We start from the raw sequence: 72,089 nt of genomic DNA, 5'->3' as shown, positions 1-72,089 counted from the left end.
TTATAATGGGAAGTGTGTGAATATGTTTTCAGACTAAAGGAAAAGAAAAATAGAGAAAGGATTTTAGGATGAGGAAGAGAAGGATAAGCAAAGCACGGAAAAGTTTGTTACAAAAAAATCATAGGTAGTGATATTAAAAAGGAGAAGACAGAAATTTGAGAGAAAAATTTAAAAAATGAATAAAGTTGCAAATCAAAACCACACTGAGATATCACCTCACACTGGCCAGAGTGGCTAAAATGAACAAATCAGGAAACTCTAGATGCTGGCGAGGATATGGAGAAACGGGCACCCTCTTGCACTGTTGGTGAGAATGTAAACTGGTGCAACCCCTCTGGAAAACAGTGTGGAGGCTCCTCAAAAAATTAATAATAGCACTCCTCTATGACCCAGCAATAGCACTGCTAGGAATTTACCTGAGGGATACAGGAGAGCTGATGCGTAGGGGCACATGGACCCCAATTTTCATAGCAGCACTTTCAACAATAGCCAAATCATGGAAGGAGCCTAAGTGTCCATCAACTGATGAATGGATCAAGAAGATGTGGTTTATCTATACAATGGAATACTACATGGCAATGAGAAAGAATGAAATCTGGCCATTTGTAGCAATGTGGTTGGAATGTGAGGGTATTCTGCTAAGTGAAATAAGTCAGACAGAGAAAGACGGATACCATATGTTTTCACTCATACGTGGAACAGGAGAAACTTAACAGAGGACCATAGGGGAGGGGAATGGGATAAAAATAACTAAGGAGAGGGAGGGAGACAAACCATAAGAGACTCTTAAATACTGAGAACAAATCGAAGGTTGATGTGTGGTGCAGGAGAAGGGGGAAATGGGGTGATGGGCATGGAGGAGGGCACTTGTTGGGATGAGCACTGGGTGTTATATGGAAATCAACTTGATAATAAACTATAATTTAGCAACAAAGAGTAGAAAAATTGAGATTACTTGTTATCAGATGAACTATCCCTTTTCAGCAGAGGAAGTGCTAGGTAAGCTCACACCCTGAGCAGAAATCCAGGGGATAATTGGTACCTGGACTAACCCCAGTAAACCAACCACATTCCAATGTTCAGCCTTGATTATGAAGTTATCAAATGAGTCATTCTGGGTAGGTTACATAATCTTCTAAAGTTTCAATCATTTGCTCCCATGTAACATGAAAGTGAAGATGGCATGAATTTTGCTTAAATTACAGGATTATTTTGAAGTACAAATAATTGTTTTTAAAAATTGTATCTAAGGGCATCTGGGTGGCTCAGTCAGTTAAGTGTCTGACTTTGGCTCAGGTCATGATCTCACAGTTCATGAGTTTGCGCCCAGCATAGGGCTCTCTGCTGTCAGTGCAGAGCCCATTTCAGATCTTCTGTCCCCCCACTCTCTGCCCCTCTCCTGCTCACACACTCTGTCTCTTTCAAAAATAAAAAAATAAACATTAAAAAATTAAGCTAGAAATCAATAACAGAAAACTATTTAATAATACCAACTGCTGGAATGGATTCAGAATAACTAGAACTCTTGTTCATTCCTGGTAGAGGCATGGTAGAGCCTTTTGGAAAACAGTTTGGCAGTTTCTTATGAAGTTAAATATATACTTAACATAAGAACCAGCAATCTTACACTCAAAAGAAATAAAAACTTATGTTTACACACACACACACACACACACACATACACACACACAAAAGAAAATGCTGCATAAATGTTTATAGTGGTTTTTTTCATAACCAGCAAAAACTAGAAATGCTCATATGTCATTTAACTGAGGAATGGATAGAGAAACTATAGAATACTATTCAGCAATAAAAAAGAATGAATAAGTGTAAAATGTGTTACAAGTTAAACCAAGGTATATTAAAACTTTTAAGAGTTTATCTGAGCAAAAATCAATTAGAATGGGGCAGTGCCAAACAGGACATGGTTAGGAGTGCTCCATCAACAGGAGCTATGAGCAATATTTTCACAGAGAAGATGCAGGGACAAAGCAAAAAGTTATTTGATTGGCTATAGGGTTGTTTTATTTGGGAAAGTCTAGATGGCTGGTTGTGATTGGCCATCCTTAGATTTTGATCTCTTATCCTTGAAGCATTTACAGGCTTAGGTTTTGATCTGCTCATATAGGCTGCCAAGGCAGTAAAGCCACTTCAATCTAATGGCCTTTAATTAATTTAACACATGTAACAACATGGATGAATCTCAAATATATTATGCTAAATGAACAAAACAAGATTCAAAAGGCTACATAATCTATGATTCCACTAGCATGATATCTAACAGACAAAAGGATAGGGCTAGAAATCAGATTACAGTAGTATTTGCAAAGGAACAGGGTTAATTTGTAAAGGGGCTGCATGAAGGACCTTGGGGGATAGAACTGTTCCTTATCTTGATTGTTGTGGTGGTTTCCTGGACTATATATTTGTCTAAATGCATAGAACTGTACCAAAAGAGTGAATTTTACTACATATTAAATTTAAAACATCAATTTAATGTTTTTTTTAAACTTGGATAAAATACAAGGTAATGAACTTCTTAGGTTACTTGAGGAGAGATTTTTTTTTTCCATGTTTTCTGGCTATGGTCAATTATCAAAACATGAACCCAAACCAAACTATTTAATCCTTGTTTATTCTGTTAACTCTAGGTGATTTGGAGCAGAAAAGGAATATGCCAGTCAACAAAATCCAGAGATAATCCTAAAGCATGATTTTAGCTTCTCTTCATGGTCTCTGAGCTACACTCAAAACCTCTTTCCAGAAGTGTCAAAAAGGCTTGATTGAGTCTCAGCATTATTTCCAGACCTCCCTAGGTGGAGCCATTAATAATCAGTGAAATGGCCCAAAAAGAGCACTGAAAGGAGCATGAATTTCAAAAATTTGCTAACTGCACCATCAATCCCCGAATGATTGAGAACTGAATATAAAGACTATGGTACCACTGCCCATTTCACACACCTACAACACTCTGAAGCAGAGATCAACCCTCTAACAATGATCTCACGACACTGCATAACCCTGAGGAGACAGGGTGAAGCTGGCTCTGTCTGGAGCTGTGTTGATTGTCATCCATCAATCTGCACAGTCAGGAATGTCTGTATTCAGAGCCTCTGACAACCAGTTCCAGTTTAGACTTGTTCCCAAGGGACATGGGTGATTATTTTTATCTTCTAACGTTATAGTTTAACTAATTCACTAATGATTAAGACAATTTTAAAGACTTAGCAGGCCCCACTAGCTAAATGGCTACTGCACTTTAGTTAACATGCAAAGGGTGTCTGCTGCCTGCAGTTAGCTAATAATGCATTATAATTAATAGTACTTGGCAAAAGTGTCCTGTCAGCAGGAGCCCTGAGGTTGTTTTCCTAATACGCCAAGATGATCTCCATCAGGCCTTCTCTTGTTTCATCAGATAAGTGATTGTGCTGTCCCTATTCTGATTGTTTTAATTCTAAAAGCAACTTGGGTTCTGATTCCAAAATCTCACAGAATATCCTTCACGAGCATTTTCTTGAACTGACATGTGGGTTGCTGTGGTTATAAAAGTGAATAACCACCTTCTTATTTACTCATCTCCAATTCTGCCTTGCAAAAGCACATCTATCTCAGCAGGAGGGCCTCAGCAAGCAAAACCCAGGGGAAGTCAGGACAATGATTCATACTGCAGTATAGATTTCTTCATTTGTTTGCACTAACTCATGCTCTTCTCAATAATTGTTCTGTTTTGTTTTGCTTTTAATTTTCATTTCCTCGTGTATAGGATCTACTTTATCCCACTATTCTTAATTGGTGCTAAAAAGCCTATTTTGTAGTTAGGGAAACCAATCTTGAATGTCCTAGACAATTAATTATTACAACATCTAACCTTACTTTGCTGGAATAAGAAACAGATGATGATGAAATCAGAGTAGTTCAGCGAAAGCGAAGAAAACAACAAATAATAGCATGATTAATACCATTTTCATCTCCTACCTCATTATTATTGTCAAATATGAACATAAAAATATTTTTGGAAATTAAGTGCCCATCTCCAGATGCTCCTTCCCATCTCTGCCATCTTCCATTGCCCATCCACCTCCCAGGGCAGGAGAGGGATGAATGAGGTATCCCTCACCCTATACATTCCAAAAGCAGAAAGTATCTAAATCATGTAACTATGTTAGAGTTGTCAGAAGAGAAAAAAATATGAGATGAGTTTTATATATACTATGAAGCATGAATCATTGTTCTACTCGTTCTGCAATTATGTAAATTTGTATTTTTATTTTTTTATCAAGTTAAAAGTTACATGGGACACCTGGGTGGCTCAGTCAGTTAAGCAACCGACTTCAGCTCAGGTCATGATCTCACAATTTGTGGGTTCAAGCCCCACACAGGGCTCTGTGCTAGCAGCTCAGAGCCTCTAAACTGCTTCAGATTCTGTGTCTCCCTCTCTCTCTGCCCCTCCCCAACTTGTGCTCTGTCTCTCTCTCAAAAATAAGTAAACATTAGAAATTTTTTTAAGAAATTACATACAAAGAAAACCTCTAATAACTGGCATTGGATCAGCTGTCAGAGTCTAGTTGTGAGTCTAGTTGTATTAGAGTTTTCTATGAATGTCAATCAGGTTTTGTTCAGGTCCTCTATTTTCTTACTGATAATTTTTTCCTTACTTGTTTTCTGATTACTGAGAAAAATATTGAAATCTCCCACTGTAACTGGATTTCCCTAGTTGTATAACCTGTGCCACCACCATATGTACTCATCTCCCCAATATTTTTAATCATTCTGTACTCTACTGTTATTATAATCACCATTTTAAAAAAAAAAAAAAAAGAAGGGTAAGTAAATGTATGAGGCCACTTGGATTTCAAATTGAGGTAGTTTGACTTCAGAGTCCTTGCTCTTTACTCCCATGATATGCTGAACTCTGTTTCATCTGTGAATTTCAAGGGTGGGTAAGATAAGGCAATGACTTTATTTGTCCTTTACAAGATAATTGTGGCAGAAGCCAATTTCTGGGGTTGTTCAAGCAGCATCCCAGACTCTACTCTCTCCGATCTCCACCACCACTAAACACAATCTTATCCTCCCTTCAAGGAGCATTGGAGGGGACACTCTAAGGGTATGTTGTCAGGAGATCCAGCTTTCAGTAGTCTGAAGAAGGTAAAAGACCTTGCTTTGGCATAAAGGGTTCTATGGGGGTTATGGCTTTCTTTCCACCTTCTCTCAGTTCCCCGCTACCTTAACTTTATTCCCTTCCAGGATGTTGGTGTGGATAGTTCTGAGTCCTGCTTTTAGAGGGTCCCCCTGCTCTGAAGAGGCCTGGAGGTGGGGAAATAAAGCCAACACTACTCTGGGGGTCAGTAATTCACCTTGTCATCATTGTAGTAAGACCTCAAAGGTCAAGTATGGAGTATGGGCTTTGAGAAAGAAGCAGTTAAGGACTATTCAGATTTGGCCTTAGGCTAGAAATGCAAAAGGAGTCTTCCTGGTTCACTCACAGTTCACCTAGTTTAGCAACCTAGTTTAGCAAGACCAGGATGTCTTGGGGTCAACAGGACTTTTTATACAGGAAAAAGCAATGTGTATTCTTCTAGAATATGGCCTCTGTATATGGATCTCTTAGGTGGATGGTTGGCTACCTCTGTTTTCATCAGAGAAAAATTCAAACCATAAGATTGTCCATGGGAATGGAATAACTATTTTTTTAAATAATTTTTTAATGTTTATTTATTTATGAGACAGAGACACAGCCTGAGCAAGGGAGGGGCAGAGAGAGAGGGGGAGACACAGAATCCAAAGCAGGCTCCAGGCTCTGAGCTGTCAGCACAGAGCCCAAAGTGGGGCTCGAATTCATGAACCATGAGCTCATGACCTGAGCCGAAGTTGGACGTGTAAACTGGCAAAGCTGAGCCACATAGGTGCCCCAGAGATACTAGTTTTGAGACTCAGATTTGAGCTTCTCAGGTTTGATTAGAGAATATCGACCTACACTGAGAAGTGAGAAGTAATTTCAAGAGGAAACTAAGGAAGTCAGTTCTGAATTCAAATGAGTCCCCCCAAAACTGTCCCTTCAAAGTTGGTAAACTTATCGAAAAGTAAAAGACCCACACATTTTTTAAAGGAAAAAAAAACCACACACACAATATATTATATGAGACCTCTTTTAATTTTCAAATGTAAATCTCTTCATAGTTCTTTGATAGAAATAATCCAAGGTAAATAACACCCTCAAAAAATAAACTTTTCAGTTGTATAATACAGATTATACCTTGAAGGCCATGAAAATACTATACATGAAGAGATGTATAGCCACCCAGTCAGCCCCTCCCTGTCACCAAATGGCCACTGCAGCAGTAGCAGTGGGCTCCTGCTGGGCTCCATTCACAAACCTCATGCACTGCTGACCTCTACAGATTATTCCTTCACCAAAGTGCCTCAGGCAATAGTCACTCTTTTCCGTCATCTATGGACTTCATGAATTGTAAATCAGTTCAAAACTGGTAAGTACTCATCAATTCCCACTTACACTCTGTTCCAAAGCATAGTTGTTTCCATTTGTCTAAAATGTGTCATAAACCTTTCATACTAGGAAACCCATGGTGAAAATTTCTCTCAGTAGTAAGCATATTTATTTCACTTAAGCCTTGGAAACAAGCTTAACAAAATATAACATGGTCCCTTTTGCCTTGTTTTTAATGTCTCTTTATTGCAGAAAAAATAATTTGAGGGTCTTTGGCAGAAGGCTGGTTTTGATTGTCAATGACACAATCTAAATTTCACCACAAATACTGATTGATTCAAAAATAGCAAGGGAGTGGCCCCGATTTTCTGTTACAGAGCCGAGTTTAATCTGAGTATTGTGGGAGTATTAATTCATTTGTGGAACTGAATGCAAGATAATACACTCATGTTCTGATGCAAGTCTGTAATTTAGAGTTGAGTTTGCCAATAACGGTATCACTTAGTACATATTCAAAGTTTAATGTGTCTGTGTTCACGTGCTTTCCAAACGCATTTCAGAGTCCACTTGTAGTACAGATAAGCTCTGAAATCTGCTATTTTGAATTTTATCCAAGGAAATCTCTGCAACCAAAAAGAGGTGTGGTTATTTTAATTGCCCCTCCTGAAGCAGTCCATTTCTTTTAGTTCTATGTTGAAAGCTAGTTCAATAAATTGAACCAAAATCTACCTCCCCGAGATTTCTTCCATTTTTCAGATGAAACACGTTCTAGGTAAAAGTTACAATGGCCCTGGATGCCTCGGTGGCTCAGTCAGTTAAGCAACCGATTTCAGGTCATGATTTTAAGGTTCACAAATTCTAACCACGTTGGGCTCTGTGCTGACAGCTCAGAGCCTGGAACCTGCTTTGGATTTTGTGTCTCCCTCTCTCTCTGCCCCTCCCCGACTCCTGCTTTGTCTCTCTCTCTCTTTCTCAAAAATAAACATTAAAAAAAATATTTTAAAAGCTACAATGGCCCAACTTCAGCCTATCATGAAGAATGACTTTCTTACAACACAAATGCTTCAGTAGACAGTTCCCCATCAACATGATGACTGCATGAATTGAGTACACGTGAATGGCATGTACACTATGTGCTATTCTTTTAAGTGCTTTGCCTATACCTTCTATCACAACAACACCTTTAAGTGAGTACTGTTATTATCCCATTTTACGGATGAAATAAGCATAGGGATTTTAAGCAATGTGTCCCAAATCACACATGCAGATAGTAAATGAGTCAGAACTCATATCCGGAAAGTCTAAATCCACTGACCATACCGAAAAGCCCTGTGTTATGAGATCACCACTTGATACAGAAAATTTCAGTAGCAGAGAAGGTTTGAACTAAATGATATTTGAAGCCTTTTCCAACCATGAGAATATGTCACAGAGAATTCTCATGCAATGTGAACATTTTCACTTAACCACTCTTTTCCCCAGAGTACCTTTCTATTATGCTCCCTTGGATGTTGCGCTTCCTCTATGATGGCACCTAGCCAATTACCTTATTATAATTACTTATTGTGTTTCTCCCACACAAAACTAAATTTCTTCAGGATGAGGACTATTTCTACCTTCTTAATCATTATATCCCGATATTTAGCATAGTGCCTGGCACAGAGTAGGCAGTCAGTAAGTATTTGGTTGAATAAGTGAATAAAAGATATAATGAATCAATGGCAACATCCCATTGTTCTACAATTTAAATTTCACCAAATCTTACTGCAGAACTAGATTCTAGAATGAAGACTGGAAGAAAACAGATACACCTACACTAAAAGTATCTTTAAAAAGCATATCCCATACCCTTTATGCTTATTGTATGTTGCTTACTAAAATATATATATTTAAGTATATATTTAACAATAGGAGATTAGTTAAATAAATTACAATCTGTTCACCCAGTAGAATATTTGACTTTTATTAAAAAGGATGTTGAGGACCGTCTGGGTGGCTCAGTCAGTAAAGAGTCCAACTTCATCTCAGATCATGATCTGAGGGTTCATGAGTTCGAGCCCCACATGGAGCTCTCTGCTGTCAGCGCAGAGCCTGCTTTCAATCTTCTGTCCCCCTTTCTCTCTGCCCCTTCTTCACTGGTTCTCATTCTCTATCTCAAATTAAGTAAACTTTTTAAAAAATGATGTTGAAAAGTAACAGTTAATGACATGGAAACACATTCTCAATGCATTAAATTTTTTTAAAAAATTAACCAGTAAACCCACTTTTTGTTCATGTGAGAACAGAAAAAAATAAATGGCATATATACATAAACATTACTGGAAGGATGTGTTATAACATTAAATAGCAATAATGTTTTTCTCTGTTACAGAATTAGAGATAAATTTTTATTTTTTACGGGTCAAGATTTTTTCCTATTTCATTTATCTCTGTTTTCTAAATTTTCCACAATGAACTTGCATGATATGTAGAAAGAGGAAAAATAAAGGGTTCGGGGGGTTGTTTTGTTTTTTGTTAAATACAAATGAATTATTTGCATAAATAATTAGAAAGGAATGTGTACAACTTATACCCATGTACTCAGTTATCTTTTTCCCACTACTTTAACTGAAATACCATATATAGCCATGGTGTAAGTGGGGGGTGGCTCTTGGGAAATCTTTTTTCAAAATGGAATCAAAGGCACAGTAGACCATTCCAACCCAAACTTGACGTATTCAAAGGATACTATGCTGGTGTGCATCTTCTCATGGTTTTGTCTTTCTCCATGCATTGTAATAATTATACTAACTCCCATGAAGTGATTTAAATAAAACAAATGAATGATAATAAATCCTTCATAATAACAACTACCACTAAAAAAAAAATTAGTGCTAGTTGTAGAAATAAAGAAATAGTTGTAAGGCAGTGATTGTTCTTTGCCTAGAACTGCATATTATATGGGGGAAATTATAAACAAAAAACAGGCAAAAATATGTTTTCTGGAAGTTTTCTTTAGTTCTTATTTATTCCCTCCAATGATATCAGCTTTGGCGACTTCTGAAAAATGTTATGCCAAGATTCCAACTTCTTTTTTTTTCTTTTTTTTAATGTTTATTTACTTTTGAGAGAGAGACAGACAGACAGACAGACAGACAACATGAGCAGTGAAGGAGCAGAGAGTGAGGGAGACACAGAATCCAATACAGGCTCCAGACTCCAAGCTGTCAGCACAGAGCCTGACATGGGGGCTCGAACCCACAAACTGTGAAATCATGATGTGGGCCAAAGTCAGACGCTTAACCAACTGAGCCACTCAGGTGCCCACCAACTTCTTAATTTATTCTTTTGCTGTAACAAGAAAGAAAGGGTAGAGAGAGATAGGGGAGTAGGGTAAGAGAGAAGGAAAAAGGTGGTGAGCAATGGTGGCTGCTGGCCCTTGTAAAAGAATTCAATTGTCACCTGATACAAGTAATGGTTAGGAAGTATTTTTCTTTTTTAAAGGAAGGGAGCATGTTTGAAGGAAGGTGTGCCTGCAAGTCATTGAAATCTGGACCCTTTTCCATCTATTTGTGAAAAGGGTTGAAGTTTGATGACCAAGATTGGGAGAAGGAACAGAAAGTGGTGGATGTGACACTCCAAATGACAGCACGAGGTAGTCAGCAGATAAACAGCTCCACATCTCCACACCTCTACATCTTGGAGTCATATAAACAATAACCTGGGAACCAGCTGCATCCACCCTGAGGATCCATCTCTGTATAAATGAGGCCCCTTTCTGACAAAGATTAGGTCTAAAATCACTCACATGAGATGCTCTGTTTGCTGGTGGCTTGACGACTTGAATAGATTTGGGGCATCTGCCTACCAACTACAGATACTGAAGTTCTCCCAAGTCCCCCACAGGGGAGAGTACTCCTTGGCAATATACATACTGAGTATTTAGGGAGGTTTTATGTAAAATGGCATCTTATTTCTAGTTTCTTGATGACCTACGAAAACACTCTTATCTGCATTCCTTCTCACTGAGCAATTTTCTTTCCTTTCTTTGAAATTGGTATCATCACTTATTGTCTCCTACTAACTTACCTATTCATACGGGACAGCTCCCAATAACAAAGATATATCTGGTCCAAAATGCCAGGAGTGCTAATGTTGATAAACCACAGCTTACTTGTATATAGGACTTCATTTATACTTTCTGAGTGCCATTTTACTCACTTGTAAAATGAAAATAAAAATATCATCAAAGTATTTTCTGATCCTTAAAAATATAAATTCTTTACTCAAAATCACCTACCTCATAAACAATAATACTGAACAATACTGAATATTGGACCTAGATTTCTAAGTGTAGTTATCTTTCTGCTACATTACAATCTTGGTATCTGCTTGATTTCTATGTTCTCCTATTTGCACTCCTGACTCTGTCTGTTCAGAGCATGGTAATCATACTCCTTAACCCTCACTTTTTTCTGCCCGGGTTTCTTACCTGTTCTAACTTCTAAATGTGTCATCATTTGACCTTCAGTGTTCCTTAGTTCTATGTGAAGCCCAAGGAATAGTGTTAGAGCTTGAAATTCCTTCATGCATTACTGAATTTTATGTATACAATAGAATAAATTTTATTGTATAATTATTTTGCAATTCTTGAAAATGAACTTTTCTTATTGCTTTCTTAACATTGCTGCTCATCGTTAAAACTTTTTAAAAAGACAGCAACAAATAAATTTGAAAACATTCAATCTCCATACCTAGAAATATCTCTGCCATCACTGTGTCTTTTTTCAATGCATATTATTTCTTCCATTAAAAGGCACTGTGATGTCAACACTATTCTTTAATTTTTTCCCACTTAATAACACATTGGGAACCTCTTTCCATGTCACTAAATATTATTCTTTAGCATTATCTGTAATGGGTCCATAGTAATCCATTGTATAAGTGTATTAGAATTTGTTTAACCAACCTATGTTGTTGAATAATTCTGCTTCCAATATTTATCTTTTATAAATATGCACTTCCAAATATTCTTAAAGCAAATCTTTGAGCATTCTTATCACATACCTAAAAATGGGAAATATGAATCAAATGACACACAAAAGTTTGAATTTTGACATATATTGTCAAATTCAAGGGAATTTTACTTTGAATTAATGAATTTTTTCGTTGGTAGGTGTTCCTATCCCACAGACATTCTTCATCCTGATTGGTTTTTCACTATAGTGGCCCCTCAGTGTGTATCTGTGAAATGAAAGCCAGAGTAAGCCTGGAAATTGGTGGTGATTAGTCAGCACTATTGCCACTACTATAAACCAACTTTGAGTAATCCTGAAATTCAATGCCACTAAACTTTAGTGAATGCCACATAGTACTAAAAACAATGCGGAGACAATAAGATGAACCACCAACCTTGAAAGTATTTATAATTTAGTGTTCACACGTAATTATTACATAATACAAAATATGGAAGTTCAATAAGAAAATTACAAAGTGCTATGGGAAGAAAAATATTTCCGAACAGGATGTTTGGGAGGTTTACATAAAGGAAATGGCATTTAATCTGGACTTTGATGAGGATAAGATCAGACTTCGACTGGCAGGGGGCAAAAGGCATCTTGGGTATGGAGACATACAAAGCAAAAGGACCAAGGGCAAGAAAGTGTGTGACATTCGTAACAAGGGAGGGGGGACAGCAATTGAGGTGTCCCATGAGTTTGGTTAATGCAGGGCAATAATGGGAGATATACTGGGGAAGCAAACTGATAATCAAATTTTAACACATTGCTAAGGAATAGAAACTATATGTAGGGAAATGGGGAGCTCATGAAGGAAAGAGATATGCGCACGATATCAGCAATGTGGATCACAGAGGTGTCTGGTATAGGGAAGTACTACAGTAGTCATGGAAGAAGTAAACAAGGGCCTGAAAAGGGAAAACGGCAGGTACAGAGGCACGCTGTGAGGAAAGAAAATGTATAGTGAAATTCAAGTTACGTAGAATAATTTTATGCAAGCAAGAGTGAAAAGTGGCAATATTAACAAGCTGGATTTATAGTCTGTGTTCCCCACCGCACATACTCAATTTCTTCCTGAATAAATATCCAATTAATTGTCAACAGACTGTTCAACTGTTTATTTAGCTTTTGTTTGAAAAGCACCAGCACCACCTGGTGACAGTAATTCAGACTGCCCCTCCCCAATGGTCCTGGTTCCTTCTTTTCTACTGTGAATTGCTTTTTGAAAAAATTTCACACATACATAAATCTTGAAAGAATACTAAAATAATCACCTCTATACTATCATCTATATTTACCAATAGTTACTATTTTGCTACATTGGCTTTATCTGTTTCTATTTGTGTTCATAACTGAACCATTCAAAAGTAAAATGTAGACACAAAAACCTTAAGCTCCAAAATTTTCTGCATGAATCTCCTAAGAAAAGGATTTCCTCTACATGAATATAATATCATCCCCCTACCTGAAAAGTTAATAATAATTTTACATCATCATATGATATGCTATATATGTTCAAATTTTCCCAATTGTCATAAAACATTTCTATGTTGTTAATCCAAGATCTAATCAAGACTTAAAGTCTGCAATTGGTTGTTGTTTCCAAGGTCTCTTCTAATCTAGAACAATGTCCCACATTCTGGATTTGTCTGATTATTACCCTCATGATTAGGTGCATAGTAAACATTTTGAATACTTCGTAGATGACTTTGTGTAGTTTCTACTGCGTCTCTCCAGGAAAACTTACTGTCAGCTTGGCCTACTTTTGGTGTTGCCAAATTTGATCACTTGGTTAAAGTGGTGACTGCAAACTTTACCCCACATAATTAATGTCATAAGTGGAGTGTTACCTTGAGACCATATAAATATCTTTACCCCAACAAATTTTTACACAAAGATTTTGACACACATTGACACTCCTTACTCGAATCAGTTAATATACTGGAAATTGCAAAATGATTTTCCATTTCTATCATTCTTTTGACATTAATTACTGAAGAGAAACAGAAATAAATTAACCTAACTATAAATCAGACTTATACAAGCAGATTTTGACCAAGTACTCTGTACACCCTTGGTGAGCTATATCTCAAAGACAAAAAGAACTGAAAAAGAAATTTTAAACTTGGGGTGTCTGAGTGGTTCAGTCTGTTAAGCAGCCAATTTCTGCTCAGGTCATGATCTTGTGGTTCCTGAGTTCAAGCCCAGCAATGGACTCTCTGTCATCAACACAGAGCCCACTTCAGATCCTCTGTCTCCCTCTCTCTCTGTCCCTCCCCCGTGTGTGTGCATGTGCCCTCTCTCTCAAAAATAAATAAACATTTAAAAATAAGAAATTTTAAACTTTACTTTGTACAAACTTTGTATATTATTAGTAATCATATACATATTATAATTCTGAAACTCCTTATGTAATTACAAAATAAAGCAAATGAACCTATATATTCATAAAATTAGTAGCCAAGATTTCAAGAAATACACAAATCAACTATCAGATAAGGAAAAATGCTATAACATTACACTTGAATTACAATTATCAATACTAATTCATGATTTAAGGGGGAAAAAAAGTAACTTCTGGGGTGCCTGGCTGGCTCAGTTGGTACAGCATGTGACTCTATCTCAGAGTTATAAGTTCGAGGTCCATGTTGGGTGTAGGAATTACTTAAAAATAAAATCTTTTTTAAAAATTTGTTAATGTTTATTTATTTTTGAGAGAGAAAGAGAGAGAGAGCAAGTGTGGGAGAGCAGAGTGAGAGAGAGACACAGAATCCATAGCAGGCTCCAGGCTCTGAGCTGTCCACACAGAACGTAATGCGGGGCTCAAACTCAAGGACCATGACATGAGATCATGATATGAGCTGAAGTCGGACGATTAACTGACTAGGCACCCAGGAGCCCCTTAAAAATAGTATCTTACAAAAAGAAAGAAAGAAATTACTCCTTAGTTCTGCCCACTAATCATTTAAACAAAGATACTGCAGCAGCAATAGCAGAACTAGCACCTGGATTTTGGTTTCTCATGTGCTTACCAGACATTTGCATATCTTCAAGAAACGTCTGCTCATATCTTCTACCTATTTTCATTGGATTATTTGTGTTTTTTATGATGCAGTGAAAGGACTTATTTCTGTATTCTGGATTCGAGTTCATTATCAAATATAGTGTTTTGTGAATATTTTATCTCATTCTATGGCTATATTATTTATTCTCTTAACAGTGTTTTTCTGATGAGCAGTTTTTAATTATGAAGTCCAATTTACACATTTTTTTTCCTTTATGTTTATTGCTTTTCTGTGTTCTTCTCAAAAACCCTTTGCCTACTCACAAATTACAGATACTTTTCTAAGTTTTAGTTTTAAGAATTTTTGTCAATTTAAATAAAAGTTCTTTGAATTTCAAAAACAAATCCTCATAGTTTTACTTTTTATGCATAAGTCTATGATCTATCAAAAATAAATTTTTGTTTATGATATGAATTAAGCATGAAGGCTAATTTTTCTATATGGATATCTAGTTATTCCAAAATTATTTGTTAAAAATATTTTCCTTTACCTATCAGATGACTTTGGCATCTTTGTTGAAAATCAAATAGCTTATAAGTGTAAGCCTAATTCTCTCTGTTCTGTTCTCTGATTTGCATGTCAATTCTTATGGCAATACCATACAGTTGGATTACTGTAGCTTTATAGTAGTATTTGGTCTTTCAATTTTGTTCTTTTTTGAGATGCTTTGGATATTCTAGATCCTTTTCATTTCCAAGTGAATTTTAGAAAAAGTTTGTCAATTTCTACCAAAAGTATAGTGAAACTGTGACTAGGATTGTGTTGAATCCATAATCAGTTTGAGAAGAAATGACATTTTAACAATATTGAACCTTCCAATCTTTGAACATGGTATATATTTCCATATAATGTAATCCTTTTTCTCAGCAATGCTTCATAGTTTTCAATGAAAATAACTTGCATGTCTTTTATTAAATTTATCACTAAGTATTTTAACTTTTTTGATGCTATTGTGAGTGAAATTAACTTTTTATTTTATTTTCCAGTAGTTTAAGGTAATATACAAGAATACAATTGGCTTTTGTATATTAACTTTGTGTCCTGAAATTTTGCTAATACCGATTTTGTAAATTCGTTGAAATTTTCTATATAAACAATCATGTCACCTGCCCAAAAAACAATAACAACAAGAATAAAATAAGTTTTCTCTTCTGATCTTTATGCCATTTACTGCTTTTTACTGCCTTACTGAAATGGCTAAGACCTTAGAGACAATGAATATAAAGTAATGAGAATGGGTATTCTTATCTAGTTCTTAATTTGGGGGAAAACATTCAATATTTCACCATTAAATAGTACTGTTAGTTTTTTCATGTATGCCATTTTCATATATTCCATTTATCAGATTGAAAACGTTCCCTTGTATTTCTAGTTTCTGAGAGTTTTTACTAGCAAATGAATGAAAGTTATCAAATGTTTTTGCTGTACCTATTGAAATAATAATATATTTTCTCCTTTTTCTGTTAATATGGTGACTTACTTTCATTGATCTTCAGATATAAACCAACCTTTTATTTTTAAAACTAACTTTTCACCATGTATTGTCTTTTCTATGTATTGTTTGATTTGCCTCGCTAATTGTTTGTTATGAATATTTGTGCTAAGATTATTGGGGATATTGAACTCTAATTTTCTTTTTTTTTTTAACATTTTATTTATTTCTGAGAGAGATAGAGACAGTGTGAGCAGGGGAGGGTCAGAGAGAGAGGGACGTACAGAATCTGAAACAGTCTCCAGGCTCTGAGCTAGCTGTCACCACAGAGCCCAATGCGGGGCTCGAACCCAAGAACCGTGAGATCATGATGTGAGCCGAAGCCGGATGCTTAACCGACTGAGCCACCCAGGTGCCCCTGTAATTTTCTTTTTTTGCAAGATCTTTGTTAGGTATTGGGTTGTGCTGGCCTCATAAAATAAATTGGAAAGTAGTCACTCCTTTATTCTTGAAGGTATTTGTTAGGATAAGTTTTATATCTGTCTTAAATGCTTGATAGTATTAAATAGTAAAATCATCTGGGCTTTCAGTTTTTGTTGTGGAAGGTTTTTTAATAATTCTATTTCTTTAATAGATATAGTGTTAATCATATGTCAATTTGTGTAAGTTTCATTTTTGAAAGAATTTGTCTGTTTTATCCAACCTGTCCAATGCATTGCTTTAAAGTTGTTTAAAACATTCTCTGGGATACCTGGGGGACTCAGTGGGTTAAATGTCTGCCTCTTCATTTTGGCTCAGGTCATGATCTCACCATTAGTGAGATAAAGCCCCTTGTCTTTATTAGGATTAGGATCCTCTGTCTGCCTCTCTCTCTGTCCCTCCCTTGCTCATGCTCATTTCCTCTCTCAATAAATAAATAAACAAACAAACTTAAAAAAAATTTAACTCTCTAATTATCCTTCTAATTTCTTTAGAGTCTGTAGTGATCACTCCTATTTGTTATTTTGTTCTCTTTTTCTTAAATCTGTCTAGTTAAGAGTCAGTCAACTTTGTTGATCTTTCCAAAGAACTTGAGGCTTTATGAAATTTCTATTTTGTCTTTATGTTTTCTATTTTATTAATTTCTACTTCAATCTTTAATTCCTCTTGTCTTCTACTTAGTTTGTGTTTATTTTGCTCTTCTTTCTCTAGCTTCTTAAAACAGAACCTTAGGTTACTGATTTTAGACCTTTGTTCCTTTTTTTTTAGACCTTTCTTTTCTTTTTTTCTTTTTTAAATGTTTTTTATGTATTTCTGAGAGAGAGAGCGTGAGCAGTGGAGGGACAGAGAGAGAGGGAGATACAGAATCTGAAGCAGGTTCCAGGCTCTGAGCTAGCTGTAAGCACAGAGCCCAACGCGGGCTCAAACCCATGAATTGTGAGATCATGACCTGAGCCCAAGTTGGACGCCTAACCGACTGAATCACCCAGGCACCCCAAGACCTTTCTCCTTTTCTAAAATAAGCCTTTAAGGCTGTAAATTTCCCTCTAAGTACTGCTCTATCTGCATCCTGCAATTTTTGATATTTTTCATTTTCATTAACATTTACTTTGAAATGTTTTCTAATTTCCCTTGGGATTTTCCCCCTGACCCACAGGTTATTTCAAAATGTGTTATTTTAGGGGTGCCTGGGTGGCTCAGTCGGTTAAGCATCTGACTTCAGCTCAGGTCATGATCTCACAGCTTATGAGTTTGAGCCCGGTATCAGCCTCTGTACTGATAGCTCAGAGCCTGGAGTCTGCTTTAGGTTCTATGTCTCCCTCTCTCTGCCCCTCCCCGACTTACACTCTCTGTGTGTGTCTCTCTCTCTCAAAAATAAACAATAAAAATTTTTTTATATGTGTTATTTAATTTCAAAGTAATTGGATTACTCTGTATATCTTGTTATTGGTCTTTAATATACTTGCTTTCTTGTCAGAAAGTACATTCTGTGAAATTTCAATACTTGGAGATTTATTGACTTGTTTTAGGGACCAGCATACATTCCATCCTGGTAAACTTAGCAATGTCCATTGGAAAAGAATGTGTATTCTCCAGTTGTCGTGTATTGTTCCACTATTGTCAGTTAGGTAAATGTAGTTAAATTCAGATCTTCTATGTCTTTCCTGACTTTAAAAATCCTATCAATTACTGAAAGGTGTTAAAATCTCCAACTCTAACTGAGGAGTTATCTATTTTTCCATTTAAACCATCAATTGTTATTTCATGACTTGAAGTTCTGTTACACACATATACAATTGTGATTATTATGTTTTCTTGATGAATTACTTCTTTTATAACATATCTTTTTTTATTGCAGTGCTATCTCAGAGTAATAATCTTCCTTGAGTCTACTTTATCAATACTAATATAGAACTCCAGTCTTTTGTTTATTTATTGCATCATGTGTCTTTTTCTACTTTTACTTACAAAAACATTGTGTGTGTGCCTGTGTCTGTGTATGATATTAATCTATTAACATATATGACATGCAATATACATATTTATCTCCTCTCTTGGAGATGATATATAATCAGGTCTTACTTTTTTATCCAATTTGAAAATCTCTACATTAGTTGGGAGTATTTCCAGGTGTCTTATAATAATTATTAAATGTTACTATTGACATAGTTTAAGTCTTCCCCTCTATTATTTTACTTTCTGCCTGGGCTCTCTGTTCTTAGTTCCTCTGTTTCTCCTTTTGCCTGTTTTTGAATGAACTACTTTAAAATTTTCATTTTAATTTATCTGCTACCTTTTAGTTACACAACTTTCTGTTAATTTGTTAATAGTCACTATAGAGATTTCAACATATGTCCTTAACATTTCTCAGTCTACTTAGATTAAAACTGACCACTTCATATAAAATTTAGTAACTATAGAAGCTGTGGATTGCCTTCTTAATAAAAATTTTAAATTTTCACATAGTCCAAATTGTCTATTTTTTCTTGGTGTCATATCTAAAAACTCATTGCCAGATCCAATGTCATGATTTTTGTACTGTTTTCTTCTAAAAGTTTTGTAGTTTTATTTCTTATATTTGTTTTCTTGATCCATTTTGAGTTCATTTTTTTATATGGTGGTAGGTAAGGGTCCAACTCATTCTTTTGCATGTGGATACCCAGTTTTCCCAGCATTGTTAGTTCTAACAACACATTAGTGGACCATTAAGGATTTTCTACATAGGGGATCCTACCATCTGTAAAGATAAATAATTTTACTTCTTCCTGTCCAACATAGATGTCTTTTATTTATTTTTCTTATTTAATTGCTCTGGCTAGAACTCCTAGTACTTGAATAGAAGTGGTTAAAGTGGACATCTTTACCTGTTCCTAATCTAAGAGGAAAAGTTTTCAGTTTTAAATTCAATAACATACAAAAACTCTGCTCCTTTACAACTCCATCCTCACCTCTTTCAGTGGTTGATGTCACTAAATAATATCTTTATACACTGTATGCTCCCAACTACAATCTACTAATTCTTTAAATGCGTTAGTCTCTTAAATTACATAAAAAATATATGGAGTTACAAACTAAAGTCATAATAATGCTAGCTTTTAAACTACTATTTTTAAAATGTATTAGTCTCTTCAATCATAGAAAACAAACTGTTACAAACCACTGTTATAAAAATACTATTTTTTATAGTTTCCCAGGTGTTTGTTTACCTTTACTGAAATCTCTATTTATTCACATGGCTTCAAGTTACCATCTAATGCCTTTTTATTTCAATTTGCAGTATTCCCTTTAGCATTTATTGCAAGGCAGGCCTAATGGTAGCAAATTCCCTCAGCTTTTGTTTGTCTGATAAGATCTTAATTTCTCTCTCACTTTTGAAGGACAGTTTTGAAAGATATAAATTCATAGCTGATAGGGTTTTTTTGTTGTTGTTTTCTTTTAGTACATTGAATATATCATGCCTGTGGCATGGCTTCCAAAGTATCTAATGATAAATCTACTGATAATTTCAATAAGGAGCCCTTGGATCTGACATGTCACTTCTCTCTGACTGCATTCAACATTTCTCTCTGGCTACTTGAAAGATTCTCTGCCTTTATCTTTTGAAAGTTTGATTATAATGTGTCAATCACTCAGAATCTCTTTGAGTTCATCTTACTTGGAGTTAGTTGAGCCTCTTAGATGTTTATATTCACATCTTTTACCAAATTTGGGAAGTTTTCAGCCATTATTTCTTCAGAGAATCTCTCTGTTCCTTTCTTTTTCTCTTTTCTTCCTGGAACCCCCAGAACATATATGTTGGTCCACTTGATGGTGCTCACAGGTCCCTTAGGGTCTATTCACTTTTCAATATTTTTTCTTTCCATTCTCACACTTGATAATTTCCATCATCCTATCTTCAAGTTCATTGATTCTTTCTTCTGCCTACTCAAATATGACCCTCATTCTCTCTTGTGGATTTTTCATTTCAGTATTGTACTTTTCCACTCTACAGTTTCTTTTTGGTTTCTTTTTAGATTTTCTATCTCTTTATTGATATTTTATTTTCATACATCATTTTCTTGACTTTCTCCACATATTCCTTTAGTTCTTAAAGGATCTTTAAAACAGTTGCTTTAAAGATTTTGTCTAACAGATCTGCCATCTGGGGCAGCTTCTGATACTTTATTTTCCTTTGAAGGAGCTATATTTTCCTATTTCTTTATATGCCTTGTGATTTTTTTGTATTGCTGTTGATAGCGGGAATTTGGTTCCAAAACTGTGATAAGGCTGGATGTTAAATTCTACCACAACACCCAGAATTTGCTGGGGGGGGGGGGGGGTTGCTTTTGCTTTTTCTATAGTCAATGTCTATACTAAAGATCACAGGTTTTATCTGAGTCTACGCCTATTCCTGGGCATGCATGGTGACTTTCTCATTTCCCCCATATATGCAATTGCTTTTGAATACTCATTTTTAATGTCTGGTTCCCAAAAGAGAAACAAGAGAAAACTGAAGACAGAAGGGTGCTGACCCTTTAAATCCCCTGAAAGTCACTTCAACTAGAGGAGGAAGGGTTTGCAATAATAAGGAGATAAAATAACAAAAGTCACCTGACTCTTTGCCCCCACCTCTAAGTTCAGAAGCCCCAACCTGTATCAGAGGACAGATCCATAATGCTGGAGGTGACAGTGTCCTTTTTCTCCACTGTGGCTTCCACAAACTGCATGCAAACTGCTTCTGGAATATGTGTGCAGCTGTTTGCCATGGATCTGGGGATGGCAGCTAAGCTGAAATTGACAAAAATTAAATGAAATTTGCTGCCTCAGCCTTTCTCTGGAAGTTGCAACCCTTCCATAGACTCCAGGGTTCTGAAATAGTTACATCAGACGGATTCCTCCAAAGCAATTGTAGTCTAGGTAGAGAAAGAGATTCCTGGTGCTTTCTGCCCTTCCAACTTCCCAGAATCCTATATAGAGTTCTTAAAATGCAACAGTAAGAAAACAAAGAACTGAATGAAATTTAGGCAATAGATCTGAGCAGATACTTCACATCCAAATAAGTAAATGAAAAGATACTTAACATCATTGATTATTTTTTGATAGTTTCTTGTCAAGTTGGTTTCCATATAACACCCAGTGCTCATCCCAACAAGTGCCCTTCTCCATGCCCATCACCGCCCTTCCCTCTCCCTCATACCTATCAGCCCTCAGTTTGTTCTCAGCATTTAAGAGTCTCCCATGGTTTGCCTCCCTCCCTCTCCCCAAATATTTTTCCCCTCCTCCTCCCCCATGTTCCTCTGTTACGTTTCTGTTCCAGTTTTAAGTGAAAACATATGGTATCCGTCTTTCTCTGCCTGACTTATTTCACTAAGCATAACACCAAGTTCCATCCACGTTGCTACAAACGGCCAGATGTCATTTTTTCTCATTGCCATGTAGTATTCCATTGTATAGACAAACCACATCTTCTTAATCCATTCATCAGTTGATGGTCATTTAGGCTCTTTCCATGATTTGGCTCTTGTTGAAAGTGCTGCTATGAACATTGGGGTACATCTGCCCCTATGCATCAGCACTCCTGTATCCCTTGGGTAAATTCCTAGCAGTGCTATTGCTGGGTCATAGGAGAGTTCTACTGTTAATTTTTTGAGGAACCTCCACACTGTTTTCCAGAGGGACTACACCAGTTTACATTCCCACCAACAGTGTAGAAGGGTGCCCGTTTCTCCACATCCTCGTCAGCATCTAGAGTCCTCTGATTTGCTCATTTTAGCCACTCTGACTGGCGTGAGGTGGTTTCTCAGTGTGGTTTTGATTTGTATTTCCCTGATGAGGAGGGATGCTGAGCATCGTTTCATGTGTCTGTTGGCCATCTGGATGTCCTCTTTGGAGAAGTGTCTGTTCATATCTTCTGCCCATTTCTTCACTGGGTTGTTTGTTTTTCAGGTGTGGAGTTTGGTGAGTTCCTTATAGATTTTGGATATTAACCCTTTATCTGATATGTCATTTGCACTATCTTTTCCCATTCCATCGGTTGTCTAGTAGTTTTATGGATTGTCTCATTTGCCTTGCAGAAGCTTTTTTATCTTGATGAGGTCCCAATAGTTCATTTTTGCTCTTGATTCTTTTGCTTTGGGGGATGTGTCGAGTAAGAAATTGCTGTGGTTGAGGTCAAGGAGGTTGTTTCCTGCTTTCTCCTCTAGGGTTTTGATGATTTCCTGTCTCACATTCAGGTCCTTTATCCATTTTGAGTTTATTTTGGTGTATGGTGTGAGAAAATGATCTAGTTTCATTCTTCTGCATGTTGCTGTCCAGTTCCCCCAACACCATCTGTTAAAGAGGCTGTCTTTTTTCCATTGGACACTCTTTCCTGCTTTGTCAAAGATTAGTTGGCCGTACATTTGTGGGTCCAATTCTGAGTTCTCTATTTTGTTCCATTGGTCTATGTGTCTGTTTTTTTACCAATACCATACTGTCTTAATGATTACAGCTTTATAGTAGAGGCTAAAGTAGAAAAAGCACAAGTACAAAATCTAACAGCGCACCTAAAGGAACTAGAAGGAGAGCAACAAGAGCACCCCAAACTCAGTAGGAGAAGATAAATAATAAAAATCAGGGCAGAAATAAACAATATAGAAACCAAAGAAACAGCTGACAGATCAATGAAACTAAGAGTTGGTTTTTTGAAAAAATAAACAAAATTGACAAACCTCTAGCCAGGCTTCTCAAAAAGAAAAGAGAGAGCACTCAAATAGATAAAATCATGAATGAAAATGGACTTATGACAACCAACCCCTCAGAAATACAAGCAATTATCAAGGTATACTATGAAAAATTATATGCCAACAAATTGGACAACTTAGAAGAAATGGACAAATTCCTAAAAACACACTCACTACCAAAATTCACATGTGAAGAGATACAAAATCTGAACAGACCCAAAACTAGTGAAAAAATTGAATCATTATCAAAAATCTCCCAACAAATAAGAGCCCTGGGCCAGATTGCTTTCCTAGGGAATTCTACCAGACATTTAAAACAGAATAATACCCATTTCTCTTAAGCTATTCCAAAAAAATAGAAATCGAAGGAAAACTTCCAGACTCATTTTACAAAGCCAGCATCACTTTGATTCCCAACCCAGAAAGAGACCCAGGGAAAAAAAGAGGACTACAGGCCAATATCCTTGATCAATACGGATGCAAAAATCCTCAACAAGATACTTGCAAACCGAATTCAACAGCACATAAGTAGAATTATCCACCATGATCAAGTGGCATTCATTCCTGTGTTACAGGGCTGGTTCAATATTCACAAATCAATCAATGTGTTACATCAGATTAAGAAAAGAAAATATAAAAACCATATGATCCTGTCAATAGATGCAGAAAAAGCATTTGACAAAATATAACATTCCTTGTTAATAAAGACCCTCGAGAAAGTCAGGATAGAAGGAACTTACTTAAACATCATAAAAGCCATCTATGAGAAGCCCTCAGCTAACATCATCCTCTATGGAGAAAAACTGAGACCTTTCCCCCTGAGATCAGGAACACGACAGGGATGTCCACTCTCACCACTGTTGTTTAACATAGTGCTGGAAGTCCTAGCATCAGCCATCAGACAACGAAAGGAAATCAAAGGCATCAGAATTGGCAAAGAAGAAGTGAAACTTTCACTTTTCGTAGATGACATGATACTCTATACAGAAAACCCGACAGACTCCACCAGAAGCCTACTAGAACTGATCCGTGAATTCAGCAAAGTTGCAGGGTACAAAATCAATGTACAGATTGCATTCTTATACACCAATAATGAAGCAACAGAAAGAGAAATCAAGAAACTGATCCCATTCACAATTGCACAAAAAAACATAAAATACCTCGGAATAAACCTAACCAAGGATATAAGAGATCTGTATGATGAAAACTATAGAAAACTTATGAAGGAAATTGAAGAAGACACAAAGAAATGGAAAAACATTCCATGCTCATGGATCAGAAGAATAAATATTGTTAAAATGTCATTTCTATCCAAAGCAATCTACACATTCAATGCAATCCCAATCAAAATTGCACCAGCATACTTCTCAAAACTAGAACAAACTATCCTAAAATTTGTATGGAACCACAAAAGACCCCAAATAGCCAAAGTAATATTGAAGAATAAAACGGGAGGCATCACCATCCCAGACTTTAACATCATTGATTATTATGGAAACACAAACTAAATTTGTAATGAGCTACTACTAAACCCATAATAGAATGGCTAAAATCAAAATTTCTTACAATTCTAAATGTTCTTGAGAATGGAACTGGAAGTCTCATTCACTGTTAACGTACATACAAAATTGTACAGCCACTTTGTAAAACATTTTGATGGTTCTTTTCAAACAAATGACCCCCCGACAATCCCATTCCTAGATATTTACCCAAGAGAATTGAAAAGTTATGTTCATACAAAATCTTGTATACAAATGGTCATAGCAGTTTTATATTAACCAACAAAGCCTAGAAGACATCCTTCAAAAGGTGATAAACTATGGTATATCCTGAAAATGAAGTTCCATTCAGTAATAAAAGGGAATGAAGTATTGATTCATGCAGCTACATTGCTAAGTGAAAGAAGCCTTGAAATCCTGTACCAATTTGTTTAGATAATTTGTGCAAACAATATGACTTATAGTGAATATTTTCTTTCCTTCTGGAAATAGGGAACTTGAAAAACTGCATTCACTGTGTGTTTATGTGACCAATTCCCAATAGAAACTTCAGGTTCCTAGGCTTAAGCAAGCTTCCCTAGTAGACAAAGTTTGAATACGCAGTAACAATTAAATGCTGAGGAATCAAGTGCATCCTGTAAAACTCCACTGGGAGAAGACTCTTGGAAACTAGCATTTGAATTCCTCCAGAATTCATCCAATGTGTTTTTTCCCTTTGCTGATTTTGATTTCTATTTTTTGATGTAATAAACCATGAATATAATGACTTCAGAAGCCTGTGAGTCCTTCTAGCAAAACACTGAACCTGAAGGTGGTCATGGGAACCACCAATGCAATGTGTATGCAGGGTTAGTATATACTTATATCCTAGTTTTGTCTACAGAGAGCTGAAAAGCAGCAAGTATGCCCAGTAGCAACAGGATCTTGATTTGTAAATAAATACCATTTGATTCTAGGGTCAAACAGGGAAAAATGCAAAATAAGCCTGTGTATCATATAATCCTAGAAAGTAAGGAAGTGCTTTATAAAAGGACAGGGCACCTGGTGTCTCAGTCGGTTAAGTAAGCATCCGACTTGGGCTCAGGTCATGATCTCATGGCTCATGAGTTCGAGCCCCATGTCAGGCTCTGTGCTGACAGCTCAGAGTGCAGAGTCTGCTTCGAATTCTGTGTCTCCCTTTCTCTCTACTCCTCCTTCACTCATCGTCTGTCTCTCTGTCTCTCTCAAAAATAAATAAACATTAAAAAGTGTTTTTTTAAGAATACTTTACAGCAGACAAACCTGACAGGCATTACCTTAACCAATTATTCAAGATTAACATAACCAATAATAAGTATCATGTATCATGTGCCCCTAAAATGATACGATAAGAGCACTTTACTTCTATAGTTTCTTCCCCCTAACTCATAGCCCTGGTCTAATAATGAGAAAATGTATTAAAATTTACATGTGGAAGTAAGTGAGTGATGACCTGGAGAGGCTAATGTGACTGAAAGAATGTACTACTTACAATTCCCAAGAGAAGGGGCTATGCCATGCCATGCCATGCAGGACCACATGAGAAAGCACCAGTTTTGGTCAAGAGGCAGAAGTAGGAGCAAGGGGGGATGTATAGCCTAAAACTTTATTGTATTTTCAATGGAATAGGCAAGACAGGACAGGAGAAACAGCTTAGGAACGACTACTTCAAATAATATCAACTGACTCTGAGCTACGGGTGTGGTCTGGTACCTGGTCCTGGGTGATTTAAAGCAGGGGAAATATTGGCTTGGTATGTGATAGTTAAAGTTGGTTATCAAGAGTATGGACCAGAATTGGTTGGAGTGTTTGTAATATGATTTTCACATACCTGTGAATTCTGGATCACAAAGGAGATGCAAAGAACTCTGGCTGTTAGTTTGGGCCTATGCTCAATCAATGCCAAAAAAGTGACTACAGGATCTAAGAAAATGCAGAACAAAAAACATCACATAAACTCATATTGAAGAACATTCTACAAAATGCCTTGAGCCAGATTCTTCAAAACTATCAAAGTCAGGAAAAAAAAAGAAAACACTGAGAAACTATCACATATTGGAGGAGACTAATAAAATAGAATGGTGTGGCATCCAAAATTGTGGAAAAAGAAAATCAATTGGAAAAGTCAAAGAAAATTTCTGCTTTAGTAATAATATTGCACTAACATAAATTTCTTACTTTAGATAAATGTACAATGATTATATAATATAAAACATTAGGTTAAGGGTATATGGAAACTCTTTATCATCATAATTTCTATACATTTAAAATTCATTCAAAATTAAAAGTTTAAATATAAATAGGTAAAATGAAAACCTTTGCCTTGACTCCACATCTGACTCTAACATCATATTTCTATCTTCCCTTTCTTGGCAAAATCTCTTGACAAAATTATCTAATCTTGAATTTTTGTATAATGTCTTTGTTGATAGTTTTTTGGCTCAGGTCATGATCTCACGGTTCATGGATTTGGGCCTCGCGTCAGGCTCTGTACTGACAGTTAGTTCAGAGCCTGGAACCTGTTTCAGATTCTGTGTCTCCCTCTCTCTCTGATCCTTCCCTCTTCACGCTGTCTCTATCTCTCTCTCAAAAATAAATGAAACATTTTAAAAATTTTAAAAGAAGAGTTTTAAAAATAATTATTCAATTTATTAAAATTACGAATTCAAAATCCAGTTATTCCTTGAGAGTATTTTTCCCCTTCAGAGTTTTTTATTTCAGCAAATTTACATGTTGAAATACACATATCTTCACTTTATAACATGATGACTTTTGATAAATGCATGTACCCAGGTAATCTACATTTGCCCAGATATAGAATCTTTATATCATCCAGATAAGTGCTCTCATGCCCCTTCCCAGGCTATATACCACCTCTCTCCCAGAGTAAATAATTTTTCTGATTTTTTTTCCACCATAGAGTGGTTGTGCCTATTCTGGAGAACATCATATTAAGTACATTACAGTATGAACTATTTTGTGTGTGACTTCTTCCACTTAACATCATGTTCTGGCTTCTTTCAGTCATCCATACTCCTTTGGTTATCAATAGTTTGTTCCATTTTATTACCTAGTGGTGTTCCATTTTATCAATACAACACAGTTTTTTTATCTAAAAAACAATGATGGACATTTGGATTGTTGCAGTTTTTAGCTATTATGAGTGAAGATACTGTACATTTTCATGTACAAGCCTTTTTGTAGACATGAGATTTTGTATCTGTCTAAACTTGTATATATCTAAACTTGGAATTGCTCTATAATTGTCAAATATTTCCCAAAGTGGCTGTGCCATTTTATAATCCCACCAACAATGGATGGGAGTCACACATCCTGACCAACATTTGTTCTTCTAAGTGTTTTAAATTTTAGTTAATCTAGTGGGTCAATAATGGTTTTTAATTGTAGTTTTACTTTTGCATTTCCCTAATAACTAGTGATATTAACTACTCATGCACTTAACTGAGCATTCGTGTATTTTGTATCTATTCAAGTCATTTGCCCATTTTTTTGTTATTTTTATTTATCATTAAGTAAGATTCCTTTCATTAATAGGAATATGTCATCTGGCATACACCTTTTATTTTTAATTTGGTTCTTTGAAAATATCAACCAGTTTTTAATAGTTTTTAAATTTATTTTTGAGAGAGAGTGTGAGAGCAGGGGAGGGGCAGAAAGAGAGGAGGACAGAGGATCTGAAGTGGGCTCTGTGCTGACTGCAGAGAGACCCATGTGGACTCCAACTCATGAACCCATGAGATCATGAACTGAGCCAAAGTTGGCTGCTTAACCCACTGAACTACCCAGACACTCCTTCCATATACTTTTAATAGACTTTCTTTTTTATGTAAGTTTTTGATTTACAGAAAATTGAGAAAATGGTACAGAGTTTCCATATACTTCTTCACCCAGTTTCCCCTATTATTAACATCTTACTTTAGTATTGCATATTTGTTACAATTTAATAGACTAATATTTTTATATCACAGTTAACTAAAGTCAATAGAAGACTCAGATTTCCTTAGGTTTTGTTTTGTTTTTGTTTTTGTTTTGCTTAATGTATATTGCTGTTCCAGAATCCTGTCCAGGATGCTACATTGCATTTACTTCTCATGTCTCCTTGGGCTCTTCTTGGCTGTGAATTTCTTAGACGTCCTTTATTTTGGTGAATTTTACAATTTTAAGGAGTAGTGGTCAAGTATTTTGTAGGATATCCATCTAATGGAATTTGTCTAATTTTTTCTCATGATTAGACTGGGGATATGGGTTTGGAGATGAAGACCCCAGAGGTAAATCACTATTTTCTTCACATAATATCAAAGATACATATTATGAATATGGTTTATCACTGTTGATATTGACCTTGATCTCCTGGCTGAGATAGTATTGTCAGATTTCTCCCCTATAAAGTTACTCTTTTTTCCCCCTTCCATACTGTACTCTTTGGAAGATAATTACTTATGCACAGTGGGAAGTTATGCTCCTTTACAGAAGATCATCTACATAAATCATTTAGAATTTTTCTGTAAAGGATATTTGTCTCTTTTCCTTCATTCCTTTCCCTATTAAATTATTTACTTACATTCCTATATACTTGTGATATTTATTTCCTTGCTAACAGAACAAGGAAGTAGTTTTATACATTATAATAGAGTTAGACTCTCTTGTCTCATCTGCATTCCTTCCTGAATCCCCCAACCTCCTAAATGATTTCTTTTAATTGCATACACTGCTTCATTCTAGTGCTGTGAAGCTGTACGGGTTTTAATAAATGCATAATGTCATGTATTCACCAGTATAGTATCATATAGAATAGTTTCACAGCCCTAAAAATACAGCCTGTCTTGAACTACTGAACTCTCCCTCCTTCTCTCAAATCCCCGGCAACAACTGATCTTTTGCCGGTTGTGTAGCTTTGCCGTTCCAAAAGGTCATGTAATAGGAATCATTTTCAGACTGGATTATTTCACCTAGCAATATGCATCTAAGGTTTTTCCATGTCTGTTAAATGATTGGTAATTTATTTATTTTTGTCATTGAGAAATATTCCACTGTATGAAAATACCACAGTCGGCTTATCCATTCACCTGTTGAAAGGTATCTTTGCTATCTTTTAAAAAATTATTTTCTTCTAGTCTATAACTTGCCCATTTATTTTCATAAGAAATTTTACATTTGATGACGTTTAACATATAATTTTATCTTTTATGGCTATTGCTTTCCATGTCTTCTAAAAATTATTTGCTTATTCACAAGGTATATAGATATTTTCCCTACATTTTCTTCTATAAATGTTATTTTATGTTTAAGTTCACAATCTATTTTCAATTAATTTTTATGTAGCAAATGAGGTAGAGATTGAAGTTCATTTTTTTACTAATGTAAAATTCATATCAAAAACTATCATTTAAAATTAGTTTTAAGTTTATTTATTTTGAGAGATACAGAGATAGTGTGAGTGGGGGAGGGCAGAGAGAGAGGGGGGAAAGAGAGAATCCCAAGCAGGATTCATATTGCCAACATAGAGCCTGATGCAGGACTTGAACCCACAAAACTGCAAGATCATGACTTGAGCCAAAACTAAGAGGTGGACACTTAACCGAATAAGCCACCCAGGGGTGGTCTCTAAATCTATCATTTTAGAGTGTACCAATTTGTGGTATTTAGTACATTTCACAAGGTATGCAACAAATGCCTCTATTAACAACATTTTTCATCACCCCAGAAGACAACCCTATACCTATTAAGCAGTTCTTCCCCATTCCATCCTTTTTTCCAGCCTGGCAAACATTCTTCTGCTTTCTATCTCTGTGGTGTTACTTAATCTAGATATTTTATATAAATGTCATTACAGAACATATGACCTTTTGTGTCTGGTTTCTTTCCCATAGAATAACATTTTTGAGATTCATCCACATTGAAGCAATATCAGTACTTTATTCCTTTTCATGGTTGAGTAATACTTCAATATGTTGTGTAATACTTCAATGGTTGAGTAATACTTCAATTGCATTTACACAATTGCAATGTTCAATTGTGAGCAGTGTATTCAATGGTTGAGTAATACTTCAATTGTGTACCACATTTATTTATTTATTCATTTAATAAGACTTTTGGGTTGTTTCCACCTTTTGCCTATTCTAAATAGTGCTGCTATGAAACTTGTGTACATGTATTTGTTTGAGTATCTGCTTTCAGTTCTCTGAATTATATACTTAGGAGTGGAATTGCTGGTTTGTATAAAAATTCTGAATTTAATTTTTTGAGAAACCACTAAACTACTTCACACAGTGGCTGCACCAATTAACATTCCTACCAGCATGTACAATGTTCCAGTTTCTCCACATTCTCAGCAATACTTGTTTCTTTTTTAAATTATAGCCATTCTAATGGGTGTGAAGTAGTATTTCATTTCATTTTGATTTTCATTTCCCTACTGACTAATGATGTTGACCATACTGTTACGTGCTTTTTGGACATTTCTATATTGTAAATAAATGTCTATTCAATTCTCTTGCCTGTTTTAAAACATGGCTATCTTTTGCTTATGAATTTTATTTTTTATTATTTAGCTTAATAGACCTTGCATTTCTCCAAACCTTTCTTATTGTGATCAATTATTTTTGTTACTATAGGTCCAGAATTTTCAAGTAAATTTTAGGATAATCTTGTCACTTTCTTTACAAAAACCTACTGGAATTTTAATTACGATAGCATGTAATCTATAGATCAATTTAGGAAGCAATGACATCATAATGATATTGTGTATGTTGATCCATGAACATAGTATATTTCTCCAATTATTTAGTTCTCCTTTAGCTTATCTCCAGAATATTTTGAATATTTTGTAGTTCTCAATATATAGGTCTTATACACATTTTATTTATAAGTATTTAATTTTGTAGTACTATTATAAATGGTTCCCTCTTTGAAAATAATTGTTTGCTGCTAGCATAGAAATACAATTGATTTTCTTATTAACCCTATATTAATTAATTCTAGTAAACACACTTGCTAATTCTAGTCTGCTTTTTTTTTTTTAATGTTTTTTTATTTATTTCTGGGAGAGAGACAGAGAGACAGCATGAGCAGGGGAGGGTCAGAGACAGAGGGAGTCACAGACTCTGAAACAGGCTCCAGGCTCTGAGCTGGCAGCACAGAGCCCGACGTGGGGCTCGAACCCACAAACCGCGAGATCATGACCTAAGCGAAAGTCGGATGCTTAACCGACTAAGCCACCCAGGCACCCCAATTCTAGTCTGCTTTTAATAGATGTCTTGGGATTTTCAACAAGGATGATCATGACATGAATAAAGTAATTTCTTTTTTTAAATATTTTTATTTATTTCTGAGAGAGAGAGAGAGAGAGCGAGCAAAAGCATGAGGAGGAGAGAGTCAGAGAGACAGGGAGATACAGAATCTGAAACAGGCTCCAGGCTCTGAGAGAGCTGTCAGCACAGAGCCCGATGTGGGGCTCAAACCCACCAACCATGAGATCATGACCTGAGCTGAAGTCAGACACTTAACCGACTGAGCCACCCAGGCGCCCCTAAATTCAATTTTAATTTCTTTTTCATACCATAGTGCCCTGAGTAGGATTTCCAATAGAATATTGTATAAAAGTGGTTACACTTAGGGGTGGCTAGGTGGCTAGGTTGGTTGGGTGACCGACTTTGGCTCAGGTCATGATTTCACAATTTGTGAGTTTGAGCCCTGCGTCAGGCTCTGTGCTGACAGCTCAGAGCCTGGAGCCTGCCTCAGATTCTGTGTCTCCCTCTCTTTGGCCCTCCCCCTCTCACATTCTGTGTCTCTCTCTCTCAAAAACAAACATTAAATTTTTTTTTTAAAATAGTTACAGTGAACATCTTTGTCTTGTTCTGTTCATAGAGGACATAGTATGCAGAATTCTAGAAATGTCCCCCCAAATTCCCATTCTCTTATTATTCAATCAAATACTAATCTAGGTACTGCTGTGTAGGGACTCTGAAGATGGAATTAAGGTTACTTATCAGCTAACCTTAAATTAGGAAGGTTATCCTATTGGGCTCAATGTAATTATGTGACACCTTAAAAGTAGAAGAAAAAGGCAGAAAAGTCAGTTAGTGAGAAGCTGAAGAAGAGGAAGTAGCAAAGGAAAGATGATTGAAAAAGGGAGGTTAGAGAGACAAAGCGTAAGAAGAATTTGGCTTGCCACTGCTGATTTTGAGGATGGAAGAAGGGGGCCATGAGCCAAGGAACACAAGTGGCTTCTAAAAGTTGAGAACAATCTCCAAGTGACAGCAACGAAACAGGGACCCCAGTACTACAACTGTGTGAACTGAATTCTTCCAACAACTTGAATGGTCTGAGAGGTGGATTCATTCTTAGAGCCTCCGGAAAAACAAAACAAAACAAAAAACACAGCCCTCCGGACACCTTCAATTTGGCCTACTAAAATCCAGGGCAGAAAATGAACTGTGCCACACTGTGCATGGACTGCTGATGTAAAGAACTGAAAGATCTTTAAGTGTGAGTTATTTTAGGGCACTTAATTTATGGCAATTTTGTTATGGCCACAATAGAAAAGAAATAAAGAAGGAATGTATTCAGTATTTCACTGCTGAGTATGTTCGTTGTTAGGTTTTTTCATAGATGCCCTTTATTACGTTAAAGGAGTTCCTTATTCGGTTTTTTCCTATGTTTTGAATTAATACTTAGAAAAGTCATAACAAATGGAGCTTTTTATATATAAGCATATAAAGGAAAAGGTCTGTAAAAGAAACTTCACTAAGGTATGTCAAATTATTTATACGTCAATGCCTACTTTTCATCTTTTTTAAATAACAGCTTTATTGAGGTATAACTCACATATCATAAAACTTCCCTTGTAAAGTGTGCAATTCAGTGATTCTTTCAGTATATTCAGAGTTATGAAACTATCACACTAGTTTCATTTTACATTTTCATCACCCCAAAAGAAACCCTGTACCCACTGGCAGTAACTTATTCTCCTCTCCATCCAGGTCCTGGCAACCACTAATCTACTCTGTGTTTCTATGAATTTGCTTATTCTAGACCCTTCATACAGATGGAATCATTCAATATGCAGCCTTTGTGACTGACTTTTTTCAAGTAGCATAATTTTCCAAGGCTCATCCACACTGTGCTATTTATAAGTACTTCATTTCTTTTTATTGTGAAATATTTTTTATTGTACAGACTATAATGGAATATTATATGAGTAGTTGTGGGGTTGCTCAGTCAAATGCTTACTCTGTGTTTAACATTTTGAGAAATGAGAAACTCATTTAACATTTAAGAAAGATTTACTTTGCCTTTCTTTCACTAGCATAAGGTGGAAGTCTATGCCATTGATTTAAAACGTTTCTCCTTTCCTAAAATAAATATTTAAAGCTATCACTTTTTCTTTACAGCTATTTTTAACTATAGCCCACAAATTTAAAAAAAAAATTTAATGTTTTTTATTTATTTCTGAGACAGAGAGACAGCATGAGCAGGGGAGGGTCAGAGAGAAAGGGAGATACAGAATCTGAAACAGGCTCCAGGCTCTGAGCTAGCTGTCAGCACAGAGCTCGACGTGGGGCTCAAACCCATGAACCGTGAGATCATGACCTGAGTCAAAGTCAGACGCTTAACCAACTAAGCCACCCAGATACCCCATAGCTCACAAATTTTAATATATTGTATTTTTGTTATTCAATTTAATATATTTTTTTCAGTTTCCTTGTCTTTTCTACTTTGACCTACAGGTTACTTACAGATGTCTTAATTTCTAAATATTTTCAGTTTTTAAATATGTCTTACTGTTTTTTTTTTTAATTTAATTCCATTGAGGTCAGCCAGTGATTTCTGAAAATTGATCAAGTATATTTTGGCTGATGATCAATGTATACTTGAATTCAATGTGTATTCTACAGATATTAGGTTCAGTGCTCTAAAAATGTCCATTAGATCAAGATGGATTATGATCTTAAGCCATACTACATTCTTAATGATGTTATGTCTATTGTTTCATATATTGCTGAGAGAGGTATTCAAAAATACCTATGATTGTAGACTAGGCTAAGTATTTAGTTCTGTCAGTTTGTATACACACTTAAATTAGACTTTCCTAATGATTTGATCCTTTATTATGCAATGTCTCTTTTCTATTGGCAATAACTCTTTGTCTTGAGGTCTACCTTATCTGATATCAATAAAGCCAGTCCAACATTTTAACGGTGTTTGATTGGTATCGTTCTTTTTAAATGTTTTATCTATTTCCGAGAGAGAGAGAGAGAGAGAGAGAGCAGGGGAGGGTCAGAGACAAAGGGAGACACAGAATCCGAAGCAGGCTCCAGGCTCTGTCAGCACAGAGCCCGACACAGGGCTCAAACCCACCAACAGTGAGATTATGACTTGAGCTGAAGTTGGATGCTTAACCAACTGAGCTACCCAGGTGCCCCTGATCAGTATCATTTTTTAATCCCTTTATTTTCAACCTATATGCATCTTCACTTTTAACGTGTATCTGGTAATGCTATATGTTAACTAACTTGTATTTAAATAAAATTCAATTTTTTTAATTAAAAAAATTTTTAAAAGTAAAGTGTATCTGGTAGATGGCCTATAGTCGGGTATTATGAGACTGAGATTCTCCAGTCTGACAATCCCTACCTTTTAATTGGAATATTTAACCCATTTATATTTAATGTAATTATTGATATGGTTAAATGGGATTGGGTCTCTTTGTTATTTCTTCCTATTTGCCACATCTGATTCTTTTGAGATTGATGACATATATTTAATATAACATGCCCAAAATATCATTTCAATATGTACTCAACAGAGGACATTATTAGATATTTTACCGTTTTTTTCAACTTGTTGAGATACAATTGACAAATATATTTGTAAGAAAATTAAAGTGTACACCATGATGATATGATATACATATACAGTGTGAAATGATTCCTCCCATTTAGTTAATTAACACATCCATCATTTCATATACTTCTGTTTTGGGGTTATTTTTTGTTGCTGTTGTTGTTTGGTGAGTACATTTAAGTTCTACTCACAATAAAGTGTTATTAACTATAGTCACCATGTGATACACTAGACCCTTAAACATTATGCGTCTTATAAGTGAAAGTTTATACCCTTTTACCAACTTCTATTTCCCTGTCAAATGGGCTTGTCATATATAACCTTTTTTATATTGAGGTACAATCACCCTATACACAGTTGGTTGAGAGTTTTTATCATGAATGTATGTTGAATTTTGTCAAATGCTTTTCCTACGTCTGTTGAGATGATTGTATAATTTTTTTCCTTCATTTTGTTAATGTGGTGTATCATATTGACTGATTTGCAGATGATGAACCAACCTTGCATCCCTGGAATAAACTCCACCTGATCATGGTGTACAATCCTTTTAATGTACTTAATATTTTGTTAAGGATTTTTTCATCTATGTTCATCAGGGATATTGACCTATAATTTTTTCTTATAGTGTGCTTGTCTGGTTTGGGCATTATATAGTGTCATAAAATGAGTTTAAAAGTAACTGCCCCCTTCAATTTTTTGGAAAAGCTTAAGAAAATTTGATATTAATTCTTTAAATATTTGGCAGAATTCATCAGGGAAGCCATCTAGTCCTGGACTTTTGTTGTTGTTGTTGGGAGGTTCTGATTACCAATTCAATCACCTTAATAGGAACTGATCTATTCGGGTTGTCTATTCTGTATGATTCAGTCATTGTAGACTGTATATTTTTAGGATTTATCTATTTTTTTTCTAGATTGTCCAACTGAAGTATAATTGTTCATGGTCATCTCTTATTTCTCTGGTAACAGCTGTAATGCCTCCTCTTTCATTTATAATTTTTTTTAGTCCTCAGTTCTTTTTTTCTTGGTAAGGCTAGGTAAAAGTTTTTTTCTATTTTATCTTTTTTCCTTAAATGGTTTGTAGTTTTACTAATTTTTTTTCAATGATTTTTTTGCACCATTCCATTTTTCTTTGGTAATTTGTGTCTCCATTTTCATTTGTCTCAAGATATTTTATTTCTCCTTGATCTATTGGTTGTTCAGTAGCATGTTGTTTAATCTCCACATATTTGTGACTTTTCTGGTTTACTTTCGGTAATTATTTCTAATTTCATACCTTTGTGGCCAGAAAATATACTTGATTTCACAATTTTCTTAAATGTATTGATTTGTTTTGTGGCCTAACATATGACTATCCTCGAGAATGTTCCATGTGCACTTGAGAAGAAATGTGTTTTTTGCTACTCTTAGTTAAATATTTTGCAAATTTCTGTTAAGCCCATCTGGTCTAATGGGTAGTATAAGTCCATTGTTTCCTTATTGATTTTCTATCTGGATGGTCTATCCATTGTTGAAAGTAGGGTACTGAAGTCCCATACTATTATCGTATTGCTGTCTACTTCTCCTTTAAGGTCTGCTAATATTTGCCTTATGGATCTAGGTGTTACTATGTTGGGTGCATAATTATCTGCAAATATTATATCCTCTTTTTTGGATTGACCCCCATATCACTATATGACTTTGTGTCTTATTACACTATATGACTTTGTGTCTTATTACACTCTTTGTCTTAAAATCTATTTTATCTGATATAGAAGAATAACTACCTCATCTTTCTTCTGGTTTCTATTTGCATGGATTATCTATTTGCATCCCTTCACTTTCAGTCAGTGTCCTAATGGCTGGAATAAGTCTCTTGCTTTAGCTTTAATAATCACCTATATACTTATGATTCACAAATGTCCATTTCTATTTAAGATATATACATATTTCTCCCATAGGAACCTTAAATTCAATCTTCCCAAAAGTAAACTCAACTTTCCCTGGAAACGTGCTTTTCCGGTTACATTTTCTACATCAATGAATGGTAGCATCATTCTCCCAGTTTTTTACTGTATCTTCTTCTCACACCCTTGTGTCTATTTCCATTTTGATCCAACATTTAATTACTTATAACATTATTTCCATTTTTCCATGTAATTCTCCTGAATATGTCCTCTCTATGTTTTCATAGTCACCATCTTTGTTCACCAACATAACTATTTCTTCCTAATCAGTTTCCTATTTCCAGTATTTTCTCCTCCCCCCAAGTCCTCCACATCATAAACAAGAGTGTCTTTCTAAATGAAAGCTACATTCTTGTTATTTTCTTATATGTACTATTTCAATGTCTTTCTAGCTTACTTGGGAGTAAATTCCAGTTCATCCATCTCTTTATAGTATGCACTAGAAACACTGAAACATTTGTAGTCCAGGATGATGCTACAATTCTCTCATCTACAAGTTTTTGTATCCCTAATCCCTTTGCATAAAATGCCTTTTCCAAAGCCCTCCTCATTGCTAACTTCTACCAATTTTTTCATGTCAGATTAATATAGTCACTCCTAGAGAAGCAGTCTTGAAATCTTCTAGACCTGTGATGTGTCCAATATGATAGACACCATCATAAATACCTATTGAGCGCTTAAAATATGGATAGTTAGAACTGAGATGTACTCTACACCAGAGATTGAAGGATCGATTTTAAAAACTATAAAATTGGGGCACCTGGGTGGCTCAGTTCATTAAGCATCCGACTTCGGCTCAGGTCATGATCTAGCAGTTCATGAGTTCGAGTCCCGCATCAGGCTCTGTGCTGACAGCTCAGAGCCTGGAGCCTGCTTCAGATTCTGTGTCTCCCTCTCTCTCTGTCCCTATCCTGCTCATGCTCTGTCTCTCTCTCTCTCTCTCAAAATAAATAAACATTTAAAAAAACTATAAAATTATCTTAATAATAATTTTTACATTGGTTACATATGAAATATTTTGGATGTACTGGGTTAAGTAAACTATATTACTGAAATTAATTTTACCTCTTTTTTTTTTAGCTTTTTAAGTATGGTTACAACAAAACTCAAAATTATATGTGGCTTACATCATATTCCTATTAGATTACACCCAGACTAGCTGAGGAAAAGATCCTTTTTTCAGCACCCTGTAGTTATTTATTTGTATTTATTTTATCTATTAAAATTGCTAAATTGTAGACTGCAAGCAGTCTAATGAATGGGGGTTTTGTTGGTCAACGTGGTAATTCCAGTGCTAAGGGTATTAAAATAAAAACAGTGAGGGGTGCCTGAGTGGCTCAGTTGGTTAAGCATCCAACTTCAGCTCAGGTCATGATCTCACAGTTTGAGCCCCGCGTCAGGCTGTGCTGACAGCTAGCTCAGAGCCTGGAACCTGTTTCAGATTCTGTATCTCCCTCTCTCTCTGACCCTCCCCTGCTCATGCTCTTTCTCTCTCTCTCTCTCAGAAATAAATGAAACATTAAAAATAAATTAATTAATTAATTTAAAAAAAACAGTGAATCCCCATTATTCGTGGATCCAGTATTTGTGGCTTTGCCTATGGATCCAATTTACTTATAATCAGTACTAGCAGTGCTCTCACAGTCAGTTATGGACAAGCACAGAACAGCAAAAGATAGAAGTCATCCAACGCATATTTTCCCAGCTGAGGTCAAACAAGGTGATACTCTGTCTTCTTGTTACAGCTGTCAAACTAAACAAGTGTTTCTTTTCAGCCTATTAGCACCACTTTTCACATTTTTGTGACTTCTGTTGGTGACCTGGCTGTTTAAAGTGACTCTGAAGCACAGTGCTGAAACACCGTCTAGTGCTTCTAAGCACAAGAAGGTTGTGATGTACCTTATGGAGAAAATATGTGTCAGATAAACTCCATTCAGGCATAATAATTATAGTGCTGTTGGCTGTGAGTTAAATGTTAATGAAATCAATATGCATTAAGTAATGTGACACTGAAACACACATAAAACAAGATTATATATTGGTCATTTCACAAAAATGTTGTGACCAGACTCACAGGCACCTAACTCTGCATTTCCCCTAGGAACAAAAGTTCAGTATTTGCTGATTCAGTGTTCCAGCAACTTCACAAGAATTGATTGTATTTGCTGAATGAATGAAGCTGAATCATTTGATTCTAATCCAAATCTTATGTGATACAGTGGTATATACAGTGGTAGTTAAAGCAGTGATAATGGAGTCAAACTGCCTAGAGTTCAATCTTGGCTCTCTGATTTACTAGCTGTGTAAGTCTGGCCAAAATACTTTTCTCTGGTTTTTTTTTTTTTTTTTTTTACAATTAAAACTGTAGATAAAACAGCAGTTGTTAATGGTTTCCAGGGCCTGGGTGTAGGGGGGAGGGGACTGACCACAAAAAGGCAGGAGGAAACTTTTGGAATGAGGGAAATATTCTTTACCTTGATTACAGTGGTAGTTATATAACTGCCTATGTTTTTCTAAACTCACAAAACAGGGGCGCCTGGATGGCTCAGTCGGTTAAGCAGCAGACTTTGGCCTAGGTCATGATCTCACCATTCCACGGTTCAAGCCCTGCATCGGGCTCTGTGCTGACAACTCAGAGCCTGGAGCCTGCTTCAGATTCTGTCTCCCTCCTTCTCTCTCTCTCTCTGTTCCTCCCCTGCTTGTGTGGTCTCTCTCAAAAAGAAATAAAGATTCTAAAAATAAATAAACTTGAGGTTAATAAAACGGGTAACAGTTCAAAGAATAATGCACATAAAATATTTAATGCCCTACCTGCTCACATAAATACTCTTCACATATTAGCAATCATTCTAATAACATTAGACAGGGATAGGTTAGACGGTGTAAGGAAAAGCCAAGTGGACTCATGAACCTCGGTTCAAATTTGATTCTTTAATGTGTCAGCTAGAGGCTGAATTCAGTTTATGGGAGGTCACTTGCTTATTATAAAGGCTAAATTCAACATGCGTCAAATAGGTGTGCCCACTGTAGAGCCACATAGTAACATGAGAAACGTGACTTGCTATTCAAAAGATAGCAATACAAAATTACAGGACAGCATACGGGAAGTGTAGGTCACCTGTCCAAAGTAGGAGAATGTAGTGCCTTGTGAAATGGAACACAGGGCAGAGCACATTGCTTTTAAGAATCTTGGTCCTTAACCCTAGTCAAGTCTCTACCAGCTCCTGGTGGATTTTGAAGACAACCCAAGAGCTCTACTAAGGTTTGAACATACCTCAAGGTCAAATTCCAATGCCCAGAGGAAAAAAGAGCCGAGTTAGTCAGAAGGTCTGAGTTTCTGGACGGGATCAGGAGGTAGGAAGGAGATCAGCATTCACCACTCACCTCCACAACTCTGTAACAGCCTAGTGTGAAGACTGAGCTGGGTCATTTCACTGCTGCTGTTTGCTTCGCAGGTGTCTGGGCCTGAAGGCGCTGCTGACTCTGCCCAGGACCCCAGTGACAGTCACTACCAGAATCTCATCACGGATGGCGGGGTGGGGAGCCGCCGTCAGTCATCAGGTTAGAGCCGGTAATAAAATACTGCCCTTGGGCTCTTCCTTGAGGAACAAGTGTGGTTTCGACCACAGACCTGGGCCAGGTTCGAACCCAAAGTTTCCGCCACAACCACGCAGGACTTCCAGTGAATCTGTGTCCCTCGCACGTTCTGACAATTGTCACGTGACAACCAGCACGCACCCTAAGCCAGGCGCCACAGAACGCGTGGTTTGGCTCCCGTTAACTTCAACTTGGACCCAAGCGCAACCAACATAAAAGTTTTAGGTAGCAAGTTTCCTTGCCTTTAAGTTCACCCCCAGCAATCGGACTCCGAAAAGTGCTCTTCACGCCGGAAGTGCACTAATCCGCAGCACGTGGGGTTGCCAGGGCGCTCTTCACGTGACTGGGCGGGACCTCGTGAACGTTGTAGCCAATGGTAGCCCCAGAGGGCGGTGCCTGTGACGCGCTGGGACCTATCCCGGAAGTGGGGCTGTGGTGGGGGCGGGAAAGGGCGGGGAGGCCGGGGTGTGGAAAGTGTGGCGGCCCCGCCCCGTTTCTTGGAACTGCCGGGGCCGCCACCGCTGCCGCCGCCGCAGCTGTAGGGGACCGGCGCCGGTGCGCAGGCGAAAGCGCTTTCCCTGCTGAAAGGTGAAGACATGGGGAAAAGCCGGTAGGGCCGGGACCGGAGCGAGGCAGGGCCGGAGGAGGCGACCGGAGCCGAGTCCAGAACGAGGGAAGGAGGAAGGATGGATGGGGGAACGGAGGAGAGCGCGGGACCCGCCAGGGCTCAGGCCCTTGCGGGGCCGGGCCGGGCCGGGGATGCCGGCAGGACAAGGGGGCGCCTGAGAGGCCGGGGCGACGGCGCCGCAGGCTGGAGGGCGGGGTGCACGCCCGCTGCCTGAGGGCGAGGTGCTGTTTGCCGAGTCCTGTTATCCCCATCCCTCTCGCGGATGTGCGGCCTGGGCTGGGTCCCCCGCAGTGGGGATAAGGGCGGCGGCGGAGGGCCGGGTGGTGCGGCGCGGTGCGGGAAGGTCGCCGGCTTCTCCTGCGGTGGGACGATGGGGGCCGAGATTTGCTGCTCCCCGCGCCGGTGAGTGCCCGGGGCGGGTGTCCCCCACCCCCTAGGAGCTCATCTGCGACCTCCCTCCCTACCTCCCCACCAATGGATGGAAAAGTTTGTAGAGGCCGGAGTTAGAAAGTGCCCCCTATTCTTGGGTGGGTGTTCTATAAATGAAAAAATGATAGATCCATGATGTTTGGTACGTAACCTGTCCAAAATGTGATGTTTCCCTGCCTGCGTTCCCGTTGTTAAAAAGCAAACACAAACTTTTTGCGTAGTTCCCCGGGAAAAGCTAGCATCTCCCCAGCCCACCATGGCGGATGAAATTGATTTCACTACTGGAGATGCTGGGGCTTCCAGCACTTACCCAATGCAGTGCTCTGCCCTGCGCAAAAACGGCTTCGTGGTTCTCAAAGGACGACCATGCAAAATAGTGGAGATGTCAACTTCCAAAACTGGAAAGCACGGTCATGCCAAGGTAAGTGCCCTTCCAGGTCTCTCTTTGCGTTGGGGCTTTGATCATTTTTATTACAGTGCGGAACATGAGATTTCCATATTTATAACTTTGTAAAAATCACAATTTTTCTTCCTGCAATTACTGAGTGACCAGCTACTGCTTTAGATACTGAAATATAGCGTTTCTTTATTTGGCCCTTATAATATTTCATTAACTGGGAAATGAAACTTTCCTGCAATCCTAGTGACTTAGAATATCTATTCAGATGAGAAAACCTGTTCTAACATAACTTCATTTCTCTTATGCACTCTTATAGTTGAATTACTGAGCTATATATGATATTGGGTCTGGATATGTCGTGAAACTGTTTAGTTTGGTTCACTGCTTCTCAGTTCAGTGACCACTACATTTTTTTTTCTTTTTTTAGAAAATAAAATTAGATGACCTTGGAAGGAGAAAGAATCTGTCATAATCAGCTTTGGTATTGTGCTCTTGTGTATGTAATGAGTGATATACTTGGCAAAGATTAAACAGGTTTCCTGTTCTCCCTTTTCTGTTAGGTTCACCTTGTTGGAATTGATATTTTCACGGGCAAAAAATATGAAGATATTTGTCCCTCTACTCACAACATGGATGTTCCAAATATTAAGAGAAATGATTATCAAGTGAGTACTAATTTCCTGTAAAATGCTGCTTATTTCTTAAAGTTGCAAATACATTCTACTATCAACTGTAATTTAACAAAACCTGGGAGTAGTTTTATAGGTTTTTCTAACTAAATATTAGGCACCACTTATCCTAAAAAAAAAAAAGGAAAAAATAGTGATATTTAATACTTGTAACTTGTCTATATTTACTGTTAATTTGCTATTTTTTTTAACATTTTGAATTTTTGAAAAGTTGAACATGTCTTATTGTTTCTCAGATCAAGTGACTGCATTTTGTGATTGAATAAGTCCAATGTTTAGTAAAACTGCTATTCTCTTTTTCGTAACATTTCAAATGTAGATGACTCTCTCCCAGGTATTTTATTTCTTTTCACTTCTCAAACCTAAGACTTTCACAGAGTCATTGGAATTCATATTCCACCCAAGTTTGTGTATTAATGAATGTGAGTCAGAATTTGGTATTCCTAAATACAGAAGTTAGTCGAAAGCCATTAATATAAAACATAAGGTACATGGCCACTGGATATAGTAAAGAAAATACAAAACTATGTAATTGTTTTATTTACATTCAGTGACCATGCCATGACCTTTTGTTAAATTATAGGTATAAACTTCCAAGTTTAGTTTCAATTATACATTTGGATAGGTCGTGTGTAATGAAAACATTTCGTTGGTTTGGGAGAACTGATGGTAACCAAACTATTGACCTCATAGGATGTGGTTGCTCAGATTAATCATAACTAAAGTCTCTCTTGTAAGTCTTCAATCTCAGTGACAAGCATACCATATATCGTACTCTTTCCTGTTATATTTTACACAGTGAAAACTACAAGTGTGATACCTAGATTTTTTAAATTCATTTTAAACTGACTTCTTGCTATATCTTTTATTGTATTATATAATTTTTAGAGCATGTTACCATCCACTGCAATTCCCATATGATTTCCTTTTATTCTTTGTTCCCATGTAATGTATTTTTACATAGTTTTAATGTAGTAAGTTTTATATTTTCACTTTCCCATTTATAAATGTTTTCTAGGTTGCTTTGGAGTCTTTGTAAACATTTGAATTGTCTTATTATAATAATAGCATATGGGTTGGTTTGTTTGTTTTTAGTCAGGCAAATTTGGGTTTGGTATATGTGCTGCCGAAGCGAGCACTGGGCAAATTTGGGTTTGGATCTAGTTCCGCCACTTTCTAGCTGGACGACCTTGGACAAATTATATAATCTCTCTGAGCCTCAGTCTTCAAAGGAAGGAGAATGTGAGGGTTAAATGAGAAAATGTATACGATAATTACCTCATAAGTAGATATGTACCAAAAAGTAGTCCTTTCCTGCTCCCCCTTTTCCTGTATAAAAATTCCATTTAATCATTCCATTTTGCTTGGAGCACCTAATTTAGACATGGCATATAGTGGGTGCTCAATAAACATTTGTTAAATGCATATGTGATTATTCATTGAAGTAAGGATAGTGCAGCTAAGGCTAAGCATAGACTTTTCTTTTGCCAAAAATGGATTTCTGTTTTCATCCTTAACATGTGAATGCTTTGAATATTCAATATTCATTATATACATTAATATGCATTCAATATAGAATGCTTTTGCCTTTGAGTGTTTCAGAAAGATAGTATCAGTAATTCATATAATTACTACCATGATCAGATTAGTCAATCATTGGGGTGCCTAGGTGATTGACTAATTGTAAAAAATGTGCTCTAGGCAAAGGCCTCACTTGCCTTGTTCCTCTTACCCTAGTCTAGGCCCTGCTGTATCCCCAAATAAAACCCAAACCAAATTTTTCTTTTAAGTCCTTTCAGTCGGTTAAGCATCTGACTCTTGATTTTGGCTCAGGTCATGATCTTACTGTCGAGGCTCTGTGCTAATGAATCGGAGAGGGTTCTCTCCCTTCTCTGCCCCTCCCCCATGCATGCATGATCTCTCTCTTTCTCTCTCAAAAATAAATATTTTTAAAAATGAGTCAATCATTGGTTGGAGCTCCAGATTTAACATAAAGGAAATATTTGGTTTGGGTTTTATTTGAGGATACAGCAGGGCCCAAACTAGGGTAAGGGGAATGAGCTAAGTGAGGCCCTTGCCGAGAGCACAAATTTTTTTTAACTTTATTTATTTTGAGAGAGAGAGAGAGAGAGAGAGAAAGAGGGAATCCCAAGCAGGCTCCGTGATGTCAGCGCAGAGCCCGACTCAGGTCTATCCCTGAGCCATGAGATCATGACCTGAGCAGAAATTGGAAGTGGGACACTCAACTGAATAAGCCACGTAGGCACCCCTAAATCACAAAATTTTAAATAAAAAGACTACTAACAATGTCCAGCCACATAGCAGTCTAAGGCAAAAGGAAAAATCGCTATTTCAATTTTTGTCTTTATTTAAAATTTTTATACTTTGTTCATCGTGAAATTTTTGCATTAATTTTAGCTTTAAAATATGTGGATCACTGATGAGGTGTTTTGGTGCCACCTTAAATTCTGCACTCAGAACAAGTGCTTCACTTTTTCATCCTAGTGCATAGTAGGTAGTCTATACTGTATCATGGATAAGACAATGACTCACGCCAGACAGGCTGGGTCCAAATCCTTACTGTAACACTTCGGTTGGCAAGTTTCTTAACCTCTTGCCTTTTTTCGTTATTTATAAAATGAAGATAAGAATAATAAACTCCTCATGGGATCATTGTGAGGTTTAATTAGTTAATAACTTAGAACAGCAGCTTGCATAGTAAGTACTCAGTGATCATACTCCTTTGTTATCAAGTCACCATATAATACTTATTTCTGTTCATTTAAAAAAGTTAGCTCTGTGGGCCTTTTCAGTTATATTTATTGTGCTGTGGTGGTCTTCATGCACATATCCTTGCCAAATATGTACAAGGTATGAACCTGGAGTTGGAAGGAAATAGCTTCTATGAAAGACAATACTGGAACAATTGGTAAATTTGAATATGGGCTATATATTAAATAATATTTTAGCAATATTACATTTCCTAATTTTAAAAAATAAGTTGGTTATATAAGAATTTGTCTTTCTTAGGAAAACACACTAAAGTATTTATTGCTAGAGACATGATGTTTGACACATACTCTCAAATCGTTTAGTAAAAAGAAGGAAAGAACAAGAATGTGTATTATATGTGTTTATGTATTCCTACATACAGAAAGAAAAAATGCACATGTGGTTAAATGTTAACAATGGGTGAATCTAGGGAAAAGATAGGGGATTTTGACATATTTTTGTAAATTTACTGTGTATCTGAAGATTTTTAAGTAATTTATGTAAGAAGATCAAATAATTTTCATTATTAAATTTTGTTTTGCTACAGTTTTATTTTTGAAAATTTTAATTTTATTTTATATAGTAATTTATTTTAATAAGATGTTTACTTTTTAAAATATGTTGTTTTATGAGATATTTTATAATATGTCGATACATATTTTATTTGAAATGCTTTATATTTCATCCCACAGTTTAACTAATGAATTCTTAACTCTTTAAAAATAAAATACTAGGGACACCTGGGTGGCTCAGTCGGTTAAGCATCCGACTTCGGCCCTGGTCATGATCTCACGGTTCATGGGTTTGAGCCCTGCGTCGGGCTCTGTGCTGACAGCAAGCTCAGAGTCTGGAGCCTGTCTTTGGATTCTGTGTCTCCATCTCTGATCCTCCCCTGCTCACGCTGCCTCTCCCTCAGAAATGAATAAAAAACATTTTAAAAACATTTTTTAAATAAAAATAAAATACTACCATTATATAAATAAATATCAAAGTATCCAGTATTATTATTTGCCTTTTATGTTTCAGTCACTAATGGCAGTGGAACCTTTAATTCATGAAATAGACAAGTTATACGTAGGGGAATTGCTAAAAGCCAAAGTCAGAAAGATCTGCCTTATAAGCCTGTGGCTGTTTAGAATTATACAGTAAATGATGTTGAGCAAACTAGACAACCACATGCAAAAGAATGAAACTAGATTATCTTACACCATACACAAAAATTAACTCAAAATTGGTTAAAGACTTGAGTATAAGACCTGAAACTACGAAACTAGAAGAAAACATTTGTGGTAAGCTTCTTGACATTGGTCTTGGCATTAAATTTTTGGATCTGACACCAAAAGAAAAGGCAGCAAAAGCAAAAATAAATGAGTTTGACTACATCAAACTAAAAAGCTTCTGTATAGCAAAGGAAACCAACAAGATGAAAAGGCAGTCTACTGAATGGGAGAAAATATTTGGAAATCATATACCTGATAAGGGGTTAATGTCCAAAACATAAACACCTCAATAGCAAAAAATAAACAAACCAAAAAAACCAAGTAATTTGATTTAAATATAGGCAGAAGATCAAAACAAATTTTTCCAAAGAAGATACACAGATGGCCAACAAGTACCTGAGAAGATATTCAACACCACTAATTAACAGGGAACTTCAAATGAAAACCACAATGAGATATCACCTCATACCTGTTAGAATAGTTATTATCAAAAAGACAATAAGTAACAAGTATTGGAAAAGATCTGGAGAGAAAGGAACTTCTTGGACTCTTTGTGGGAATTTAAATTGGTGTAGCCACTATGGAAAACAGTATGGAGGTTTCTCAAAAAGTAAAAGTAGAACTACCATATGATCCAGCTATACCACTTCTGGGTATGAAAACACTTAAGTTCAAAAGCTATATGCACCTAGATGTTCATTGCAGTATCATTTACAATAGCCAAGATATGGAAACAGCCTAAATGTCCATTAATGGATAAATGGAGAAAGAAGATGTGGTATATATATATATATATATATATATATATAACTGACTACTACTCTGTCATAAAAAAAGGAGATGTTGACATTTGCAACAACCTAGATGGAACTTGAAGTGTTATGCTAAGTGAAATAAGTCCCAGAGAAAAAGAGAAATACTTACATGTAAAGTGTAAAATACAAATGAACAAAAACAAAACAAAACTTACAGAGCATATTGGTGATTGGTTATTAGAGATGAAGGGGATTGGGGAATGAGTGAAATGGGTAAAGGAGATCAATTGTATGGTGATGGATGGTAACTAGATTTATTCTGGTGATCACTTTGTAGTGCATACAAAGATTGGTAAATCAAAAAGAACTACACTTCTGCCTCAACCTCATTTCCCACTTCTCTGCCAACCACCTCATAAATGTTTGAGTGATGTAAAGATGAATTAAAAGTATTTGTGGTTGCTTTCAGGATGATTTTTTGTTTTTGAGATTTTAGGCATGTGTAAAAGCTGAAATCTCCTGGTGAGATATCTGTGGGAAGCCAGAGCCAGATCTGGTAGTGCCATAGAGAGGAGCTTTGAAATCTACCTCTATGGTATGTTTGTGTTACAGCAGTAAAGGGGAGTGAGGACTGTATCTTCTACTCTTTCTGTGTTTGTCAATGTTAGCATCTGGTATTTCCGAACAATTGCCTGTCGTAAAATCTGTTAGAAGCCTAGGCACTTGTTGCTGGATGGTAGGGCATTTCTGTTTTTGGTTTTTTGAGGAGCCTCCATACTGTTCTCCAGAGTGGAAGTGACTATACCAGTTTGCATTCCCATCAGTAGTCACTCACATGTGGAATTTAAGAAACAAAACAGATGGTAAGGCAGCGGGGAGAGAAGAGACTGAGGATTGATGGAAGGGGGTGGGAGATGGGCTAGATAGGTGATGGGCATTAAAGAGGGCCCTTGTTGTGATGAGCACTGGATGTTGTATTTAAGTGATAAATCACTGATTCTACTCTTGAAACCAATACTACACTATATGTTAACTAAAATTTAAATAAATTTTTTTAAAAAATCTTAGACATACTGACGGTGTATATGCTTTTAGAATAAATGAGTACAGAGTGGCTGTGTCCTCATTCCTATAATAAAAAAAAAATCAGTGATATCAAAACTGTGTCTTTTTGTAGTTTAAACTGGGTTTGTCTCATTAATGTTGTCAACAAGCAAATGTTTGTCTTGAAAAAAAAATCTAATGTAGTAGTAAACTGGACACCAAAAGTTTTCTACAGAATTTTGTTCATAATCAAATTATAAAACACATTATAATCATGGAAAACTAAAATTAACTTTATGCCCATTAATAGGAAAACAGTTAAATCAGTTACAATCTGTTTATGCAGTTGTGAAGTAGTTAGAGACTGAGGCAGGCCTATAGTTTCCAATTTGGAAAGATTTCTAAGACATTGTTAAGTGAAAACAACTTGCTGAAAAATACCTGTGACATCCCATTTATGTTTTTTCTTTTGATACAAAAAGTGACATTCCAAGAAAAGAAAAAAAACTGACAAGATGTCCATCCCATGGCTCCCTTCCCTCCTCACTCCTGCTCCTCTTCAACCCCCCAGGGCCTGAATCCTGGATAGGGCTAGGTAAAAGGACAGCCCTTCAGATGAGGTCGGCAACAATGACTAGCATCTTCTCAATTGAAGATTTGTGGAAAGGTCTCAATATCTCGAAGAGTTCTCTTGTCTTCTCTGTCACCATGTTAATGGCCACACCCTTATGGCCAAATTGTCCACGAGGACCAATTATAATGGATAGTTTTCCCTGTTGGTGGGAAGGTCATAGTTGATGACTAAAGAAACTTGCTGCACATCAATGCCTCTGGCCTAGGTCAAGGGAGAGGACAACTTCATCATGGGAATGAGAAGACTCAAACTAACCAGAAAGGATTGAAGTATGTGTATAGGCAGCCAAAGGAAGGCAAAGGAAACAAACGTCCCATTCCCCCCAACAACCTAAGGCATGTCAGATTTTATTCTAAGTTACTAATTTCCTGAAGAGGAGCATGAACAGGTCCCTTGGAGACGGAATCGCCTTGGATTCTCATTTATTTTTTCTAAAGCAACTATGTTTGTATTGTGCACATACACATAAATGCTTCAGGGCATACTATATAGATAGAGAGTTGGGGGAAGGTGGTGTTCAGAAAGGACTGAACTTATACTTTTAGTCTATACATCTTTTATGCTTTTGTATGTTTAGCATTTTTAAGCTATCAGAATATATTAATGTATTGTTGTGTATGTGTACAAATTAATGTGGATTGTATCTTAACTATGTAAATATTACAAAGAGTGATATAATCTAATCAATGCAAATTATATTATTTCTTTTAATAGCTGATATGTATTCAAGATGGTTACTTATCCCTGCTGACAGAAACCGGTGAAGTTCGTGAGGATCTTAAGCTCCCAGAAGGTGAACTAGGTAAAGAAATAGAAGGAAAATACAATGCAGGTGAAGATGTACAGGTAAAGACCCAAGGAGAGATTGCTTTTTATAAAAACTGTGGCCTAAACTAGTTAGCAAAAAATGCCAAATATGAAATACAGTTTTTATATACTGCTAAAATTGAAAATGATCTCTGTGAGACAGGTTTCCCATGATACCCTTAGAGATCGTTTACCAAAGAAGGTATCAAAGTTCACTTTTTGCTAAGCAGACACTGCCAACCCCAAATGTGTATTGAAGAATAGCAACTGAGCCATTAAAGATGAGAAAGGATGGTATGGGAATACTAAAATCTGAAGGTGATTTACTCTTTGTCTTTGCTGTGACTCTCAGAAGTATAATATCTAATAAGTATTGAGATATTCATAGCTCTTATTATCCCTGCTCCCTGGAAGTCATCTTAAAAACCACAATTTGAGAAATTTTACTTTGGAAACCTATAGAGAAAGTAGATTATCTCGTTTTGGAATACCTCTTTCCAAAGTCAGAATGTATAAAATATCCACAACTATCCAGTATATAATAACATATCTTATGTATGTATTGCCTTCTGAATAACTTTTTGCCTGCATTTTTTTTTCCTTCTAGGTGTCTGTAATGTGTGCAATGAGCGAAGAATATGCTGTAGCCATAAAGCCCTGCAAGTAAATGGGAACATCAGGCACAAGCAGAATGTTAGGTCTGGATCACCCACAGATCTAAAGTTTGGGTCTAAGTTGTCACCAAAGCTATGGCCTTCATAAGCAACCTCATTTTTTTTACATTGTTTTGAAATTGTGCCCATTAGTTTTGCAGGCAGTTGGTAATTTAAAATCATCAAGATGTGTAATTCTTTTTTTTTTTTAATTTTGTAGGTGTCTTTCCTATAACTTTCCTGTGGTTTTCAGTGAGTACAAGAAATAGATAAGATGACTTCAGCGGATATGATTTGTCTGAGCAAATCATTCCTGAATTTTAGTTGATAGATAAACCAGGGTTTTAAATCAGACAATGTAGCATCTAGTGGTATCGAAGTACCACATTTATGTTGAGTTGTTCTGCGTTAATTTCAGACTTAATATAGAATAAGTTGATTATGGAGTTTCAGCTTGTGTGTGGCAAGCACAAATCCTTAAACAAAAATCATGTTATCAAAAGGTGTCAGTTTTCTTAGTAGGCATGTGCAGCTACTTGTATTACCTCAGTCATACTTTCCTTTGCCAAATTGTTGGAAATGATATAACCTTATTCGTAGTGATTTTGCTACCTGCTCATAGCTGACAGGCATTGTAACTATGTTGATTAACTGTTAGTAGCAAGTCAAATTGTAAAGGAGGAGGAGTCTACAGGGGGCAGTGGCAAAGGGGACTGGCTAGAGCTATAGGTTCTTAATTGAGGCCTGTGTAATTGGCATAAAAATAGGAAGTTTCTTTCTAGTTATGTTTTCACATTTTCCCTTTGTTCTCTCTCTGTATTTGAAGGAGTGCCCTGCTTTATTATAGGATACTATGCAGTGCTTTTTATCAATATGTTGAATAAATTGTTGGTATTTATAGTAGTCCCTCCTTTCCAACCATTTTTAAGTACATTTTTTTGACATTAAGATATTTAGTTGTCCAGCAAAACTGGAAATTCTTTAAATTGATTTGGAATATTTGTTAAATTTATGTATACTTTTTCTAAAGTGAAGTGAAACTGTATTGTGGAACAAGAGTTAGTTTCTGTGATAATTATTATTTTTCTTATTTTTAAGAAGTACATATTTTTTTTCTGATTGTTATGTACTTAATTCAGTTACTGGTGTGAAACATAAGTAGGAAAGATTTCTACAAACTGAATAATTTAAAAGAGTGTTTTAGGTGACTCAGCTACATTTCTCTTAATATATCTTATTTCCAGGATTCTAGACAGCGTCACAGGATGTGCAAGGACCTTAGACTTAGTAACAATCATTATATTGAAATTAAACTTAGAACAAAATCACTACTTCAGTAATCATTCTCTAAGACTGATGACCAGACCTTTCTCATCATACCTTGACCTCTGAAAGGCCTTTGTTCCTATCATCTAGAGGAAAACATATATGATGTTGTAACTAATCTAATCAGCAACTAAAAATAGTATTAGGAACAGGAGATCCCAAAGGTGTAGTTACTTAATCTGTGCACATTTTTAAATCTTGTATTGGTCTCAGCAAACCCATCTGGAGAAGAAAACAAGATACTTTAAGAGAAATGCAAGGAGAATTCTAAAGCACAAGAAATATAGAGGTTATAGGTAACCATTTTAGTGTAACATCCTAGCTTTTGCCCATCTGAAGCACAACTAGGCATTAGGCTAAATTCTTTCCAGTATTCCATTTAAGTACCTACTACATACTGCTCTAGTTTTTTAGTAGTCTGTTCTGTGTGTTTTACTTGTTACTGGTTGGCATTGTTATCCACAGGAATTCCAGAAAGTTCTCAATCTGTGCTGCTTGCTGGTCACCCATATGACCCCAGCTAGCCATACTAGTGTTCTGGTTTTGTATTAATTCTGGATTAGCATGCCCTTGTTGTTCCTAACTTGTCAAACTTCACATAAATACATTTCAACTGTGAGGTAAGCATATGTAAATTATAATGCATCTCTATCTTCATACTTTGAATGGCAAAAGCTATTTATGCATAAATATTTTAAGTACTATAATGAAGTGTAAATACTCCTCTGATATATAACTATAAGTATAGATTTTAAAGATATGGGACTGTTTATTTTCACATAAGTCAGTACATGTTTGTCTAGAACAAAATATTTCATTTAGTAAAGCTTTATAAATTGTATTAAAAGGAAGCAGGTGAACATATTTTTTAACATAGAACAGCAGTGACTTCATTCTTTTTGACATCAGAAATATTAAAAGTTGATTCCTAGTATTTGTTGTACTTTTTTGTAGCAAATGTTAACTATCACAGGTTACCATGTATAGAGTGTAGACTGTCAATGTTGATAGATTATACAATGATACACCATTTTTGTCAGCAGGCATTTCACCAATTTATATACAGTATTAACAAGTGGAATATTTGTTTCTTTCTAGAGCAACATATTTTATTTCTACTGTGAAGACTTTGTTATACCTTATTTGCTACTACAAAGTTGAATACCCTCTGAAATAGATCAAATCATTGCTACTTTGACTTAGTATTTGCATCATAAACATAATTATGATGTTCCATTCTCCCCTCCAAGGGCTGTCTGTCACTTGAAATTGTTGCTAACCAAGCTCTTGAATCCGTTACCATTTATGGTACAAAGTTCTGTACCAACGCTTTGTTAACAATTACCAAAACTCTCCTGCAGCGGAGCATGATATCTTTAATAGGAGATGCTACAATAAAATGTTAAGGCTATAAAATTTGGGGACACAATTTTTCATTATAGCACAATGTGGAGTGCGTGCATATGCACACACACAGCTTTGTATGTTTGTTCTTTTTACAAAGTCCTTTCAACTCTTAAAAGTACTGTAGTCTGGTAGTGCCTCAAATGTTGTAACTTTTTTTTTTAATTTACAACTTTTCCAGAATTTGTTTTTGTAACTTTAAAGTTTCTCAATTAGATTATTTCTAGTTGAGCTGTAATTTGAATGCATTGTTCTCAGGGCTGTTTGTGCTAAGAGCTGAAGTTGCATTATTTTAAAGCTGCCTGAAAGTATATTGCCAAATTTTCCCAAATTGTAACACAATGATAACATGCAAATAAAAAAATCCTTAACATCAACATACTTAACCTATATGCTAAGTATTAAAGAAAAAAAATGGGAACATTGTTAACATCTATACCAGAATCTTGCCATGTATTTTTCATTATAGAACAGAATTTGGTAGTCTTATTTTGGGACCCAAACCTTAATGATATATCTGAAAGCATTCCTTTGGCATGGACCCCAAAGATAGTTTTTAGAGCCAGACAAAGATGTAGTGGTTCTCAAACATATCTAGGAACAACAGATCAAAAATTCATAATGCTCTTTTGGGTACATGAAAATGTTTACATACTGAATTCTATAATATGAACCAGAAACAAATTTACTATGAGAAAATGTGGCTCTTAAGCAGTATAAGAGCAAACTGTAAGCATACTTCCATAAACTGTATGTTATATTGAACTGATCAACAGTTTAAAATTTTCTAACTTTACGTAGGCATAATATTTTATAGTTTTTAAGCCTTTTTTTCTCCTGGCATTCAGGCAAGAAATAGACAACAAAGGCTTATGAAAAATTTATTGTGGAAAACCTTAAATTGAGAAAATTCAATCTATTAACTTTAATCTATTAAATTTTTTTTCTCTGAAGTGGATATATGGCATCATTATTTGATTTTAGCAGGGAACATTTGGATTTCGCTTATGGAACACAGATGTTCTGTGAGAACGTGACTTGAAGTCTCTATATAATTTAATGTTTCTCCATTAAGTATACATCTGAACATCAACTTAACTACCAAGTGAGGTCAAGTGCCTGAAAAGTGCTATCTACATCTAATTAGCATGTTTTCCTTATGTGAAAGATGCATCTTAAAGCAGTGTATATCAGGCTTTCTTTCACCTGCTAGAAACATACTTGTTGTCAAACTTTACCAACCACCACTATTCCTCTCGCCTTAGAATTGAGTGAAACCTATTTTACAATTGAGAGAGAGGTTCTTTTACTCATATGAAGTCCCTAAAACTATTTCTTGGTAATGGTAGACTTAGGTTCATCTTAGTTCAAGATTGTATTTTTTAAAAACTCTGGACACCAAACTATATTCAGTGATGACTGTACAGCTTGTCATAAGTCTTAATTGTAATCTTTCTTGAAAGGAATTCTTTATTATGGTTAATACCTACTATAAATGAGCACTCTTGTGCTTGTTACGAATTACAATGCACATTACTAGCTCTATGCTAGTATAGTGAAAATGGCTAGTTCCTTATGATTATGTACTTGTGTTCTCCTCTCCAAAAAGGAAGTAGTTGAAATGGCATTGTCTTATCCAGTGGCACTTTATTAGAAACACATTTTATTTGTCTTAGGTATAGGAGAATTCTTGCTTTTATTTGCAGAGACTCATGTTTTAGCTAAAACTTTAAAATTATAAGATCTGTAGTATGGGTATTATAATTGTGTACTTTACATTTCAAAAATGGATAAAATTCAAATGTCTTTGGGTATACTAAATTAATTAATTATTAAAATCATTTACATTGTAGATTATATACATCAATGATAACTTTTTGTTACATTAAAATATATTTGTCTGGTAACTTGATCAGCTATATGAAATAAAAATAAAGTTAACAGCCTGCCCTATTCTTGTACATATGTATTCCTAAAGCCATTTTTATACTAGAAAATAGTATGGATTTGTGAGTTGATCACTGTTAAAAGAAAATCTAACTTGTTTTTACAATTCAATCTATTAGCTTTATTATATTTAAATATATTGTTTTTATATTCTGGATCCTTACTAGAGAGTTCCCTAGCTTAATGGCTGGGAATGTTAATTTTTAAATTTTAGTTCCAGATTTAGGCCCAGTTTTGTTTTCATTTTTAAATTGTTAATAGCTTTAAAATATGTAAAATAGTCCCAGGGTTCAAAATTCTGTAGTTGCAAGAGTAAAAACATCTTTCCGTCTTCAACCTTTTCCTTGCATTCTTCCAGAGATATTTAATGCAAGGGCAATTCGTGGTTCCTCGCCTACCCCTGACCCTCCCAGTGTCTGAGGTGTTCCTTACCAGCATTGCCGTTCTCTTTCCACAGTGATGTGAATGGTGTGATGAGTCCCTGAAGCAAAGCCTTCATCCTTTTTCCAATTCTATGTGTAATCAACACCATCTGGACAGTTTCATCCCTAGACGGCTCAAGCCTTTCTTCCTTTTATACGCTGTACCATTCTAGACCATCTCTCACGCCCTGACATTTGAGCCATGCCCAAAGACTACCATGGCAGTTGTGATCTCATATCCTTAGCCAGTATGACTGATATCCATAGCCTTCCAAAACCAGCAAGGTAACTGCACAGTAAGAGAAGCACCAGTTTAGAGTCTTTCAGCTCTCAGCCCCACTCTCTTTTTGCCATTTGCAAATACCAGTAGCCCAGTCTCCCAGAGGAAGGCCTGGGAGGGAAAAAAGAAGCATGAGGGGCGCCTGCGTGGCTTAGTCGGTTAAGCGTCCAACTTTCGCTTAGGTCATGATCTCGCGGTTCGTGGGTTCGAGCCCCGCATCGGGCTCTGTGCTGACTGCTAATTATTTATGCGTCAGACTGTCTTAATCCCTCCTCCATCCCCAACCTTTTAATTAAACATTCTATCCAAATAGGAGGTGTCCTGTGGAATTGGCCATATTTAGAACTCAGACTGCCTATCTAAAGTGTGTGTTCCACTGGGAATTTAAAACCTCTACAGGCAGGGGAGCCTGAGTGGCTCAGTCATGCTCAGGTCGTGATCTCACGGTTCATGAGATCCAGCCTCAAGCCCCAAGCCCCACGTCAGGCTCTACACTGACAGCGTGGAGTCTGCTTGGGATGCTCTCTCTGCTCCTTCCCCATTCTCTCTCTCTTTCTCTCTCTCTCCAATGAAATAAACATTAGAAATAAATAAACATAACATCTACAGGCATACTTCAAGAGAGATTGCAGGTTTGGTTCCAGCCCACTGCAATAAAGTGAATATCGAAACAAAGTAGGTCAGGTGAATTTTTTGGTTTCCTAGTGCATATAAAAGTTATGTTTACACTATGTACTGTAGTCTATTAAGTGTGCAGACGCATATGTCTAAAAAGATAATGTACACACATGATGGGGCGCCCGGGTGGCTTAGTCGGTTAAGCGTCTGACTTTCGCTCAGGTCATGATCTCGCGGTTCGTGGGTTCGAGCCCCGCGTCGGGCTCTGTGCTGTCTGCCAGCTCTGAGCCTGGAGCCTGTTTCAGTCTGTGACTCCCTCTCTCTCTGGCCCTCCCCTGCTCACGCTGTCTCTCTCTCTCTCTCTCTCTCTCTCTCTCTCTCTCCTAGAAACAAATAAAAAACATTAAAAAAATAAATAAATAAAATAAAATAAAAAATGTACACACATGAAATTAAAAATATTGCAAAATGGGGGGCACCTGGGTGGCTCAGTCAGTTGAGTGTCTGACTTTTGCTCGGGTCATGATCTCACAGTTCATGGGTTCAAGCCCCATGTCGGGTTCTGTGCTGACAGCTCAGAGCCTGGAGCCTGCTTCGGATTCTCTCTCTCTCTCTCTCTCTCTCTCTCTGCCCCCTCCCTGCTCATGCTCTGTCTCTCTCTCTTCTTTCTCTCTCTCAAAAATAAATAAATATTAAAAATTATTGTGAATAAATGCTAACCATCATCTGAGTTTTCAGCAAGTCATAATCTTTTTGTCGATAGAGAGTTTTCTTTTGTTGTTGATGGCTACTGACCGGTCAGGGTGGTGGTTGCTGAAGGTTGGGGAGTTGTGGCAATTTCTTAAAACAAGGCAACAATGAAATTTGCTGCATCACTTAATTATTCCTTTCATAAACTATTTTCCCTGTAGCATGTGATGCTGCTTGATAATATTTTACCCACAATACAACTTCTTTCAAAATGGAGTCAACCCTCTCAAACCTCGAACTTGCTATTGGTATATTTGCTAAATTATGTTCCAGATCCTTTGTTGTCATTTCAATGATCTTCACAGCATCTTCACAAGGAGTAGATTCCATCTCAGGAAGCCCACTTTCCTTGCTCATCCATAAAAAGCAACCCTCTGATCCATTAAAGTTTATGAAATTTCAGCAATTCAAATATAATAATAATGAAAAAGTGTGAAGTATTGTGAGAATTACCAAAATGTGACACAGAGATACAAAGTAAGGAAATGGTGTTGGAAAAAAATGGTGCTGATAGGCTTGCTGGACTCAAGGTTGCCATAACCTCCAATTTGTTAAAAAGAAAAAAATGCAGTATCTGTGAAGTGCAATAAGGCTAAGCACAAGATGAGGTGTGTTTATATTCCCACGATACATTCAACAGGATCAGTTATAACCACAGGATGTGTATTGGCTAAAAATGATTCACCTACAAGGTTATAGAAATCTATTGTCCAATTTGAGAGTTATTTCTGGATTTAGTCAAAATAATCTTTGGCCACACCCATGGGTACATCCCAAAATCACAAAGACTTGTGCCCCAGTTTGGGAGGGCCAGAAAAGCTTGGCAACCTCAGTTGCCTCCAGATCCCTAGCCAGATTCTAATTGGGAGAATGGAGGCTCACCTACTTCTAACACATAGTATGTCTGCCCTTTTTTTGTTCACAATTACATGTGTGAATTTCACTTAAAATTGCTGTCACTCTAGTTCATTTTAATTGCTGTGCAATCAATGACATAAATCTTTTGGAGATTTTATGTACATGTCACTAACATTCTGATATTAGAGAATATACCTTCTTTTCAAAGGCAAATGGAACTTCTGAAAAAAGAAATGAATATATAGGGCACAAAGAAAACAGCAGTTTCTATAAGGCAGAAATATTTAATACAACATTCTGACACCAATCCCAAGTGAAATTAAATCAAAATTGAAAAATAAGAAAACCCTTCTACCTACCTGCAAATTTAAAAACCTGTTACATAATACTATGCTGAAAGAGGAACTACAAACAAGCAATTCCTGAAAGATAATGAAAATCTATGTAAAGCAGTAGAAAACGAATTGTAGCCTTAACATCTGTATCAATAAAAATGAAAGCATGAACATTAAGTGAAGTTAAAGTTCTAAATCAAACAACTAGAAAAATAACAGCAAAATTAAAAGCATAAGGGAAGAAACGATTAAGATAAAAGCAGAAATTAGGTGAATAGAAAAGCAGCACATTAAAAAAATTCTGGGAGCTCCAGGTGGCTCAGTCTGTTAGGCATCCAACTTCGACTCAGGTCATAATCTCATGGCTCTGGCTCCTGAGTTCGAGCCCTGCATCAGACTCTGTGCTAACAGCCTGGAAGCCTGGAGCCTTCTGATTCTCTGTCTCCTTCTCTCCCTGCCCCTTCTCGACTCACGCTCTTTCTCTCAAAAATAAATAAACATTTAAAAAAATTAAAAGATAGGGGCGCCTGGGTGGCTTAGTCGGTTAAGCGTCCGACTTTCGCTTAGGTCATGATCTCGTGGTTCGTGGTTTCGAGCCGAGTCGGGCTCTGTGCTGACTGCCAGCTCAGAGCCTGGAGCCTGTTTCAGTCTGTGACTCCTTCTCTCTCTGGCCCTCCCCTGCTCACGCTGTCTGTCTCTATCTCTCCTAGGAAAAAAAAAAAAAAAAATTAAAAAAAATTAAAAGATAAATACAATTCTGGCCCTTCAAAAAATTAACAAAACAGCAAACCACTGGGCAATTTATTTAAGGTAAGGGAAGAAAATACAAGTATAGAAAATGAGTAATAATAGGAAAGACTAATAATGGAGAGGAAAGAAAAACAAAACAAGAAATTCTATGCAAATAAATTTGAAAACCTAAATGATAGAATTTCTTGGGAAAATATGGTTATTAAAATCAACCTCAGTGGAAACAGAATGCCTAAACAGAACAAATTTAATAAAAGAAATGAGAAAGTTATCAAGAAAACGTCACACAAAGATTTATAGATGTGTATATAGATGGAGAAAAACAGGAAAAACTTAATAATAAGTAAAAATCTGGATAAAGGATATATAGACACATATATGTATTTACATAACCTTTGTCCAGGTTTTTATGTATTTATGTTTGTGTGTGTGTGGTCTTTAAACTATTTTTTATAACTTTTACAATTTTAGGTGCAGTAATTTTTTCTTAAAAAAGTTTTAATTCAGAAAGCATGAATAGTACCACCCAATTTTTGTAAATGAATGTAATTACTTGTGTAATCTAAATTGTTTTTATGTATACATACATGTTCACAAACATGCATGCACCCAAAGCATTAAATAGCTATTTCTAAGCAAGTAAGATTTTAGATATTTTTATGCATTCTCTTTTTTGTTTCTCTGTATTTCTTTCAGTGAGACTTTCTTTTGGCTTAGGTAATAAGCCAAATAATAAGCCAAATAATTTTTTTAACTTTAAAAGTTCCTTAAAGCATTGTTTATAATAGTGAAAAGGTGGAAATAATTTAAATGGCCAATAATTTGAATGACCAACCTAAAAATAACAAGACAAAAATGACAGAAAATAAGCAATGAAAAAAGATACATATTCTTTTTAAAGTTTGAACAATTATTTAGAATTCCTTTGGCGCTAACAGGAAAATCTTACTTCTGAAATTACAATTGTTAAAAATAATAAAAACAAAAAATCACTTAAGGTTTTCCTAAATATACACAGAGAGAAAAGATGCATCGAAGAAAGCATAAACTTTTTAATCTTAGATCTTAATGTTTTAATGTTTAATGCTTTCTAATCAAATTAGTAACGTAAAGACAAGCAGCAGTGATGTCAGTTTTTATTTCCCCTGGCTGGCACCCTTAACTTTCATTTATAAATATTTAACAAAGAACATTCAAGGTTGGAGTATTAAAAGCAATATTCTTCGGTCGTAGTAACTTTCTCTCAGTGCCTCGTTGTTGGATAGAAGGGCTGTAGCAAGCACATCCTTTGTCAAAGCCATGCAGTTTACTTCCATAGGACAGTTTGTGCTACAATGTCATTGGAGTATATTTTTCTGAAGATGGATAGCGTTTGTCTGTATTGCATTCTAAATAATTTCCCATTCCCTAATTTTCTCTGCAGCTGTGGCTACTCTCATGTTTAACTAAAATTTTTTATTTTTAATTTCTAGAACTTATTTTCTTTTAGTCCCAGCCAATTTGATTGTTCCTGTTTCCCTCACTATATTTGAAATACCATTAGGGGCACCTGGGTGGCTTAGTCGGTTGAGCGTTCGACTTTGGCTCAGGTCATGATCTCACGGTTCGTGGGCTCGAGCCCTGCATCAGGCTCTGTGTTGAATGTTTGCTCAGAGCCTGGAGCCTACTTTAGATTCTGTGTCTCCTTCTCTTTCTGCCCCTCCTCTGCTTGTGCTCTGTCTCTCAAAAATAAATAAATGTAAAAAAATAAAATAATAAATTAAAAAAAAGAAAAGCCATTAACTTTTAAATATATTCAAGACATTTATTTTACATTCTATGTAATTCCAATATGTATTGATATGATTTTATAGGCTTTTTTAAGGGGGGGTGTTGATTTTCATTCATAGTAACTTGTTTCCTTTTTTATCTAGTAATTAAAAAAATTGTCAACTCTTATTTCTGTAAATTTATCTCAGGGAATCCTTTGTGCCTGGATCTAAAGTGCATCTATACAGGTAGGATTTGCATTTGCTTCTGCCTAGCACTACCAGTCCAAGCACTCTTTAAACAACATTTTTAGGTTGAAGTTTTTTCATGCCATTTGCACAGAGCGGATCCTAGTCCCAAAGTTACATTAGCATGCCTTGTTATTTCTGCCTCCAAAAATTTTTTACTTTCAACCAACTGGATCATACATTAGAAATTATGTATAACACTATGTTTTAGCCAGTTTTTTTTTAAGGTGGCTACATATGGAAGGATTTCTCCATCTAATCTGCCATATTGTCCTTCTATATTTTATTTTATTGATCTATTCAGGCTCCAGAATCACATAGATCAAAGGATTGAAGTTTATATTAGAAATATATCTTATCATATATTAATATATATGATTATATTTGAATAACTGGAAAAGTAAGTTCCCCTTATTGTTCTAAATTTTCCTGACTCTTATCAGACATTTAATTCATATGTTTTAGAATCCACTTCAAAATAAGAACTATCTGAGAGGGGGTGTTGACAGGCATTGAGTTCATACTGCATATGTAAAATCTGGGAAGTACTAAGTTATCTACAATATTTAATCTTACCATCTGGACATTTTTACTTAATATTCTTTTTAGGATTAAAAAATTAGAGAAGTCTTTTTTTTTCCACAATGGTTTCAATTTAGTTATTTCAAGCTTACTAGCTAGTTTGAAGCATATCTCCTTTGTACAAATGACTTCATAGCTCTTAAAGGGTTTTTTGTTGTTTTGCTTTGTTTGTTTTTTTTAGTCATAACATGGAAGTCTCCCAAAAACAACAGAAATAAAATAGTGTTGGGGTGCCTGGGTGGCTCTGTCAGTTAAGCATCCAACTTCGGCTCAGGTCATGATATCACGGTTTGTGGGTTCAAGCCCCTGTGCTGACAGCTAGCTCAGAGGCTGGAGCCTGTTTCAGATTCTGTGCCTCCCTCTCTCTCTGACCCTCCCCTGCTCACGCTGTCTCTCTCTCTCTCTCAGAAATAAATAAAACGTTAAAAAAAAGAAAATAGTGTATTGGTTAATGGCTTATTTTCAAAATACCCAGTAGAGCAAGGATCATTTCTGCTCTACAGCCTGAGCAGCCTTGAGGGAAAAATGCCAGTTCCCTTTTTTCCCCTTAGTCTTTGAAAAAGTTATTCTGGTTCTTCAGGCAAATGACCAAAATATATCTTGAAATGGATTTCTCCTAGGAGTTCAATATTTATCTTCAGATCCTACACATTGTATGCTTCATTAAAGCATAGTTTCCACTATGACTAACTGCTGTCATAAAAAAAGGGGTACCAGGGTGGCTCTATCGGTTGAGCATCGACCTCGGATAATGATCTCGTGGCTCATGGATTCAAGCCCCACATCAAGCTCTGTGCTGACAGGTCAGAGCCTGGAGCCTGCTTCCGATTCTGTTTCTCCCTCTCTCTTTCTCTCTCTGCCCCTCCCCAACTCGTATTCTGTCTCTCTCTTTCAAAAATAAATAAACACTAAAAAAAATTTTAGGAGCGCCTAGGTGGCTCAGTTGGTTAAGTGTCTGACTTCGGCTCAGGTCATGATCTCACAGTCCATGGGTTCGAGCCCTGTGTCGGGCTCTGTGCTGACAGCTCAGAGCCTGAAGCCTGTTTCAGATTCTGTGTCTCCCTCTGTCTCAGTCCTTCCCCCACTCACTCTCGGTCTCTGTCTCTCAAAATAAAGACATAAAAAAATTTTAATTTTTTAAACTATATCCAGTTGTTACCTTCTAGAAACTTTTCTGGAAATTAACAACCAAAGTCCACCCCATCCCTACTTCTGACCCCCAGTATGATAGTTTCGCCTCCATAAAACAAATTGCAGAACATTGACAAGGATGTCACTTTTCTGATCTGATGTCAACTTACAATTGTTCAAAGTTCAAAGGCTATTTTTTCCTTTTGTCATCAAAACTGCCCCCCACACACACATTCACCACTCACCCACGTGTGCTTTGTGCATTTTAGTAGTTAGGTCTCATCAAGTATTTGTTGAACTTTAATTGGGAGGCATTTTGGATGGAAATCAAGAGCCCTAGGGTATCATGAGGATGCTGTGAAGGTGCACACATGAGTTGTGTCTTTCCATGTCAGCTTTATTCAATCATAAAGCAAGGTTAAATTATAAATCCGGCTCAGGATTCCAAACTCAATGACATTTCTTGTTAACGTGGTTTCTTACCCATCACACATATTACAGCACAAGACAAGTACACAACAAGATAAAACAAGAGGTAGGAAATTCATGAACCAAACTTGCAGTCATTTTCTGAGCATGCAGTTATGGTAAGGCCTCCCTTGGGTCTGGGTCAGTTCTCAGCACTTGCTGCTTATTATTTCAAGCAGTGAAGGATCTCGGTTCTCCCCAGAGACCATCTGGGAAGAGCCTTTGGGGGCAGTCACCATTTCGGTGTGGTCAGAGTTGAAAGGATCAGCATCTGGAAAGTCTTGACAGTCTGCTGCAAAAAATCCTTCCTTTTTAAAGGGATTTAACCAGACCACCTTTGGTTCTGCTGGTTATCAGTTTTGGTGTGGTCAGCTATATACCGGCTGGGAAGATAACTGGTCTTACCTGCAATGCCCTTGGCTGCTTACATCGCTGCTTGACCCAAGTTCTGCTTCACAAGAGTGACTCCATCTTAATGTCTATACAGGGTAAACTAAACCCCATGATAAAATTGAATCACACTCAACAAGTGAACAAGTGAGAGCAATCCATTTTTTTCTCTTAAAAGCTTATTTTCTCTCAGGAATCTAATTTATTTTGGCTCCCTGAAACACGTATTTCCCTCAACAGTCATTCAGAAAACAAGACTCAGACGAAACATAAATATAGATATAACTTTTTCTCCGGATGATTGTAATTACAATAGGAGGCAGAAGATCCCAAAGCAAACTGAGACATTGCCTTGCCCTGCTTGGAAAGAAGATCTAAGTGATCAATGAAAGATGATCCCTGCCTCCCTCGGTTGTGTTCACCTGGGAGCGACCTCTTAAGAAATGCAGAGATCTCTGCGGTCCACCCACTAGCGCTGTGTTTAGCGAAAAATCGTGGATTACTTCACCACGGCCGCTAGCGGGCGCTCCCGGGAAACCTGACTGCGTAGGAAGCCTAGCCTTCCCCCGGCCACGCCCCGGTTTCCTGGGTTACCGGCCTCCCTACGTTCTCTTCCGGGAGGCAGTGGGCTTACGCTCTCAGCGCGTGACGCAGCACGTTTTGGTATAAATACGTATCGCGCGTCTGTGGCTTCCTTTCCGATCCCAAAGTTGGCTCTCAAGATGGCGCCGGTGAGTGAGCTTTCTTTCGAGCGTGTTACCCCAGTGTAGATGATTTTTACATCTACGAAAATTCTGCGGGCTGGGCACCTCTCATTCGAGAAAAGGGAAGGGTAGAAATGGAGACTAGGTCGGGAACGCAAACAGGACCTTAAGATTATAAGTTGTGTTTTCCGAGACTCCTGGCGACTCCCATGCGGTCTAGGAGAGTTCGAGCTCGGTCCGAATTGGCTTAGGACGGTGGCTTTGGCAACGCAAGGAAGGAAGAGGGACAACGATGAGCAGGAGGTAGTGGGACAGCATTTGGGCATTTTCTTTTCAATCTTCCTTCTGGTAATGCCTATGCTCTCCTGTTCGTTGGCACCAAGAAAGAAATGTGGGTAATCGGGCCGGTCTGAAAATAGCCTTACCAGAGCGAGGGAGCTCCGAGGCTACAGAAGTTTCAGAGAATTTTATAACTAAGTTAGGGAAGGACTGTCTTTATTACTTCATGAAGAAATGTATTTAAAAGGCAAAAGTCACGATTTTAGGCAGATAAAGCGTGAAGAGGTTTTACTTACGTTATTAATTAACAAGGGAATTACATGCTAAAAACCAGTCAGCATTTGAAAAGATCGACAGTTTAACCAGTTCTAAGTTTTGGAGGGGATTTTTGGGTACAAGTTACTCCTCTGTCTAAAAGCAAACTGGCATTAGTACTTAGTATTCATTTGGGTGGATCTAATTGGGAGATGGCATCCTCTGATAATTACTGTTCTGTCTGTTAGTACGTTGTCTAAATGTGTATTGATAGTAGCCACAGCAACACAGCCCGATTAGGTGGTATTCGGAGTTTGGGGTATGGCAAACTAAAGTTACATACATTTTTTAAATTAAAGAAAAGTACTGGATTAAACGTCTCCTTCCTGTCTTCTCACTTCTAACACCGTAATGATTTATCTCTAGACTTAAGTGGATAGAATATCCTGTTTTTGAGCTTGGGCAAAGTGATGTTTACTACCTGTTTCTCATAGAGCCTGGCCTATGGTAAATAATACCTGATAATTTAAAATTGAAAATCAGTGACCTGGAAAATATTAAAAGCCCATACAACATTTCTTGATCATTGGAACAGAGTGGGCTTGGTTAGGGGTTCAAACCAACCCCAGGTGGTGGTTTAGTTTTGATTTACAGTAAATAGATTGATTCTCTTATTAATCTTTTCTGGCTGTAAATATAGGATTCTTTAGAATCTTCTTATGAAGAGAACTAATAGTGGCTATCCATATGCTTCATGCTTTGAGTTTGCACTTTGGAGACACTTGTATGGTGAACAGGGAGAATTACCATTGGATTTCACAAAAAGTTAAGACGTGTACTCCTATTCAGACAGACTAGCTAAGAAAAAACGTATATCCAGTAGACAAATTCAGCAATTTTTTTTTTTTTTTTTTAAGAATTTTGCACCATTTCATAATATATCACAGTACGCTGTACATTTTTGGGCTGATAAGATTTTAAAGTTTTGCATAAAAGTGAGTGAATTAAATAGTCCTAATTGTGTTAACTATCTGTAGCAGAAAGACAAGAAACCTAAGAAGTCAACCTGGAAATTTAATTTGGACCTTACTCATCCAGTAGAGGATGGAATTTTTGATTCTGGAAATTTTGTAAGTATCATTCTACTTGGCTTGTTTTTATTATTGTGATAGAGTGCTCAATTTAAGTACGAAATTCTTGGTTTTAACCTAAGCTCTATTCCTAGGGTACCTTCCCTAGTGAAAATCTAGGGTTTTCTTCCCTAGTTTTGCATTTTTTCTGTTTTAAAATAGGAACAGTTTCTACGGGAGAAGGTTAAAGTCAACGGAAAAACTGGAAATCTGGGGAATGTTGTTCACATTGAACGTTTCAAGAATAAAATCACAGTTGTTTCTGAGAAACAGTTCTCTAAAAGGTTGGTATTTGTTTCCCATAATATTTTAATGACATGATCGTAATTGAGAATGTTACAGAATACGTAATCCTAGTGTTTTCATATGCAGGGATAGATGTGTGGATAAGTTCAGAGGCACCCAACAGAAGTGTTTTGAACTTCTAATAATAGCCGATGTGAATGGAAAATATATTCAGTAACTGGGCCAATTACTTAGGCTGGCTGTCAGTAAACAATTCATTGCTGGAATATAGGCAAGTTATATACAGGCTCCTGTCCAGTGCATTATAGTCACTGAAATCCAAGTTCTATATAAACTTTAATGATGTTAGATGCTTAAACATTAAGAGTATGCTGTAAGAAACTTGTCTAATGTGTAACTTGAAAGTAATGTCTCAATTTACCTAATGGAAACATTTTCATATAAATAATTTTAAGGTTTTGGTAGTTTGTTTAGTAAAGGCAGTTTTGAGTTTTGAGTTTAATTTACTCAACAAATTTACATGTTCGCACTTTTGTAGGACTGGATAGCCCAGCAGTGAGCCAAGAAGCCAAGTACCTACCACTAAAGGAGCTTAAATTCTAGTGGAGACAATAAAATGCAGTATTAAATAGTTGATAAGTTCTGTGTAATTCATTACTGTAGCTGGAAATGACGGGTGGTGGAAGCTGAAGGCTACAAACCTGATGTGAGAACAGGGAAGATGGTAGGTAGTGGCTTGGACTAAAGTAACAATGCATTGTTAGCTATGTGGTTAGTCACTAGGGGTTCAGGGGTGCAAGCGTGATGTTCTCAAGGATCTTCCAGGCATGCTCAGAATTTCAAAATGCAGTGTTTTCTACTTGCTGTGTTGAAGGTAGAGAGATAGGATTTTCAGAGAACCTGAGATTAGCAATGTTGCCTGTGGAATGAGGTCTTCCTGCCAGAGGGAACAGCATTAAGAAAGAAAAACAGAAGCTTGAGGAATGTTTGGTAGGTAGTTCAGAATTACCAGAAAGCATAAATGGAAGAGAGTGGCTGGAGGGATGAAATGAGACCTTGCTGAAAGCTTTTACAAGAACTGAGCTATATGCTAGTTGCAGATGTGCTGATAATCTTTTATCTGTTTTGAGAGGGGGGAGAGAAAATCCCAAGCAGGCTCCACCAGGCTCCATCCCACGACCCTGATGTCCTGATCTGCGCCGAAATCAAGTCAGTTGTTTTCCACCCAGGCACCCAGATGAAATTATATATTTAATTTAAAAATCTTGTGATGGCAATAAAACTGAAGAGGAAGCTACTATGGCTCTCTTTGTAGCTTCAACATAAAGGATGTTTATTGTAGACAGATGGGGGAATAGTGTTTGTAGGATATCAACTGATGCTAATTGGGGTTGAGAGGCTGCCCAATTATTCTGTCCCCAGCAAGTTTGCACAGTGTTTGATACAAATGAAATATTTTGTAGGGAACATTAAAAGATGAATACAACTGTATCTTCTATAACAGTCCTTTGCATGGTAGATAGTTATATTTCTTAATGAAATTGATGTTTTTATTTTATAGGTATTTGAAATATCTTACCAAGAAATACCTTAAGAAGAACAATCTTCGTGATTGGCTTCGTGTGGTTGCATCTGACAAGGAGACTTACGAACTTCGTTACTTCCAGATTAGTCAAGATGAAGATGGATCTGAGTCTGAAGACTAGATGAAGCTGCCCCTTACAGGATTTTGCTTGCTAATAAAACAAATGAAGCATACAAAGGAAAGAAACATCTAGAAATGGACTTTTTAGTTTAATGGTGAATAAAAAGCATTGTGCTTTGTAAAGCTTCTGCCTGTAAGTGTATGCTGTTGACATGATTCTGGGCTTTCCTTTGATAGTTTTTGTAAGCTACATTTGTTTTAAAGATTGTTTATTTTAAGAGAGAAAGTGGGCTTAGGGAAGGGCAGAACAGAGAATCCCAAGCAGGCCCCGAGCTGTAACAGAGCCCAGTGTAGGGCTCAATCTCATAACCGACTGAGCCACCAGGGTGCCCTGAGTAGTAGATAAATTTCCTATAGCTCATGGAGTTTTTTCAGGATTTCTGAAGTTTCATTCCTTTTATGGGTAGTCCTCAAGTTAAAAGTATGTAGTCATTTATAGGAAATCCTGAAGGTCAGTATTGTGTGTAACTATAGTGAAATACTTTAAATTTTCTTGACAGGCTTAAACATTTTTGTATATTTTGAAAATGGCAATTCTGACTTCCTGGAATAGTTCTTGAACATACGAGCTTACTATTGAAGCACTTCGTCCTCTGCCTCAGGGGATGCTGGCTCCTAATTTTGCATAAATATTAGGGTGGCAGTGCTCTAAACCAATGTTTAGTTGCCTATTTGACATCTCCAGACAGGTGCCTTGGAAGCACTAGTAGCTCAAAACCTTCAAGTCAACCCTCGATCTCAGACCCACTAAATCTGCTTTTGTGTTCCTTGTCTGAATAATGTACTTGGCCTGTTAGAATTTTGTCCCCTATTTCACGCCTCCTCACTGGTCATTCTAAAAGTGGTTGTTGATTAGTTCTCAGTGGATGGACCCTTTCCCCCAAATAAAGTAATCTTCGATCAAAGCAGAATGGTTTGGCAAACTTGAGATTGTAAGAGGTAAGGATACCGGGAGGGAGGTACTAGAGCCATATCCATTTTCTTTCCTGCTTTCCAGTGGTCCCAAGGAATGCGTATCTTTTCTCCACTTCTAACCTGAAGGTAGTACTAGAATCATGTTGCAAAACAACACCTTGACTGTTAAAACCTGATGGTTTGGGAATGTTTGGAATAATTTTATTAAGAGCATTAATTCTCTTAGGGTGCCTGCCTGGGTGGCTAAGTCAAGTGTCCGACTTTGGCTCAGGTCATGACCTCACAGTTGAGTTCGAACCTCACATCAGGCTCTCACTGTCAGCATGGAGGCTGCTGGGGAATCCTCTGTCCTCTGCTCTTCCACTGCTCTCCAACATTTGTAAAAGGGTGCCTGGGTGGCTCAACCGGCTGAGGGTCTGACTGGTTTAGGTCATCGTCTCATGGTTTTTGAGTTCAAGCCCTCCATCAGGTTGCTGCTGTCAGCGCAGGGCCCACTTCAGATCCTGCCCCCGTCTGTTTCTGCCCCTCTCCTGCTCTTGCTCTCAAAATGAACTAAAATTTTTTAATATTTTTAAAGTAATAATTCTCTTGATTAAGAACTTGTTGATTGGTCCCCAACATTATTAACCTATACCCTAGTACAACTCCTTTGTTCTTTTCCAGGCAATAGTAATAACCTAACTGCCTTGTTTGAATTGTTCATATTTTCTGCCGATAGTTACCAAGATCCTACTGTGCTTCCTTTGAGCTTTGTGGATACAAGGGGGTAAAAACCACCTGCTCTAGTATGGTGAGGGAAACCGTGTCAATAATCTCATAAAAACTGTGGAGTACAACGAAGGAAAGGAGTTTATAAAAGGGATTTGATCTAGTCAAGGAAGGTAACGAAGTAGTTGAGCTAACCTAGAACAGACATGGTATTACCTGGGTAAAGGAAGAAGGGTGCTTCAGGCAGAGCAGTGTAGGTAAAATTCTCCCGACATTGAGAATCTGGTTAGTACAGAGTCCATCTGGAAAAGAGTGGTGATTATGAAAAGGATTTGGAAAAGCAGGTGGAAACCAGCCATGCAGGACAGAAATCCATGTTTTCTTTTTATCCTGAGAGCCATGGGAATCAACTTAATTTTAAGTCAACAGTAATGTGATCCAGTGAGATACGCATCTTGGAAAAAGATCTTTGTGTCACCGAGAATGGTTTTCAGAGGGGTCACGTCATTCTGCTCTCCACCACACATTCAGCTCAGATCAGAGACCTCTATTCCTGAATATACCAGAGGCACCCCTGCCTCAGGGCTTATTCTGCTTCTCCCTCTGCCTGAATGCTTCTCCCCTAGCTGTCTAGTTGGTCTTTATTCTGAACCCTTCTCAGTAAAGCCTTTCCTGACCCTAGATACAAGTGCAACACTCCTATTTCCTTAATTCACTATTTACCTTGTACCATACATTATACTTTACTCTCTGTCTTCCTCCACCGGTGTATAAGCTTCACAAAGAAGTGTTTCTCTTTCTGATACTGCAGTATGCAGCTGGCTCTCAAAAAACATGTTTGTTTTCAAACTACTTAAATTGATATTGATACTTCCAATTCAAATTTAGCAAGACAGAGTTTTTACCTCATCTATTGCATAGTCCTATTTCCTTTTCTTTGCTGAAAATTTCAATGACACCAACACAAGTATTTATTTTTTTACCTCACAATACACACGTAATAGTTACCAAAAAGCAATACCAATATTAATACAATACTAAATCACTTGATACAATAATACCATAATATAATTACTTTGCAGTTTAAGATTGTTTTGCAGTTCTTTTTGTCCTTATTGTATATCCCACTAGGAATGAACAAAGTCCTATGTTTTAAAGTCACTGGAAATGATTCATCTCTCTGGTTTGGGCAAAAACTTGACATACAGTTTCATTTGTTTCATTTTACTTTTGATTTTAAAAAGGTTACTTAAAATCTTTTCGCATTTTATTATTCTGTAAAAATGTTTACAAGGTTCCAAAGCCTAAAAACAAGTATATTTAAAGAAGACTAGGGGCCCCTGGGTGGCTTAGTCAGTTAAGCATCCGGCTCTTGATTTTGGCTCAGGTCCTGATTTCATGGTTGCTGAGTTCAAACCCTGCACTGGGCTCTGCTGACCATGCAGAGCCTGCTTGGGATCCTCTCTCCCCCGCACTCTCTGCCCCTCCTCTGCTCACACACACTCTCTCAAAATAAATAAACTAATAAAAAAAAAAGAAGAAGAAGTCTAGTTCCTGTATTAGTCCTCTTATCCCATTTCCTCCCCGTGCAGGTAGCCATTTAGGAAAACTTTATGGTTTAGCCATCCATTTTTAAAAAGGATATACCATTATTTATATGATAACTTATTGTACACTACCTTTTTTCACTTAAAGTATGCTGGAGTCAGTCACTTCTATGTGGACATAGCATAGTTTATTCAACCAGTTTTCTACTGATAAACATTTAAATTGTTTCCAAATATTTGCTACTATAATTAGCACTACAATG

The 72,089-nt window shown here is 36.7% G+C and overlaps 2 protein-coding genes and 1 non-coding gene across 4 annotated transcripts; 2 read left to right on the top strand and 1 right to left on the bottom strand.

Annotated features, from left to right (window-relative positions):
* The first annotated feature begins 41,561 nt into the window (after positions 1 to 41,561).
* On the top strand, positions 41,562 to 51,160 carry EIF5A2 (eukaryotic translation initiation factor 5A2). Its single transcript, XM_039236542.1, has 5 exons — positions 41,562 to 41,636; positions 42,327 to 42,526; positions 43,066 to 43,170; positions 50,334 to 50,465; positions 51,034 to 51,160. Exons 2-5 carry the CDS (start codon positions 42,362 to 42,364, stop codon positions 51,091 to 51,093), a joined length of 462 nt encoding a protein of 153 aa, XP_039092473.1. The 5' UTR covers positions 41,562 to 41,636; positions 42,327 to 42,361; the 3' UTR covers positions 51,094 to 51,160.
* Positions 49,893 to 50,035, bottom strand: LOC120234630. Its single transcript, XR_005529147.1, has one exon. It is a non-coding gene; the product is annotated as a small nucleolar RNA SNORA67 (small nucleolar RNA).
* A 13,835-nt stretch (positions 51,161 to 64,995) lies between the features above and the next one.
* RPL22L1 (ribosomal protein L22 like 1) lies at positions 64,996 to 68,779 on the top strand. Of its 2 annotated transcripts, none has more exons than XM_039236556.1 (4): positions 64,996 to 65,068; positions 66,613 to 66,705; positions 66,868 to 66,989; positions 68,513 to 68,779. In XM_039236556.1, exons 1-4 carry the CDS (start codon positions 65,060 to 65,062, stop codon positions 68,655 to 68,657), a joined length of 369 nt encoding a protein of 122 aa, XP_039092487.1. In that variant the 5' UTR covers positions 64,996 to 65,059; the 3' UTR covers positions 68,658 to 68,779. The 2 variants fall into 2 exon arrangements, with proteins under 2 accessions (XP_039092487.1, XP_039092488.1); XM_039236557.1 differs by having other exon boundaries at positions 65,013 to 65,068; positions 66,616 to 66,705.
* Positions 68,780 to 72,089: the final 3,310 nt, after the last annotated feature.

This window comes from Hyaena hyaena, unplaced genomic scaffold, assembly GCF_003009895.1.
Source record: "Hyaena hyaena isolate Hyena2069 unplaced genomic scaffold, ASM300989v1 scaffold_112, whole genome shotgun sequence".
NCBI lineage: Eukaryota > Metazoa > Chordata > Mammalia > Carnivora > Hyaenidae > Hyaena > Hyaena hyaena.
This window is presented reverse-complemented; position numbering and strand designations above follow the sequence as displayed.

Excerpts from the sequence above, each read along its gene's own strand:
- RPL22L1 (XM_039236556.1), top strand. Across the intron at positions 66,706-66,867 it reads TTTTTGATTCTGGAAATTTT|GAACAGTTTCTACGGGAGAA; the intron begins GTAAGTATCATT and ends GTTTTAAAATAG. Across the intron at positions 66,990-68,512 it reads GAGAAACAGTTCTCTAAAAG|GTATTTGAAATATCTTACCA; the intron begins GTTGGTATTTGT and ends TTTATTTTATAG.
- EIF5A2 (XM_039236542.1), top strand. The coding sequence starts at position 42,362 with ATGGCGGATGAAATTGATTTCACTACTGGAGATGCTGGGGCTTCCAGC. Across the intron at positions 42,527-43,065 it reads GAAAGCACGGTCATGCCAAG|GTTCACCTTGTTGGAATTGA; the intron begins GTAAGTGCCCTT and ends CTTTTCTGTTAG. Across the intron at positions 50,466-51,033 it reads ATGCAGGTGAAGATGTACAG|GTGTCTGTAATGTGTGCAAT; the intron begins GTAAAGACCCAA and ends TTTTCCTTCTAG.